We start from the raw sequence: 71,867 nt of genomic DNA on the forward strand, positions 1-71,867 counted from the left end.
CACATCTTTAAAATGGGGATGATAATAATAGTATCTACTCCACAGTGGGCTTTTTTGAGTATTAAACAAATGAGGTTAAGACCAAAGATCACCTGGTACTCTGTTCAGTTCAATTCAGTTGCTCAGTCGTGTCCGACTCTTTGTGACCCCATGAATCGCAGCACGCCAGGCCTCCCTGTCCATCACCAACTCCCGGAGTTCACATGACTCCACGGAGTTGGTGATGTCATCCAACCATCTCATCCTCTGTCGTCCCCTTTTCTTCCTGCCCCCAATCCCTCCCAGCATCAGAGTCTTTTCCAATGAGTCAACTCTTCGCATGAGGTGGCCAAAGTACTAGAGTTTCAGCTTTAGCATCATTCCTTCCAAAGAACAACCAGGATTAATCTCCTTTAGAATGGACTGGTAGCCCTCAATAAATACTGGCAATTATCATTTGGGAAACATACATGGTTTATGTTTGTTATCCTGGCCAACCTAATAAAGGTTATCATTTCCAAGTTCTCACATGCCAGGCAGGCTGATACATTTGAGAAGTGTTTTCCATAAATGAGAAACCAGCTGCAAGGTGGCTATGAGTTTTGCATTCTCTGAACGACTGGGGAGAAACTAGAATTTAAAGCATGGCTCAACCTATCATTTGCATGGTACATGTCACCGGAAACGCAGGCGTGCCTGGCAGGGCTGACTCTGGTAAAACACGCTTCAGAAAGCAGACACAAAAGGCCCGGTGAACACTGTCTCTTTCGCTCTCAGGTGCAAGTAAATTGAGTGGAAGGGAAAGTTTCTCACCAATTTGACCTTGGAAGAGAACTTGAACATACTTAAGCCAAGAATTTCTTTTCTCGTGCGTGAAAACACGGGGCTTTACACTCGTTTGGCGAATTGTATGCAGCCCTTCAGTAGCTGTCTGAGAATGGCATCGTTGACTTAAGTACAAAGACGATGGTGGCGACGGGGCTCACTCATCAAAGGATGGCTTGAGTATCCCTTGTTGGAAATGTTTCAGAACACAAATGCACAGCAAGAGCAAGTCACATTTCTGTTTGCTATCACATACTCATTCAACAATCTCTAATCACCAATGTCGCTTCCTGAAAATTACAGTCGTTACCATCTATTCTCTCAACCGGTAAATAACACAATCCATCTTAAGCATTTTTTTTCTTACCTAGTGTAAAAAGTACAAGGAGTTGGGACACTTTTGGTGCCTTTTCTGGGGTTTTAGGTCAAGAGAGGAAGCTTCAGAAAGGTACATGTGGAGACCACATCGGCGCTCCTCATTGAAAGAGTGAGTTTAGCTTTCCCACTTGTTTCTTCCTTGAAAGCACCCCCTCTTTCTTTGCAATGCCAATGTGGAAATTACAGCTCAGAATTCTTCAGAGCTATTGTTAGGGACAGCATCAAGAAGAGAGGCTTTTCATATTCTGGGTGGAGTTATGAATGGGCCATGAAAGAAATGACTGAATGAGAACAAAAGAATCTTTTTTTCAAGTAAGCTGAAGACATTAAAAAAAAAAAAAAATCCATCTAAGAGCCATGATCCCATGATCCCATACAGTCCCTTAAAAAGAAGAATTCAAAGATAAGGAACCTAACACTTCATGAGGAAAACTGAGTTGAAGTTGTAATTTTAGGATCATAAAAATATAAAATGAAGCAAACTGGAAATTTTTTTTATTCCAAAGACATTACCGTCCCCATCCTCTTGGTAACACTCCACACTGATTAAAAACCAGTGCTTACTTTCAAGAATCAAAAAGCAAACTTTAGTCACTCCCCCAAAGGCCAAGTTTTAAATGCTTTATTTAAAAATGTGTCCCCCTGAGTGGTGCATAGTACTGGTAAGGAGTAGTAGTGAGACCCAAATGGTGACACAGGACTCAGAGAGGAGACAGGAGCCTCTCAGGAGGGACACAGGGGCTGTGGCTGAAGCAGAGGCTCCAAGGGAAAGGCTCCGCGGTCCTTCTGGACACTTGTAACCTCAGTGAGTCAACGGCTCCTGCAATGCTGTGATATCTCTGTCTGGGGAACCCAGGCAAGATCACTATTTCATGTATTTCTGAATTAAAATTTGCTATAATTTAAAATAAGTAAATGGAATACATTTGCAGTAAAATGAACGACATGGAGGATTCCTGGTTGAGAAAGGATTATGCTACTGAGGGAAAGCGCAGGCCAATTTATGTGGTGTATTTGCACTCACAGAGATCACACTGACATCAAGGCTAGTGATGCTAAAGTGAATGCCAGAGATCCATGTGTCCTAACATGCCCTGGGTACTTCGTGTCTGACAATGGCAGTGTACACACAGGAGACGTTTATTATGTGAGTACGGCATCAGATGCACCTTTGAATTTTTCAAACTGCAGGTTACATCCTGTTAGTGAGTCATGAAATCAATTCGTTACACCAGGAACATCTTTTAACAGAACAGAGTAGGATATAAAATAAAAGAGCACAGAGAAGACATTACTTCATGGCATTTTTGTTTACAGTCCCTCTTGTGTTTTTAATTTTTATTATCCTCATATCATCCATGTCTTCCAGGTAAGAAGCTGAGACACACAAAGGGCAATGTGAACAAAGTCACCAGAGCTGGGACTTGGCCCTGGGACGATCCGACAAGCTCCTGTGGTCTCCACCTGAGCGGCAGGGACAACAGGGAGCTCAGATCCCCCCAGCGCATCACAGCCCCTGGCTCCGGAACACCCCCCCCACCACACACACTTCTGCAATGGTGTTTCCCAGCAAAAGCCGCTCCACAGAGAAGCTATCCAACAAGCTCAAAATAAATAAAAGGTACACACAAGCATGTCTGAAAGAGAAAATTATTTATTTACATCATTCTTTTCCTTTTTACAACTCCTATACTTTTAAATAATAAAAATTTCTGGACAACAGGGGAGTTTTAAATTAAGATATTTTAACAGAGGATTTTCACAATATGTTTTTTTATGTACATGAATTTTCAAAAGTTTTAAACAGTTCTTTTCAACCTACACAACATAACTAAAAGCTCTAGAACTTTAGATTTAGACCTTGCATCTTTCTCTAAAACTTTCAGTTTAGGAGATTATGCTTAGCATCTTGCAGTTCAGATCCTGACAGGTGAGGATCTGGTTTATGAACCTGCTTCATAAATGAACCAAGCAAGCTGAACCTATCTGAAATGTTTTGGTGGTAAGCAAAGGTTATTTTTTTTTTAGACATCTTAAACTGCTTTCATTAAAACTTTTTGGAAGTTGTCTCTGTCAGTCCCGTGACTGCTTTCTGGTTCCTGTGTATGGACTCTGAACATACGTTAGATGCATGAGAACAGATTTATTCTATCTCTGGTTTAGCCAACTCTCAAAGACACCCACGGGGGTTCCCAGCTTTCCGGGGCAGACACTGGTGCACGGCTCCCCTTGTCCAGGAGTATTTCAGAGACTTAACTTTCCTCAGCTACTGCACATACAAAACCCCATTACTGTGAAGATGCCCGTGTCCACAAAATGACTTTCAACAAAAACAAAGGGTTAACACCCTTTCACGTCACGCTGACAGATTTCAAATATTTATTAGTCAAACTAGAAGATTTTCCTAATATTTTAGCATGACTTCCTCTGAAGACTTGGTGTAACATCCGTTAAAAAATAGAGAAGATTAACCTGTACCATGATCAAGTACAGCTCACCAGGAAACAATCACACAGTTCTGCCCAGTTTCTCCCTGAGAATGGCTGAGGCCCGTCCTGAATCTCACGCAGCCGCGATGGAGGCGTCATCCATGAGCCGGCCCTGTGGCTTCGGAGGGGAAAACAAGGAGGGTTTGCAAGGTAAGAATGACCACAGAAGCGCTGTTAACTGGAGAGGGTCTGCAAGTACTTGGAACTGTTTCACGGACACAGAATAAACGTGTGCAAGTTTCCAAACAAGATTATGTTCATCTGTCTCCTTTCCCCCACCTTCTCTCGCCAGGTGAGCCTGGGGACGGTAACCTCGCAGCCTCCGTGCGGCCCGCTCCCTCTGTTCCTAGTGGCAAGCTCACCAGCGCAGCACATCCTCTGCCCGTGGAGCCCCTCGCCCCCTAGCCTGCAGCCGCCACCCACCCGTCAGTGCACCGTGTGTGACAGGGCGCCTGGCCACCACTCCTGCTAGAGAGGGAAAGCTTTACCCTCCCTCTCGTGCTCAGCCTGTGTCCCGAGCTTTAAGCAGGCCACAAACCTGCGCTGCCAGCAAGCTCCTTGGGCCTCAAGGGCTCCCCTTCTCCTGTTTGGGAAAGAGTGATGCATCGTGAACTCTACGGTGCATAACTACAAATACTGCGAGGACTGAAGTGGCGGGTAAACGCAGAATGCCCTTTTCTCGAAGTTCACTGACTGAAAAAATTTAAAATGTGACATCAGAAGAGGAAAAGCTGAGTCAATAAAAGATATCGTGACTGCTTTTAGGCGTAAAATTTCTGACAAGTCAGAAAGTCTGACAACACCCCAGAGAGTCATCAAGTAGTTAAAAGAATAAGATTCCTGCAAATGACTTTACTGCGCTGACGGACTTTAAAAGCGGACCTTTGTGGGGAGAGCAGGAGAGGCGACTGACCAGCGTTAGAACCGCAGCACCACAGGCCGATGGCTGTGATTTAAGCCGACGGTTCTGGGGGTTCCCTGAGGCTGGGAAGGGGGTCTCCTGCTCTGTTCTGTGGCTGGGAGGTTTCATACATGTAGGTACACACGCATGCATGTGTGAGGAAGGCAACTGAAGCTCAGTGCAGGAATGGAATGAACGGAAGACTAGGTCAGTCAAAGAACAGGAACCTGGAAATCATATCACTGTTTAAAACAATCAAAACGTTAAACCCGAGTATAGTTTCTGACGGGTGATCATTTTTAGAAAAGATCCAAATCCAGTAGCACTACATAGTTATTAGAATCAGAAAAGTTCAGGGATTGTATTCAGAAAATTAATCCATTTTGATTAAAAACTAGTTACAAATTAACTAAAACTTTAAAATACATTTCTAAAAAATAAATTATAAAGTAAAATAAAAATTTTTAAAAAGAAAAAAAAAAAGAAATATATTTTACTAAGCCAAAGGAAACACATGTTTAAGGATGCCATCAAGATAAATCTTCATTTGCCCAAAGGAATAAAAACCTTTAAAATTAGATCTAAGAAAAAAATCTATAAAATAGAAAATAAAAAATTGATAATAACTTAATAAGAAACAAATAGCAATATTGCCAAATTTATAGTAACAGTCAAGATACTAAAATTGCTAGTCTCAAAATACTATTTAGTGACATTTACGTGAAAAAACTGTGGTGTTGGAGAAGACTCTTTAAAGTCCCTTGGGCTGAAAGGAGATCCAACCAGTCCATCCTAAAGGAAATCAGTTCTGAATATTCATTGGAAGGACAGATGCTGAAGCTGAAACTCCAATACTCTGGCCACCTGATGAGAAGAACTGACTCATTTGAAAAGACCCCGATGCTCGGAAAGATTTAAGGTGGGAGAAGAAGGGGACGACAGAGGATGGGATGGTTGGATGGCATCACCGAATGGATGGACATGAGTTTGAGCAAGCTCCAGGAGTTGGTGAAGGACAGCGAAGCCTGGAGTGCTGCAGTCCATGGGGTCACAAAGAATCAGACACAACTGAGCAACTGAACTGACCAACTGATGTGAAAAAACATCTACTTGCATTTGTTTCCAAGACAATAAAAAACAGAAAATGTCTAAACCTTACCTTTACAAAAATACTGGTTGGTATGAAGCGCCTGAGCAGTTGATTCGTGAAGTTGGGAAACCTGAGCAAGTTGATGTTGAGAGACGGCAGCTGCTGGTACCCAGCCATCAGAGGGTAGAAGTTATATAACATCTCCTGTTCCGTGCCGGGGAGGATACGTAATCGAATCTAAATCACAAAGTGACAGAAAAAGATAAACAAATCCATGTATCAAATAAACTCGTAACAGCTACATGTTGTTACCTGTCAAGTTCTGGCAAATGATCAGACACTTAAATCCTTCTGGAGAAATATTTGCACCCTCTCCTATTCCATCTTCTAGACAGACACCAAAATGTAGGGCTGAATTAATGAGGCCAGAACCACACAGGTAACAAATGTAATACAAACACGTGCATGGTTTCTCAGTTTCTACCAACACGCAAAAGGCAACCTGTTCTTGCTTAACAATGCAAACACTAGGCAGCTCAGCACTTCCCGTGTCTCAGACCAGGCAGGCTTTACAGCCACAGTGCGCTACAGGATAACGTGCAGAAGAGCATCTCTGCAAACATTACATCAACGTGAGAGGAGCTGGTTGTTTCCTGTGTTTTGTCTTAGGGATTTTACCTTTGTGGTAAGGTAAGTACCTTCAGGGCAAAAGGAAAGAGCACTATCTAGTAAGATTTTCGGTACTTTAATTATTTTCAAGTCAATACGTGAAACAGATCAGGACAATCAAGAAAAGCCTACTCATTTGCAAATGATACATAAAGGTATGTGATGCATCAGAGATAATATATGTGTTTGTGAATCAACATATTCAGCCAACGTTATACTTGGTGTATATTAATATTATACATTTATATCAGTGTACAGACCTATAGTACACTTCACGTGTAATTCTACTTTCATTTAACAGCAAACAGCACTCAGGACATGCCAGCCAGATGGTTGACTCAGGGTGAATACTACTTGGTGTTATTACAAGTTTGTGCTCTAATTGCACCCTTATTATTAATAATAAAAAGCATGTGCTGACCACTGTGGTGTGTCTCTGTTGCCACTCTGACAGAGAGGGACAGTATTCTTACTGAAAATATGGTTTTGCCTGAGAGCATGTTCCACCCAAAAATCTGATGAACTTTTCCACCTCTGATATGAACAGATGAAGAAAAACATCTGAATCACATATTTTTCTATGTAGATACAAAATTGTGCCTACACGTAACACAGATAACTCTATGCAGGATCAAAATCTCTAAAAAATTATACTGATAGTTCAGAAGCAAATTAGGCTTTTAATCTGTGCAGTTATGCTTCAAAAGGTCTCAAATTAAAAGACACACACACACAAACTCGTTAGCAATAAAAAATTTCCAGGAATTCTATCAGTCCAAGGGATTTGTGAACTCTTGTTTTACATAGAGAAAGAACCTCTATGTGTGATCTCAACATGGAAAGAGTGGCCCATTTAACCCACTTCTACAGCAAGTTGTAATTAAATCTTCAAAAGTGACTTAAGATTCACCACTACCAAAACAAGAGCCATTTCTGACAGCTCTCCACTTTCTGGCCACACTCCTCCGTCTTCACAAGCAACCCCGTGAGATACAACCTGTACCTGTTTAAGCCCTGAGAACATGAAGGCATCGCTGGGCTCCACAGAAATCTCCACATCTTGAACTAAGTCAGTCTTATTCTGCAGGTGATACCTGACAGGTAGCGACTCTCTGACACGCCCGAATGACGGCAGATCTGCAAAGGTGACATTTCTCTTGGTTAAAAAAAACAACAAAGCTCACCATTCATGGGTTCCTTTTGTAAATAAATTTCATTGCATAGACATGGAGTTATTTAAATTAATGAGAGCACTGCACTGTTGTTAAATAAGAAAATTCTCTGATTGTAAAATAGCCACAGGGCTATGATAAAGCAGGCTAAGAAGAATCAATGTCTCCTTCTAAACTGATTTGGCTCAGAAAGGGTCTTGGCTACCAAGAGCTGAATTACCTTTTAGGATTAATTTCTTAAACCTACAAAAAATTTCCCTAAATATCAATAATGGCTCGAGATGGGATGACAGACATTATGGGCCCCTTGGTGGAAACTATGATGTATTTTTGTCAAAATCTTTAACCTGAATTTGATCAATACTATAGATCTAACTGGGCTTCCCAGGTGGCACAGTGGTAAAGAATCTGCCTGCAATGCAGGAGACACAGGGTCAGGAAGATCCCCTGGAGGAGGAAATGGCAACGTGCTCCAGTATTCTTGCCTGGGAAATGCCATAGACAGAGGAGGTTGGCAGGGAGTCACCCTGGCGGGGAGCACTACAGGGAGTCACGAAGACATGACTGAGTGACTGAATGCACACACACGCACAGTTACCAATTTATAGGGGCAGAGAAATACTTAAAAATGATGCAGTGCAAGTCAGCAAATTCAGACTATAGGTAGCTTTACACGAGGACAGTTTCTTCAACAAATGAACATCAAGGAAGCGAGGGGGGAGATGAAGGGGGTAGAGGAGGTGATGTGGGGTAGAGGCAGCGCAGTGGGGGAGAGGCTATCTGCCTGCCTAGGGATTTTAAGAGTCTAGACACCAACACCAATCAACAGCAATGCAGAGGCCTTATAACAAACTATGAAGAACATTCAGAGTCAGCTAGGGAAATTTCAACACAGGAATTTGATCATATTGCAAAATTATTGCTAATTTTTAGTTATCATAATGACTCTGTGATTATGTTTAGAAAAACAGCCAGTGATGTTAAAGATGCATACTGAAATCTCTATAGATGAAATAACATTCTGGCATTTGCTTCAAAATGCTGAGGGCAGGAGGGTCGTGTAGAGGTATAGATAAACAAGACTGGTCACAATCTACTTTTTGTAAATGGTGGGCATTTCTCTTAATGGGGAAAGTTAGAAAAAAAATCTTAGCAGCTAAAATAAATATTCTTTTTGGATTCCGCAGATCAAATAAAAGGTGAGTGGAGGCACCTGCGTTCACGTGGAGAGGGATGTTTTCCACGATCACGTGGGGCAGGGTGATGACGGTGCTGATGATGGGGACGCCGTCCGTGGCTGAAGTCCTAGGCAGAAGAGAGGCCCCTTAGGTCCACGTTTCATGTGAGGAGTAAATACATCAAAACCAGGGAACGTGGGTATTCACCAACCCACTGCAAAGCAAATACAAATGACCCCTTTTCTAAAGGTTTAATGGAAGGAGTTTTGTGAAGTAGGAGCTTTTCCAATCCCATTTTTGAGAACTTTCAATGAAAGAGCGTTACAACTCAAGGCTGCTGTTTGGTCTCAGTGATGAAGTCAGGACTTGTGTCAGAACATAAGTCAACTGTACCACAAAGCACACCATCTAACCCAGCGTTTTGGTAGCAAAATGTCCTCTATCGGTAGCAGAGGTGTTTACATTACGACCCAATGTCTCCCCACACTGAGGACCGTGCCCAGAGGAGCCCAGGCCACTGGACACGCGCTGCTGTAATGGCACCGTGGGTGTGCAGGAGAAACTGCAGATCTAAAAATATGTCACTATCAGCAGACACAGTGGCATTCAGGCATTACTCAGATAAAGTGAGTAACGTTATGAAGCGGTCAGATACTTTCCCTGTAGGACAGTCAGGGTGGGAACCACAGGGGCGGCTGCCAACTATCTGACAACCTGTGGGAAGAGCCTGTATGCAGAGGTGGAACAGGTGACACTGCTTCAAAAGGGCAAAGCGTTACTGAGCAAGCGCCACGGGCAAAACAGCCAACCCTCCCTTTTAAGAAGTACATGTCTTTACAGTATTACGGTAACACGACAGAGTAAACGAAGCAGTGCCTTCAGAACAGTTTTTTAACTCCTACAAATGTGAACTGAGCTGAACATCAACGTGGTAAACTCAGCGGTGTGGAAAAAAGACAAGGTATTTTTTTAAGAAAATTATTTTTTACTTTTAATAATTAGTTTTAAGATTTATAAAATAATTAAGCCACACAAGAAAATAACCCATGCAATGCCATGTATCCACCTCCTAGTCTAAGAGAACATAACAACAGAGCTGAAGCTTCTCCTGGACCCATTGCTGCTTGGAACCCCCTACCCTCCGCTCCAAAAGTAACTACTAGCTTGAATTTGGCATCTATCATTCCTGTTTCTTTATGCTTTTCAAAATTATACATAAAGCCTAGGAAGCATATGTTTTACATGTTTTCTAGTTCTGCACAATTTGTTCATATCCTGAACATCTGCAGTTGCTTTGTTTCATTTAACATTAACAGGCTGTTAGCTATAGCTCTCGGAGAAGGCGATGGCACCCCACTCCAGTACTCTTGCCTAGAAAATCCCATGGATGGAGGAGCCTGGAAGGCTGCAGTCCATGGGGTTGTGAAGAGTCGGACACAACTGAGTGACTTCACTTTCACTTTTCACTTTCATGCACTGGAGAAGGAAATGGCAACCCACTCCAGTGTTCTTGCCTGGAGAATCCCAGGGACGGGGGAGCCTGGTGGGCTGCCGTCTATGGGGTCGCACAGAGTCAGACACGACTGAAGCGACTTAGCAGCAGCAGCAGCAGCTATAGCTCTGGTTCCTTCATTTTCACTGATATATAATATTCCACTGTACAACTGTGCCACATTTACCTAATTTCCTGTTGGTGGACATCTAGGTTGCTTCTAATTTTTTATTATAAACAGTGCTACTATGAACACTCCCAACCACGTCCCCTTCCTGTATGTTTGAATCTTTTCTAGGACTGCACGCTATAGCCATCAGCTTACCAGGTATTGCCAAACAGATTTCCAGAGCAGCATTCTAATTATACTTCCCCTCGTGACAAACTCTGCATTGTTAAGCCTCTCTATTTTTTCCAAGTAGTGGGAGTACACAAATCTCAGATTACTTGTAAGGCTGACCTTCTTTCCCCTGTGTTTACTGACCATTCAGCTTCTCCTGATCACTATGCCTACTCAAGTATTTTTCTCAACTTTCAGCTTAGAGGTTTCTTTTTAATGATCTGAAAAAGTTCTTGATCTGAATTCGAATCCTCTGTTCATTTCAGATGCTGGGAAGTAGCCTTCCCCACTTTGTACTGTCTTTTCACATTCTTCATGGCATTTTCTAATGAACTGAAAAACTTAATTTTAAGAAATCAAATTCATCAATTTTAGAGGCTCATACTTCTAGTGTCCTATTTAAAGAAATTCTTCCCTACACTGAAGTCATAAAATGATTCTCTTATTTTTCTCCTAAAAGTAGTAAAGTTTTGCTTTTTACAATTAGAATTTCAATAAATCTGAAATTAATTTTTATATACAATGCCCAACAGATATCCCATTTTCTCCCCAAGTCAATACTCAGTTGTTTACCACCAATTATAAAACAGTTCATCCTTCCCCTAGTGGTAACAATGCTACCTCTATGAAACGTAATTTCCATATGTGCATCTGTGGAACAATTCCTAGACTCGCTCTTCTGTCCCACTGGTTTATCTACCTCTCCCTGAGCCCACACCATAGTGATGTCCACTGTAGCTTTACAATAAGTCTTAGAATTTGAATGGCCAAGTACCCTTGCCTAGCTGTACCTCTTCTGAGAATTCTGACGATTACTGACATTTGGCCTTTCTATACAAATTTTAGATCCAAGAGTGTCAAGTTCCACAGAAACAAAATAAGCTGCTGAGATCTTGAAGGAAATTGCACTGAATCTACAGACAATTTATAATATTAAATCTTAACCAAGTCCTACTGAGCGACTGATCTGATCTGATCTGATCTGATCAGGGACTACTTTGTACCTCTCCCGTTTGTTTAGGTCTTCCTTTAATGTCTTAAATTTTTGTAATTTTTTCCATACAGGTAATACATATCTTCTACTAGATACGTTTCTCATCATTTTGCTGTTACATAAATGATACCTGTTTTAAAAGTACTTTGCCTTGAGGTTTATTATTGATATATAGAAATCCAACTGATTTTTGTATACTGATGCTATATCCACAGCAGTCTTGCTGAAACTCTTTATAATTCTAATAACGTATTGATCCCCTTGGGTTTTCTGTGCAAACAGTCCTACTGACTGCAAATGAGGGCAGTTTCTCCTAATGCTTTTACTGGTCCTGTCATCAGAATTTGGCTAAAATCTTGTCAGTATATAGATCACAAGCTGTAACAAACATGAACGAAAGTTATCCTTTTCCATCTGCGTGTTTTTGACAAATGGTCAGTGGCAGCATGTAGCTTCTCGTCCGTTCTACAGGCTGGCAGAAGCTCTCACCTGCTAACTGAGAGGGACACACAATAAAGGCATGAGGATGACACGGATAATGGAGAAAAGGCAGGGGGGACACAGTCTCACCTCTTCCAGGAGATAACATAATGCCCGGTTGCTACTCCGCCTTCAACATTTCCAACCGATGGGCATCGGAGACAGAAGCACTCACTGGCACTCTCTCCAGTCTGCAAGACGACTGCAAGACAGAGACTTTATAATCCTCCAGTCATTTCATCTATAAACAGAGGGCTTTACATCCAAGTAATGTAACAAAAAAAGGATACCTTATCAATTTTTTGTATATTATCTATAGAGACTTGGAGATGTTAAATGATTTTTTCAAGGAAGACAGATAGACAGAGCAACTAAAATAACCTGCTTATATTTGGTCTCGGGCTTCCCTGGAGGTTCAGATGGTCAAGAATCTGCCTGAAATGCAGGAGACCCAGGTTCTATCCCTGGGTCGGGAAGATCCCATGGAGAAGGGCATGGCTACCCACTCCAGTATTCTTGCTTGCAGAGTTCCATGGACAGAGGAGCCTGGCAGACTACAGTCCAAGGGTCACAAAAAGTCTGACATGACTGAGTGACCCACACACATATTTGGTCTTAAGACTACATCGTGATTTTTTTAAACCCTCACAATATTTGTCCTTATATCCAGTTGACCAGAATACACAGAAGAACTGTACAAAAAAGATCTTCACGGCCCAGATAATTACGATGGTGTGATCACTGACCTAGAGCCAGACATCCTGGAATGTGAAGTCAAGTTGGCCTTAGAAAGCGTCACTACAAACAAAGCTAGTGGAGGTGATGGAATTCCAGTTGAGCTGTTTCAAATCCTGAAAGATGATGCTGTGAAAGTGCTGCACTCAATATGCCATCAAATCTGGAAAACTCAGCAGTGGCCACAGGACTGGAAAAGGTCAGTTTTCATTCCAATCGCAAAGAAAGGCAATGCCAAAGAATGCTCAAACTACTGCACAATTGTACTCATCTCACATGCTAGTAAAGTAATGCTCAAAATTCTCCAAGCCAGGCTTCAGCAATACGTGAACCGTGAACTTCCAGATGTTCAAGCTGGTTTTAGAAAAGGCAGAGGAATCAGAGATCAAATTGCCAACATCTGCTGGATCATGGAAAAAGCAAGACAGTTCCAGAAAAACATCTATTTCTGCTTTATTGACTATGCCAAAGCCTTTGACTGTGTGGATCACAATAAACTGTGGAAAATTCTGCAAGAGATGGGAATACCAGACCACCTGACCTGCCTCTTGAGAAATTTGTATGCAGGTCAGGAAGCAACAGTTAGAACTGGACATGAAACAACAGACTAGTTCCAAATAGGAAAAGAAGTACGTCAAGGCTGTATATTGTCACCCTGCTTATTTAACTTCTATGCAGAGTACATCATGAGAAACGCTGGGCTGGAAGAAACCACAAGCTGGAATCAAGATTGCCGGGAGAAATATCAATAACCTCAGATATGCAGATGACACCACCCTTATGGCAGAAAGTGAACAGGAACTCAAAAGCCTCTTGATGAAAGTGACAGACAAGAGTGAAAAAGTTGGCTTAAAACACTCAGAAAACGATGATCATGGCATCTGATCCCATCACTTCATGGGAAATAGATGGGAAAGCAGTGGAAACAGTGTCAGACTTTATTTTTTTGGGCTCCAAAACCACTGCAGATGGTGATTGCAGCCATGAAATAAAAAGACGCCTACTCCTTGGAAGAAAAGTTATGACCAACCTAGATAGCATATTGAAAAGCAGAGACATTACTTTGCCAACAAAGGTCCGTCTAGTCAAAGCTATGGTTTTTCCAGTGGTCATGTATGGATGTGAGAGTTGGACTGTGAAGAAAGCTGAGCACCGAAGAATTGATGCTTTTGAACTGTGGTGTTGGAGAAGACTCTTGACAGTCCCCTGGACTGCAAGGAGATCCAACCAGTCCATTCTGAAGGAGATCAACCCTGGGATTTCTTTGGAAGGAATGATGCTATAGCTGAAACTCCAGTACTTTGGCCACCTCATGTGAAGAGTTGACTCATTGGAAAAGACTCTGATGCTGGGAGGGATTGGGGGCAGGAGAAGGGGGCGACAGAGGATGAGATGGCTGGATGGCATCACTGACTCAATGGATGTGAGTCTGAGTGAACTCCGGGAGTTGGTGATGGGCAGGGAGGCCTGGCATGCTGCGATTCATGGGGTCGCAAAGAGTCGGACACGACTGAGCGACTGAACTGAACATTCAAACTAGTTTTTATTCCTTTTAAGAAATACAAGAAAGCCCAAAGTACCCTGAACCAGAAAGGTATTATCTGCTCTATAAACTGTTTTAGTTGGATGATTTAGAAAACTTGTCTACTTTTCTGTTTTCCAAAGTTTCTTTGATAAACACCTTTTCCCATTTCAAATTATAAACAGTAGTAAACATCAATTAAAAATTAATTGGAAAAAATCTATTAAAAATCCAAACAGGAAAAAATACTGTATTTTCAAGTACATTTCTTAGTCACTTTCTTAGAGTATCAAGAACCTGATCCTTTAAAACAAGGTCAACTGTAAACGATGCTAACTGTCCCCCACTGTCTTCTGCTAGTGAAGGGGGATGAGCCACATTCTCACCTCTGTCCACCTGGGACTCCAGCTGGTCCACGGGGGTCATGGAGGGAGCAAGCTGCAGCTCACTGGAGACGATGGTCAGGGCCCAGGGGGAGGCACTCAACAGGTCCGTCATGAGCAGGAAGGGGATGTCCGCATAAACCCTTTCCAAGTGCTCGAACTGTCGCAGATGGAGACAAAGGTCTGTCAGGAAGTACACTGACCCACTTCCTTTTTTCTGTTAATTTCTTTCAGCTAAGTGATTTCCAATGTGCTTCCCAGGACATACCTTTGTAGAAACAAATTTAACTGCAACGTCAAATGGAAAGACCGTTTCTATTGTTACAGTTTCATCCTGCAGGGAAACGGAAAGGGCACATCGATGGCTTTTCTCAGTCTTAACAAAAGAAGACTACAAAACACAAATCAATTACTGATCAATAAATAATCCCAACTTAAATATTACGAAACTAGGACCTTTCCCTTAGACAATATTTGTAAAAACCTATGTAGAGAGTCCAGGTTAGCATTTCTAACAAGGCACCTATGGTTGTGTAACAGCTCACCCTGCAGAGCGCTTTCTCATACATTATTTATGGCAGGATCCAGCAACAGTGGGCACAGCAGGCACCATCACCATTCCACAGAAGAGGAACCAAAAGTTAAAGACTTAGCAGTTGGCCTTAAACCATGACGCTAGTGGTCTGAAGCCTAGAATCTGGGTCTTCTTTTTAAGTCCCTTACTTCACCTTGGCTCAAGATGACTAGAATAAGGATAATGATAATAGCAATAATGTAATATGACATAGCATCACTGTGTGTGCTCAGTCCTGTCTGACTCTTTGCAACCCTGTGGACGGTAGCCCGCAGGCTTCTCTGTCCATGAGACTTTCCAGGCAAGAATACTGCAGTGGGTTGCCATTTCTTCCCCCAGGGGATCTTCCAGACCCAGGGATCTAATCTGGGTCTCCTGCACTGGCAGGCGGATTCTTTACCACTGAGCCACCTGGGAAGCCCCTTATAATCACTGTACACATACTGTAAAGCTCACAGTAACTCAAGAAACAGATGTCAGTACTACTGCTGCTTTAAGATGGGCGGTGCGGGGGGGCGGGTCACAAAGCTAGTAGGTAACAAAGGCAGAAGCTGAACGGAATCTGACCCTGGGGTCTGGACTCTTAACCCACCTGTTTCATCTTCTCTGCCAGGGTCTGTTCATAAAACAATGGGCTTTTATTTATCTTTGCTTCCCAGTGACTTTTAAAAGAGGCCACAGCCCAGACTCTCTGCAGTGACCAAACTACAAACCCCCAGATCTCTGGGTCTCCTCCTCTGTTGGGCTGGGAGGACACTATAATCACCTAGGCTGCTTATTTCACAGGTTAACTAAAATAACACAAAATAGGAAAACACTCTACATATGATATTTGTCAAAGTCGCCATGAAAAAAGTACCTTGTGACATTTGCAAACAGTTTCTTTTCCTTCAATCGCTGTATTGATCAGATAAGAAACATACACAAGAAACATTCTTGAGCCCACTGTTCCACAGCGAACGTATACCGCTTTTTCCAGCTGCAACAACATAAAAGTATTTTAATTTAATTAATACTACAGAGATTGCCTCCTGATATATATTCTAGGATAATGCTCCCACCTTCCAGAGTTTACTGGACTAACTGGGTAATCACCTGAACACTTTCTTACAGCTGTTCCTGCCATAGCCTAGGAATGGGGTCATTATCACACCATCTGTTTTTTCTATTATCATTCTCAACTTCTCATGAACTCTGTATTATGTGTTGGAAATAAAAATTGACTGAAAGGTTCTTTCAAGAAGTTGTAAAGTTTATGTTATTTAGTTATTTTATCAGGCAATGGATTTCCAATATCAGGATCATTTGTTATAAAACCCCTTGTATAAAAACTGTTGAAGATATTTTATACATTTAAATATGTGACACCACCCTTATGGCAGAAAGCGAAGAGGAACCAAAGAGCCTCTTGATGAAAGTGAAAGAGGAGAGTGAAAAAGCTGGCTTAAAACTCAACATCCAGAAAACTAAGATCATGGCATCCGGTCCCATCACTTCATGGCAAAAAAATGGGGAAACAGTGGAAACAGTGACAGACTTCATTTTTTGGGCTCCAAAATCACTGCAGATGGTGACTGCAGCCATGAAATTAAAAGATACTTGCTCCTTGGAAGACAAGCTACCAGCAACCTAGACAGCATATTAAAAAGCAGAGGCATTACTTCGCCAACAAAGGTCCATGTAGTCAAAGCTATGACTTTTCCAGTAGTCATGCACGGATGTGAGAGTTGGACTATAAAAAAAGCTGGGTGCTGAAGAACTGATGCTTTTGAACTATCGTGTTGGAGAAGACGCTTGAGAGTCTGTTGGACCGCATGGAGATCAAACCAGTCAATTCTAAAGGAATTCAGTCCCAAATATTCATCGGAAGGACTGATGCTGAAGCCGAAACTCCAATCCTTTGGCCACCTGATTGCGAAGAACTAACTCATTTGAAAAGACCCTGATTCTGGGAAAGATTGAAGGCAGGAGGAGAAGGGGATGACAGAGGATGAGATTGGATGGCATCACTGACTCAACGGACATGGGTTTGAGCAAGCTGCCGGAGCTGGTGATGGACAAAGAGGCCTGGAGTGCTGCACAGAGTCCATGGGGTCGTAAAGGGTTGGTCACGACCAAGCGACTGAACTGAACTGAAATATGTCTAATGTGTGCATAAAATGTGCGTAAGTTAAATGACTTGTTTAGTCTCGGGATGTGCTGTTAAAATGTGCCAAAGCTGTCTAAAACCCACTCCATATTTAACACTACAACCTAACCCATTTCCTCTGAGTCCCGGCTGGCCGAGTTCACCTGTTCCCCGGGCTGTAAGTCCCCGACGGGAATGTCAGTGAGCAGAGCCGGGTAAGACTCGTCACACAGTTCTGTCCCATGAAGAGTCACATGCGTTTTCTGAGTTAAATTGGCATCCTGTCCTGAAAGTACAAATGTTGACATTTTAAAAATACAGAAGATTCAAATGCTGTCCTGCGAATCAACACTACTGCAGAGAGAGCACTCGATCATAACCATTTTCAAAACAGATTTCCTGAAGTTAATACCGTGATGTTTATTTCATGTTGGATCAACGCACATGAAATTTTGAAAAGAAAAGTTTACCAGGTTTTAAGCCAGCAGTGAGCTTCACGTCTCTGATCGGGCTCTTCTCGTGGGATTGAACGGTCACAACCAAACAGTACATTTCGTTAGTCAGGGCGGGTGGGTCATGTCGCAGATGGACCGAAATGTTTGGAACTCTGGAAATGATCCTTTGGGGGGAAAAAATGCTAGCTAAGTAACTGATCTAAAAACAACAGCAAAGTATTCAAAGAAGTGAGCCGGCCCTCCACGACCCGCCGCAGCCCGACTCACATGGTGCTCGCCTGGATCACGATGCCGTCCCAGTGGACCTCGCTGTCGGGGAGCCTGGGTCTTCGTTTGAAAGAGCGAGAAGCCTGCAGGGCCTCCTGGGCGGATGCGGCGTCCCCGCCACCTCCCTGCCAGTTCAGGACCACACACCTGCCCGCCTCGCTGCCCAGAACCAGATCCACGGACGTAATCTGCGAGGAGGAGGTCTGTCAGAAAGGCCACCTCGACGGTTTGTCACCACCCCCTCCCAGGAAGCCTCGGGGTGGGCTGCTGCGCTACGGAGATCCTGGGACCCGCGACGTGACACACAGGTCGGAACACCGTTCGGAGAGCCTGCTCCCGGGCCCCTGTCAGCTGGGACGCTGGCTAGTAACCCTGCACCAGGTTTCAACCTCTTCACCTTCACACGAGGACAATAACCCGACTCTCCAGCTGAGACGGGCCGAGCGGCAGTTACCTCAGCACCTGGGGTGGTGCCCGAGGGAGCAGACAGGCAAGCAGTGGCTGCTGAGCAAAACTAACGAATGTTCTGGTAACCACTCACCTCCTCCGAACCTAACTCCAACTTCCACACGGACTTTTCCTGATGACACCAACAGTACAAGCAAGGAAATTTTTTACTAACTGAATAAATGTCCTTTCCACTAAATCTATTTGCAAATATATTTAATAGCATTATTAATTTTGATTTGCATCTGGTAGGCTTCCTTGGGGTATCTTGCAAAAAGATTTTTTAAAACTTCCTTAGTTTCTCATAAAAAATTAAAATATGACATTAGGGGTTTAGTCAAAATCATGAAGAATTTTTTTAAATGAACAAGCAAAAACTCTGGATACTGGTTTACAGATTATATAATAAACAGATTCACAAAAATTGCTATGGGAATACTGGGGGTGCAGTCTTATGTTTCTGTCTGAGAAATGGTCCCAAGTTCAGATTAGGCTTACCTGTCCCATTCCAGCCATGGGAAAACAACATTTCCTGAGAGGCTTACCCCGTCCTAACTGCTATTCCAGGAAATTTATACTAACTGATTTAATCCTCATGAAACACTAAGAGGTAGGTAACATTATTATTCCCACTTTACAGATGAATAAACTGTGATAAAAGTGGTCAAGTAACTGCCCAGGGCCACAAGCAGGTGAGCTCGAAAGCTGGAACTGAAACCTGTGGAGTTTGGCTCCAAAGTTTATGCTCAAAAAAATGAGTTTCATCTTATATTCCTGAAAGACATTTTAATTATCTACATTAAATGAACCCTTTAAAGTACCAAGCTTTTTAAAAAGATGCAATCAGCAATGTTTAAACATCAAAATGATACCACACCTTAGTGTGAATTATGTCATATTTTACAAAATATAATTGCTACATTATAGAATGCTTGTGCTCAGTCACTCAGTCATATCTGACTCTTTATGACCCATGGACTGTAGCCCGCGCCAGACTCCTCTGTCCGTGGAATTTCCCAGGCAAGAACACTGGAGTGGGTTGCCATTTCCTCCTCCAGGGGATCTTCCTGACTGAGGAATCAAACCCAGGTCTCCTACATCTCCTGTGTTGGCAGGTGGATGCTTTACCTCTGTGCCACCTGGAAGCCCACATTACAGAAAATATATACACACACATATACATGATATATATAGTTAAAAATTCCTCAACTGATTATACAGGCGTTAAAGATAAGGCTGGTCTCATGTGTTAACAGGAAGTGATGTCTAACACACAACACTATCTAGCAATTTAAAGCCAACTACTGAATATTACGTATAATATATTCCCACTGAAAGGAAACCTATCAAAAAACCATAATAAATGATTTCCCTTGGTAAGTCCAAATGGAAGATTTTCATTTTTAACTTAATAAACTTAAGTATTATTGAAATTCTTTCTGATGCATGCTCATTATTACTTGTATCATTTAAAATATTTTTTAAACACATTTTATAACTAACCTCAATTTTCTTTCCTACATCTTCAGTTTTTGCAACAAATTTAAATAAAAACTTCCTTGTTTTACCAGGAACTAAACACATCTTGCCTTGAGTCAAATTTTCTAAAACGTCACTTGCTTTGGATGCTTCTTCGATTACACAGAACTGGTTGTATTCCTGAAAAAGACAAGAGTGAGGGTCACGGTTTATGTTTCTTAAACATAAATTTCATGCTCTTGCTTTAAGATTCTCCAATTAATCAGAAGGAATCCTTGGGTAAGGTTTGTAGTTGAATAAAACATACTAATCGTCAAGTGACCCGGGGTTGCTCCTGCCCTTGTTCCCAAAATGCTTCTATTTTAATGGGGTTGACATACACTGAATTTTCTCAGGTTCGCCACGATGCTAAGAATATTGAAAATCAATAAATGCTTGCTGGTTAACAGCTCAACATACTTTCTGGGTCACCAGAAAATTAAAAGTGGGCTTATAACTGAAACAGAATATAATCAAGCACTTGGCTACATCACACTACAAAAATGCTCAAATGTGAGAAATATACTATCCCAATTCTGCAGAAAAAAGTTGCTAATATATGGGCACTATACCATGTTTGAGCTATTCGAGAAGTTAACTGTGATGCCCCCAAAGGAATGAAACTGGAAGAGCGCACGTTTACACATTTACTTTATATCCATCTATTCCACTTTCATTTCTTTAAAGTCAAAAAGATAACAGTTTTATGTTGCTAAGTTGCTTCACTCATGTCCGACTCTGTGCAACCCCATAGATGGCAGCCTACCAGGGTCCCCCGTCCCTGGGATTCTCCAGGCAAGAACACTGGAGTGGGTTGCCATTTCCTTCTCCAATGCATGAAAGGGAAAAGTGAAAGGGAAGTCGCTCAGCCGTGCCCGACCCTTAATGACCCCATGGACCACAGCCTACTAGGCTCCTCCATCCATGGAATTTTCCAGGCAAGAGTACTGGAGTGGGGTGCCATTGCCTTCTCCAAACAGTTTTATAATGAAAAGCTAATACTAATGTGAGAATAAAACAAATGATTTTGAAAATCTAATCACACTCATTCTGAATATATCTTGTTCGAAATTTAAGTTACATATTACAAAACTTTTCTCTATGTATAGACAAAGGTCATAGGTTTCCTAAGCAGGAAGTGAAAACAAAAGTTAGAATAGGAAAACTGTAAGACTTGCACTGCGGACACAGAAGTTGAAAATTATAAATACATTTATTTTTAGATAGACTGTATCATACACCTATTAGCGAGAAACCTACTAAGACCTAAAAGTCACTAAGTTCATTTTACTTCATTTAATGCCAGTTATGGTACAATACATACATGGTAAAAAAAAAAACACACACACACATTAAAAGGTACCATTACCTGATTATTAAAGCTGATACAGAGCTTAGAAAACCGAATGGGATGTGGACAATCAGCCTTTAGATAAACATCAAACTGCACAGGAACATCGACATGAAAACTTGGGGCGTGGAACTTGGCTTTGCATTGCACTAGGAACGGAACAAAAGGGGCCAAGTCAGACACCACCAGACGTGTAGCCCCACACATGTTATTCTCCAACCAACATCTGCTCCTCAGAAAGGAAACATCTCTCCTGAGTATTCTAACTGACTTCTGAACTTGAAGCATTTCAACAGACATAAATGCAGTTAACTCTTTAAAAAAAAATTTAAATGAACTCTACCTCCAAAACCTCTTTAATTTTAAAAGCATGCTTGCTCCTGAAATATAACTGACATATGATTTTAAAGAAAAAAGAACCATTCTGTTATTTTTAGCTTATTTCAAAATACCTGCCTAGATAGGAAAGCATAAACCTTTTAAATAACTGTTTTTTCAAATGTGTTTCAAATAACATCTGAACTAAAAATGAACCCAGCAGAAAATTTTAAGACCTAAACTAAGTATTTAAAATTCTGACCATCTTTGTATGTCGATGTGGAAAGTAAAAAAAAAAAAAAAAAATTCGGTTTATCTACAAAATGACTGTATTTGGAAAATTCTTTGACTTTTATTATTCTGCATCTATTTATTTCTTAGAAAATGGACAATTTCTCTAAGATAATACTATAGATGCTGGTTACCCACCAAATGGCACAAAGTCCTGTACTCCTATTGTGAAAACATTGCTGCCAGCCAGAGAGATTCGGTCCACCCACAGCTTCTGAGCAGTTTTCACAGCTAAGATATCACAGTCAGGTTCAGGATCAGGACTTTCATTCTGCACCAACATGGAGTTAAACATTTGTTCAGCTAGTTATAAAAAAAATACACATATCCAGATACAGATTTTATATATAAAGAGTTCCAACCTACCATTAAAACATTTATGAGGTTTTTTTCTATCCGAGATTTCTGATCATCTTTCAGCGTTGAAGCTAATAGAAAGGAAGAAGCAAAACATCAGAACTATAGGACAGGCCAAGTGAGCCCATGACCCTGTACAGGTATTAGGAGGGTAAGCCCCAAGTAAGCCCAATACCCCACCTACAGGTATTAAAATACTGTAGATAAATATCTCTTCTAAAATGGCTAAGCACAATTTCAGAAAACTGACAGCTCAGCTTTCTAAGTCAGCCTCAACACTTTATGTATGTGCATTTGAACTCTTCTGTGAACAATTATCTTATGCAATAATTTGAAAAGTAAGGCAGAAGAAATCTGTTCTTCTCAACTACAGTATGACCTTCAACTGTATCAAGTTCCATTAAAGTATAAACCCCTTCTCTCAGCAAAGTGACCAGCAGGTGATATAGTACTATCAGATATTTGATACTGAATTATGTTTCCAATTATAAGAAGCTTAAAGAGTCTCTGTAGTTGTTAAGATTCCAGATTTTACTGAAAGAATGTTGTTACCTCTGCCAAGGAGTTCCAGGGAGTAAGTGATGTAATCTTTCAGCTGGGCCATGAGGTAGGAACACTTCAGAGCCGTGGTCAGTATAGACGTGAGCAGGGTCCACCACCCTTCACTCCGATAATCACACATCACGTAATCCAGCAACCTGACAGAGGGCGACATGTCAGACATGCTGAGCCAGCCTCACACGGCAGTGTAGGAAGAGTTCATGGAGAAACGAAAAGCAAGTGCTTTACTCGTTTTATATAAACTTCAGAAAAATCTCCCTGAAATAGTTCAACAGGTATTTTCACATTAAATAAATGTGAGGTTTGCTAGGAGTCTGAAAAGGACTGTACCAATAAACATTACTTGGAAAAAAAAAAAAAATCACAGAAACGGTATTTAACAGAAGTGGGAATAAACATGGAAGTAATAAATCCTCCACTACAAATTTCCGTTCTCATTTAGCTGCAAGGGAATCAGAATGCTTACAAAAATAAATAGTGAACAGGACTCACTTCAAAGCTTTGGTATAATCCTTTGCATAGTAATACTCCTCTCCCATTTGAACCACTATAAAGGAAACAAAGATTGTATGAATGTAATCTGAAATCTTGTATGAGTATAATCTGAAATCCCTCAAAAGTTGCATGAAGTCATGGCATGTCAGGGATACATACTCAGGTGACTCTTCATTCTTGGACACTTATATTTCTTAAACTGCGCAACAGCATTGCTTAGAAGAGTTATTATTACTTCCTGTTGGGAAAGATAAAAAGTGTTAAACATTCCAATAAAAATAATCTCATGTTTTCCTTGAAAATACAGTTTGTGTTGAGGGAAAAAAAAAAAACACAAAAACTCACAGAGTGAACAACACTTCTCTCCTTTAGCTGAATGGCAAGAATCCCCACCTTCTCTTTTTCGGGATCCGAAAGATCAAAGCCTGTGTAAGAGAGGACACAGCCCATTTCAGATAGCTCATTGAACACAGATCCTCCACACGGACATTGGATGTGTGCACTCCTTGAGGCCTTTACTACAATGTACTTCAGACTCTTCAACATTCTAGAACTCTGAAGAGTCTAAGAGGCGGCTCTATCAGCATGGAATCTTCGGGGTGGCCTCTGTTCTGAACGGTGCGATACTGAGCTCAGTACTCTTTTGCTCAGTGGAAACGACCACCTCAAAAGTGATATTAAAAAAAAAAGTGGTATCAATATCATTCTCTAGATAGAATATATTTCCTAGACACCAAAGTAAATAATTTCTCTCTTTTTAACTTTTTATTTTGCATTGGGGTATAGCCAGTTAACAATACTGTGATAGTTTCGGGTGAACAGGGAAGGGACTCAGCTGTACATATATATGTATCCATTCTCCCCCAAAGTAAATGATTTCTTAACACTTAAGGTTTAATGGCCACAGAAATTGCTCCAAATAAGTGTGTATAAAACAAGAAAGATGCAGAGAAATTATTTTTAAGGTAGTACAAGTAATGTTTTAAAGTGTCAAATATAAAAATTGGCCACAGTGGCTTACTAAATTCTTTAAGACAACAGATGTCCACATGTGTTGATCACATCATTAGCTATGTTATTCTAAGATGCAGTGATAGAAACAACACATTCTAAAAAGTAAATCTTAAAAAAATGTTTAGAATCTAAAAAAGACTGAATATATGTATATGTATAACTGATTCACTTTACTGGACAGCAGAAACACAATATTGTAAATTAACTGTACTTCAATTTTAAAGAATGCTTAAAAAGCAAATATTGCTACCTCAACATAATTTGTTATATTAATGCAGCCAAAGGAAAAATTAAGATAGCAATCTCTTGCCTTTGGAGACTGACAGAAAAGGAAAAAGGAAAAATCATTTACTGAGTACTCCTTGTCGCCATGATCGTTGTCCATAGAAGTCAAGAACGCCTGCTTGTGTTTCTAAGGGATCAGGGTTGGGATACGTTACAGAAGCCTGTAAGTTAAAACACAACCCTGAATAAGTTTATACAACCCATCACTAACCAACTCTTCCCTAATCATTGTCAGAATAAAAAAGCTTTCATAAATACAAACCACACAATTAAATATCAAAGTTGTGACTATTTTAACACAAATTGAACTTTTTCACAAAATTAAACAAAAACTGTTTAATATTCCATGTGGGCGTTCTCAGTTGCTAACTCATGTCCAACTCCTTGCGACTTCATGGACTGTAGCCTGCCAGGCTCCTTTGTCCATGGGATTTCCCAGGCAAGAATACTGAGAGGGGTCAGTTCAGTTCAGTTCAGTTCAGTCGCTCAGTCGTGTCTGACTCTTTGCGACCCCATGAATCGCAGCACACCAGGCCTCCCTGTCCATCACCAACTCCCGGAGTTCACTCAAACTCATGTCCATCGAGTTGGTGATGCCATCCAGCCATCTCATCCTCTGTTGCCCCCTTTTCCTCCTGCCCCCAATCCCTCCCAGCATCAGAGTCTTTTCCAGTGAGTCAACTCTTCACATGAGGTGACCAAAATACTAGAGTTTCAGCTTCGGCATCATTCCTTCCAAAGAACACCCAGGGCTGATCTCCTTTAGAATGACTGGTTGGATCAGGTAGTATCATAAAAATAAAACTGAATAAACCAACCTGATTCTAACAAATGATTTAATAATAACTTCTCTACATTTTCTTTTTATTTATAAACCAATAAAAATATATTACAAATTAAACTTGATAGTTAAACCATATATATTTTTGTGTAAATAAAAATGTTATCAGAAGTTTTTTAAAAAAAGATGATTTTCTTTTATTGTAAGTGTATTAAGTCCTGGTATTGGTGGAGGAAGGATATTTTTGGCACCAGGATTCACAAATTTATGCTGCTTTCCTTTTCTTTTTTTTTAAAATAACCTTCTCCCCTCTGAAACCAAAACGTAAAAAGAGTTTTTGTTGAAAAATAAAGAAAACTTCCAAAAGGAAAAGGATAAAAATTTAATTACCTGTAGACCTACCACCACTATTAACAGTGTGTACATTATTCTTCCAGATTTTATATGTGAATGTTTACCTGTCATCAGCTAAAATAATTTTTCAACCTACTTTTTTCATTTAAATACATTCCCTATATCTCACCATATCACTGAATATTCTTCCAAAACATTATTTTTCATGGCTATGAAAAATAGCCATGCTATTTTTTATAACAGCATCTTCTATTCCACATTTTAACAGACTTCCTACAGTTGTTTACATTATTATTATTTTGCACTACAATTAATAGTTTTATAAATAACTCTTAAAACTTATCTCTTAGGATCCCTTATCTGCCTTAGGCTTCCTGAATATGAAATTCTAGGTCAAAAGGTAGGCATGATTATATAATTACTTGACAGAAGTAATTACTTGACAGAAATATAATTAGTTGACAGAAATATCATTTTACACTCCAGCCAGGATTTGCAAATGCCTGTTTATACATATCCTGACAAGACCTAGTTTTAATCGCCTTTTAAAAACTGTGCTCAAATGATAATATGACAAACTTTAAAAATATAAAATATACAATGAAATTATACACCATATCCAAATAACATGGTAGAAAATAGTCTCGGTATATTATGATTTAAGGGGGAAAAATTCAAATATTTAAAGTACTAAAATGCAAATTGCTTTTTTTTTTCTAAACAGTTTTTTAAGTAGCACTGTTGTTTAAATTCCCCTAATTTCAGAGAAGAATTTTGAGATCTTAAGTGAAAATAAACTGATATAACTATATGAATGCAAGTGTCTCTATCTATGTACATAAACATACACATACCATGATTCTACTTTAAAAGGTGCTTATGGAGTAATTGGTATTTAGATACAAACATGCAAGAGAAAGGCAATATAAAGTGTCAAGTTTAAAAAACTATGCAATTAGTACTCTTAAATAGATTCTTTAGAGTTTTCCATGGAGGAGAACCCCAGGAAGAGAAAGAAGTCCAATGACGTCCTCTCCACTGGGTCAAAATAAAGCACGTTGCTCAGTGTCCTTTGCACTGCAAAACAATGAATTTACAGTGTGGCAAAGGCTAAACTGTGGCTTTTATTTTAAAGCAACTTTTCCTGGTCAAAATCACTAACTTATGGCTAATCAAAAATCAGTTCTTCAAAGAAAAATGTCTGCTTAGTTCATAGGTGAAAAGAGAGTACTCAGGCTAAAACTGAAAATAATCCTAATTCCTGAAAATATCTACGATAAAAACTCGTTATAGGCAAAGGCTTGGAAAAAAATTATCAATGCCAACCAGCTTTATCCTCTTTCAAGAGAAGGTTAATAAACTTCCTAATTGCCAGGTAATACAGGAGTCAGTGACTTACTTCATGGTTACAGAGGGCTTTGGCAAGCTGTTTCCGTTCCTGGGCATAGTACGCTGCCTGCTGATAATAGAAACCAGGATTCTGAGTTTGAATAGCTGTCAACCCCAACTTAATAGCTTCATCAAATAAATCTCCGAAGGCCTGGAATCTTCAAGGGGAAAAAAAAAATCAAGAAATTTTAAGAGAGAAAAGAAAAAGAAGCTTACTTCTATTAATACTAGTCTTTCACCCGGAAACCATAACCTCAGAAGACTGTATCCAGAAAATGCCACTGGTGAGCTGTAAACTGTGGGGATTGCTTTGTAAATACTAATACACACTAATTGTAGGTTACAGAAAAATTCTCTAAGTCAACTCTCCCATGCTAGCGAGTCTTTATAAATGTATCCTCAAACCAGATGTCAACACTGTTCCAACCACTCAAATACATTCACGTGTCTGGGAAACTTTTCATTTTAGCAATTTTTTGTCATCAGTCTCAAAGAGCAAATTCCATATCAGTAGGGATATTGTCTATTCACTGCTATATTCTCAGTGTCTGGACACATGGCAGAAACTTGATATATATATGTGTGTGTGTGTGTGTTGAATGAAAGAGATGGGACCAGTAAACAGCTGATTCCCATTAAGGAACTGTATGAATCAATATCTGCCATTACACCAAACATGCTGGATCATTAAAAACCTACTTACTGACAAAAATCTTAGTGTAATTTATAACCAAAGTCCATGCTAACTCCATTCCTCCAAATTCCAAGAATTTGATTAAAAAAAATTCTGAAAATAAATTTAAAACATACTGTTTAGACATCCATGCTGCATGCTCAAAAGCCAACTCCGCACTTCCAATTTTTTTCTTACACAAGTCAATATGCTTTCGGAACTGAGCGATTGCATCCAGCGGGGTGTTGTGTTGAAAACACAACCTACAGATCTGCAAGATGTAAAACCAACGCCAAAGTTAAGAAGAAAACGAAACTCAAAGGTGTGTTTATTTAAAAGTATATAAAATTTGAGACTAACTTTAAAAAAACTACGAAATGTCCATCTCTGAAGTTCAATAGAATTGAAGTACAACAAAACTGATTTTCTGTTAGAAAAGTTATCTAAAAAGGTTATGTCCCATCAATTAATGAAATAAAATTATTCACTATTTGTAGTCAATCTATTCTATACCTTAGAAAGTTTCGTTAAAGTATAGCATAAGGAAATATTAAACCCAGTGAAGAGCCTAAAGATGGGCAAAAATAAAATATTTCCCACAGGTAACTGAGAAAGGACAGACGAACTTTCAGTTGTAGAATTGTCAGAAAGCTAAAGATATTCTGCAGCACAATAAAAGCACAGTAGCCTCTGTATCAAAGAAGGATCACAGAAATTCTTGAAAAATTTTTCTCTGGGATACTATTTCAAAGTAATAATCTATACGTATGTAGGGTAAATGAAAAAAAAAAAGAAGAAACAAAGCCTAAATTTATTTCTACATGCTTACTGTTGTGGCTTGGTCACTCAGTCATGTCCGACTCTTTTGCAACCCCATGGACTGTAGCCCACCAGGCTCCTCTGACCATGGCATTCTCCAGACAAGAATACTGGAGTGGGTTGCCATGCCCTCCTCCAGGGAAGCTTCAGGGATCGAACCCATGTCTCCTGCTTGGCAGGTAGATTCTTTACCACTGAGCCACCTGGGAAGCTCACATACTTATTAGCAGTTTTGATTTTATTTTTTAGGTAAAAAGGAATAAATGAAAAGTTGTTCTCTCATCCATCCCTGTCCCTTGGGGGTCCAATTTCCCCCTCTAAAGGCAACCAGCTCCTGGCATTCGTGGTATAGTCTCTGCTCAGACAAGTATGTGCATGCATTTACATGTGAACTATTAATATTATTTTCATACAAATAGCATTTCACTAAATATACTGTTCTGTGCCTCACTTTTTTCACCTACCAATATATTTTCGATATTCCATTTCAATATGCGGAGCTGCCTCATTCTTAACAGTTGTGTATTTCATTGTTTGGAGTTATTTATGTTGACCAATCACTTACTGCTGGGTTTCCAATCTTTTCTTATTACAAGATGCAATAAATATCCTCATACACGTGATTTGTAAGTCTTAGCACAGACGTGGGATAAATTTCCAGAAATGGAATTGCTAGGTCAAAAGGAATGTGCAAATTTAAATCTTCACAGTCATTATAAAAAATAGTTTCTGCAGAAGGTGTACCAAGCTACACTTACACGAGTAATGAATCAAGTGTCTGTCTGCCCTCACATCACTAACCCGGAGACAGCCTCTTTAAAAGATGGGTGCAGAAAGATGAAAAGCACAACACACAGCCTCTCTCATCTTCCGGAGGTGTCTACTTCTGCCATATACGATCTTAAAGTGCTCACGTAACAGGTATCAAACTTTTCTCTACGGGGAATAAGTACACTCTTTCTGGACCTATGCCATTACACCAAGGAAGCGTACCCAGTTCTAATAGATCGCATCTTTTACAGTTCAGTACTAGAGGCAGCTTTCTTCTCACTGTCTCCTGCGCCCACTTAAATACAAAAGACCCTCCTGGAGGAGTTTTACAAAGATAAAACCGCTCTAAATGAGAACTCTGGGACCCATAGCTCATAACCAAGCACTACAATTAGGCTGCTAAGAACCAGGGCAGCCCTTGAGATAAGGGACATAAAGGAGCACAACACAATTAACCACCTGGAGAAGGGAATGGCAACCCGCTCCAGTATGCTTGCCTGGAGAAGTCCACAGAAAGAGGAGCCTGACGGACTACAGTCCAGGGGGGTCACAAAGAGTCGGACACAACTGAGTGCCTAACACAATTTATCAAGTGATCACTTTTCAGAGCAAGTGACTAGTCAGGATTTTCAAACCTTAAGTGGACAATCCCATATTTAAAGCCAAATATTCCTTATTCTTGGAAGTAGAAATATTACCTTGTAGTTTATAAATCCTGCCATGGTCTTAATTTCCAGAATGTTAGTTTCATGGGCTCTCAATTCATGTACAAGGTTATAGGCAGTCCTGTAATTCCTAATATAAACACGGGGAAGGCAGTTAATCATGATGCCGGTTGATTTTAAGGAAAGATTCCTATCAGCAAAATTGCCAGAAATAACAGAGTCGATATTTACTCAACATGTCTTAACACTCAATAGCTTCAGCAACAACATACACAGATCAGTCTCTGATGTCCTGGAAAATGACACACTGATATATGTGGGATGAGTCAATGTCTTTTCACTAAGAACAGAACCCACAGCACGTTGTTCGGTCACTAACATCTGTCTACAGCTGACAAGAAATAAGTTGAAAAAACAAAAGTAAAGTTGAAAATTGACCAAGAGTTACATGGCAAAATTAACATTCTGTTAAAAAACAAGTAATTTTTAAAAGCATCATTGTTGAGCTCCTCAAACAGACATTGTACGAGCAAAGAAGGAGCCATCAAGACAGAGATGGGTCAGCAGCTTTAAAGCCAGGTTTCTCTCCACGTGACGTGGGAACCACTGGTCTAGAGCACGGGCTCAGTGGAGACACCGTCAGGGCAGCTAGTGCTTACGGAGAGAACAGGGTGAGAAAGCAAAGTCTGACAGAAGACAGAAGGTAATGAGAAAAATCGCAGTCTTCTCCAAAGAAAACCGCGCCTAACTTCTCCAGGTAACAGCTTTCTTTCCAGCACTGTTTTTGAACAGAATTAGAATTGAAGGTGTTTCACTAATACCATGGACAATAAATACACTACCTTTTAAAACCAGGTAAAACTATATATGAAGTTGCTGAGATTTATAAAACACGATTTGGTGTTTAGCACCTCATCAGAAACAAAAAAGAAGAGGTTCCTGCAATATTCTTCTGAATGACAGACTTACTTATAGTTTTTCTCTATTCCACTCCCAAGTATACTTAGTCCTTCCTCAATTTTAGGATAGAAAGCTGGTTTTTATCCTTTTGCTACACTGGCACTGTCAATCTTAAAAAATTCAGTTAAGCTAGAAAGAGATGTTTTACTATATTCTGTGTAGCAAAATAAAAGCAAAGGGATAAAACATCTAACCACTGCCAACGCCTCTGCAACTATTCTTCAAAGTGCTAAACAGAGCCTTTGAATAACAGATGATGCTACTGGCAGGTATTATAAACTGAAAACAAATTAATTAAAATCACAGTTGAATTGAATAAATGTACTACACACCTTAAAAAATTCAGTCTGATTCAGATAATGTTCAGTACATATTAAACTTTGAAAATCAGTCTTCACACAAGGGTTTTACTGAGTATACAAATGAGAAGCAGGCAACAGGATGGGAAAAATTTTAGTACTCTATTTCTTTAGATCATGAAATTAATTAAATTAGAACAGAAAGCTTTCTAATACTATAAAATTTACTTCTGATAATAAAATGGATATTTTTCCCAAAAATTCAAACATTATATTCCATTTATCTCTAGAAAAATTAAAGTGAATATTACGAACCTGAATCTAACCAAGATAAACATTTTAAAAATTAAAGTTTGGTTGTGATTCAGAAATTGCTCTTAATATGTTATTGTTAACATAAAGAAAAATCTAGTTTGACAACTGTTAGAAACTTACTTCAGAGCATTTTGTGTATCTTGTTTCAACTCACTGAAGAAAGCTATTTTGAACTGATGTCTAACAAATAAAAGCTGAAAAAATAGGAAAAAAAATACATTACACATCTTCTCTTAAAAATATAAAAATAACAATGCTTGTTAAGAGGAAATCTAAAAGTATAAAGGAAAATATTCGAAAGTAAGGTTCAAGGATTATTCCAGTAAACAAATGTAGTTAAGAAGGCTATAAAAGTACATCTTCATGAGCTTTAAGGGCAAAGAGGACAAAAGGTAAATTAATTTTTAAAAGCTTTAAAAAAAACTTCAAAAGTACAGAAGCCATTTAAAAACATCAAAGTATTTAAGAACTTTAATCTCCTCAAAAATAACTGATGATGAATAATCTGCTCTAGAATGCTGCTACTATTTCCTTCTCTAGGAAAAGACATGTACCTGGTGTGTTGTTTTATTCAAAAATTCTTTATGAGATTTCACTCTTCTAATCTCAGTGTAGTAATAAGTCTGTGCATGTTCATAAAAGGCATTTTCTAATCTGTTAAAAAAAAACAAACATTCAAACACTAAAGTTACTTTAAACCAAAGTGTTTTCAAGATTCACATTTCTAAGACCTGAAAGTAAATCCTGACAGAAATAATGCCTGATTTACTTCTTAAGATAAAAAGTAAAACAAACTATAAACTAAATTTTTAGGGAAAAAAAAATCTACAAATAAGACCCACCAAAAGCCATTTAAAATTATTTACTGTCTAAGAAATAATCAATAAAAATAACTCTTACAATTTGTAAAAATTAGGTAAGCTCTAATATTACTCCCATTCCAATTATTTTATTATTTTATAAGTATGAAAGAAATAAGATATCTAATACTCAATTAGATTTGACTGTTTTTGCGACTGTAACATTTAGGGTTTAAAGATAAAGAAAACTAACAGGAAAGGGACCGGAAGTGAGAACTAGCAAATGAGGTGAAAGTAACATTTGTGTAAGTTAAATCCGGCTTCATTCTATAATTATGAGATTACAGAGGAACCAAATTGCCTGAAGATGGGTAAACAACTCAAAGTTCTGCTTATGAAAATAAGTATGTATCAGCAGTATCTTCCCAGGGATGAAAGAAAGCTGACTTCAAAGTCAGACAAAGATTGATCTTCAAGGCTCTTCCTCCTTGGAAGAGTTCTGAAGTTATAAAAGGGTTTCAATACATCTAAGCAAAATGTGCAAAAAAGTAAAATAAAATGGATTAGTCAAAACTTAAATAATTCAATATATTGTCTCGGTTATTCACCTTATAATATAACCCACAAGGTGGTCTGTATGGGGCAGTACGAACAAAGACTTTCCTGACAGCTCACACGCGTTGCATAAGGCTGCAGCCCTTTCTGAAGCAATGACATCTTCTCCTGTTGACAACAAGTTCCATAAAGAGAGATAATCAGTATATTTTTCCTAATGAACACTTCCCCAAATTGGTACAATGTAATTAAAAAAAAACTCAAGCCACTTTTCACCACATCTGTAGGACCCCAGGGGCCTTGAGAGCTCTGTGGGGTGCTTAGAAGCTGTACCATACATCTCTGTCATAGAAAAACACTGTGGAATTTTCTACAGAGCCAAGACAGGCCAAGGAATAACAACAGATATACCACATAACAGTTTCAAAAACCGTAACTAAAAATAAAAGCAATAAAACCATTCATGAAAATGGTTTGGAAAACTATTTAAGACGCTTCAAGTTTCAACACAGAAACAAAAATACATTTTGGCTTCTAAAGTTTGAGATGGTAGAAGAAATAAGCACTTGAAATAAGACATTTTCTTATAGAAAATTAGAACCACCCACCCCCCCCAGCACTTTTCTTTGCCCTACTGGAAAAAAAAAAAAAAAATTATGTAAGGAATATAATTTCAACGAGATCTCAAAAGCGAAAACAACCTATAGTTGTTCACTATAGGGTCAATTAATGTGTGCCTCCCTAGGTAAGGTGAATGGAACTAGGGAGCAGGACTTGAGAAGATCGGCACTTTTTAATGTTTCTAATTTTTTTATAATAAGCATTTACTCCTGTGTTATTGGCACTTTTTTAAGGTTAACACACCATCTTTCACATAACTGAATGCAAAAGATTTTAATATTAAAGATGATGCCTTCTGGTAATAACTGGAAGGATAAACCAATCAATTAGTTGTTAAGCAACCTTCTGCTACCTGGGGGTAAGGGGGTTTTCTTCTGAATCAGAACCACTGCAACTTTGGTGTTTCTCCCTTGTAAACTCTGCCTGCAGCGGAAAAAGAGCAATAAGAGGAATTAATAATTAAACTGTTTTTACTTAAAAAGTGTATTCAAGATTTTACGTAAGATACAAGATTGACAATTTAGTCCAAGAAAGACAAATTTACACTAAAAAAAAAAATCAAGATTAGGGGAATTTTTTCCCCCACATATAATGAAACATACATGCCACAATGATTTAAATCTTAAAAGTATAATCTCACATTGAGCTCCTACCGCTAAGTCGCTTCAGTAGTGTCCGACTCTGTGTGACCCCACAGACGGCAGCCCACCGGGCTTCCCCGTCCCTGGGATTCTCCAGGCAAGAACACTGGAGTGGGTTGCCATTTCCTTCTCTAAGGCATGAAAGTGAAAAGTGAAAGTGAAGTTGTTCAGTCGTGTCTGACTCTTAGTGACCTCATGGACTGCAGCCCACCAGACTCCTCCGTCCATGGGATTTTCCAGGCAAGAGTACTGGAGTGGGTTGCCATTGCCTTCTCCCATATTGAGCTCCTATTTCTTACAAAAAAAATCTTCTTAGAAGGCAAAAGTTTAACATATACTTTAATATAAAAGTTACACAACAACTTATTTCTTTATAGTGATATGTTAGAGAAGTCATCCAAAAGAATTATTTAGAAACAAACAGTGATAAAGCAAAAAGTGCTTTATGAGGCTAAATAATAAACCACTACAGTTCAAAAAAATATATAAATGCAAGAAAAACATTTGGATATTCAGGCCAATTTGTCTTTGAAATTTCTTCCCATTGCTTAGCATACTGTAAGTTAAGGTCAGTTAATGCTACCTGTTGGAGAAGGCAATGGCACCCCACTCCAGTACTCTTGCCTGGAAAATCTCATGGAAGGAGGAGCCTGGAAGACTGCAGTCCATGGGGTCGCTGAGGGTCAGACACAACTGAGCAACTTTACTTTCACTTTTCACTTTCATGCACTGGAGAAGGAAATGGCAACCCACTCCAGTGTTCTTGCCTGGAGAATCCCAGGGACGGGGGAGCCTGGTGGGCTGCCGTCTATGGGGTCGCACAGAGTCGGACACGACTGAAGCAACTTAGCAGCAGCAGCAGCAGCAGCAGCAATGCTACCTGTTAGCCAATCAACAGGTTTCCTCAGAGGCCAGTGATACCAGAACGACCACTGCAGTCTTAACAGCACTCAGCTGCCTTCAGTAAGTGTCGGTAAGCTCCAGAGGTAGGTCTGACCTCACACAGTCAGCCTGACAAAGGGGACCATACCTGACTATTTCCACTCTGGTGGCACATTCGGACTGCTTCTCCTTCCACTGGGGCTCATCCCAGTCCAGTTCATAAAACACGACCACCAGGGCTGGCACCAGATTCAGATGTTTGTTCATCCAGCCCGTCTTTAAGATCCCTTTGGGGATGTACCATTCATACGAAGTTCTCTGCAAACATTGGCCAAAGTTGAAAAGAGGTACTTGACAACGAGAACAGCAGAGACCACTTGTTATGGAGTGCAGGCACTTTCTGTGTATTTCTCTCATTCCATACACACATGCCACACTTTTTAAAGGTAACACTTTTTACAGAGACCAAATAAGAGCAATTTTTGGAGGTAGACACTCAACCCTAGAGCCAGTACCGTAACCATTTAAAGAAGGACCAAAGCCAAAGCATTTCTAATGACTTCAAGTCTTTTAAATAACTATGTCAAGCTTTCAAATTCAAGAGGCTGAATTAAACAGCCCTTTCCCCCAAAAATTCTACTTATATTCCTCACTATCCCAGATTCTGCTCTTATAAAAGCTGCTCAGGTGTTCTCTAAACCCCAAAATGGCTTCATTTGTTTCTAAGTCATGTGGCCAGGATGGCATTATTCCTCCTTGTGGGTCAAAGAAAAAAAGGAAGGATAATTCCTAAGTACAGGGGCAGAAGGGCAGTCACTGCGGGTCAGCAGGAGTGCCATGTCGTGGGAGGGGATGGCCCAAACCACCCAGAAACTCTCGAATCACCCCCAGAGCACCTGCACCAACCCAGACTACTCCAGCTCATGCTGGTCCAACCTTTACTCCACATGAGGAAAGAGAGGACAGGATACAAAACAACTTGGGAACTTGCAGCGTATTACACACATGAAAACATCTAGAGTTTTCTTCATGCACCTCTGTAACCATGCCCTTGATACACTCAGGGGGTTCCCTGCACAGATACAGGAACAAAAAAGATATACACACTCAAAGAAGGGGAGACAGAGGGAGAAGGAGGGTCCCCTTGCAAGTAACGTCATTACCTTGGGTCTACATTTAGGATACTCGTGGTCACCTGGGAGCACCTTGAAAGAAATCGGTACCCGGTCAGCCCTCCGGTTGGCACAGAAGGCATCCCAGACAGCGCGATGGACAGCATTATAGACCACATCCAGGCCTGTGAGAGTGACGAAAGCCATAGGCCGACAGCATAATTCCACAGGGAAGTCCCACTGGGTGGGGCTCATGTTTAAGACGTCACGAAAACTCTGAAATGCAAACATTAATACATCAATAATCAACTTAGTAAAAGCCCACATCCTCATCTAACATATGAACCTCTACCATTCAGGAAATATTACAAAAAGGCAAAAGACTTTGAGTGTTTACAAACTGTCGAGCAAATCCGAAAGAAGAGAGCAAATGGGAAAACTTTAATTCTTGAATTGGGCCTATTACAATTTAATAACTACACATGGACATCACCAGATGGTCAATACCAAAATCAGACTGACTATATTCTTTGCCGCCGAAGATGGAGAAGCTCAATACAGTCAGCAAAAACAAGACCGGGAGCTGACTGTGACTCAGATCATGAAATCCTTATTGCCAAATTCAGACTTAAATCGATGAAAGTAGGGAAAACCACTAGACCATTCAGGTATGACCTAAATCAAATCCCTTACAATTATATAGTGGAAGTGAGAAACAGATTCAAGGGATTAGATCTGATAGACAGAGTGCCTGATGAACTATGGACAGAGGTATGTACGGACACTGTACAGGAGGCAGGGATCAAGACCATCCCCCAGAAAAAGAAATCTAAAAATGAATAGTTGTCTGAAGAGGCCTTACAAATAGCTGAGAAAACAAGAGAAGCTAGAGGCAAAGGAGAAAAGGAAAGATAAACCCATCTGAATGCAGAGTTCCAAAGAACAGCAAGGAGAGATAAGAAAGCCTTCCTCAGTGATCAATGCAAAGAAACAAAGGAAAACAATAGAATGGGAGACTAGAGACTCCAAGAAAATTAAGAGATACTAAGGGAACATTTCAAGCAAAGATGGGCACAATAAAGGACAGGAATGGTATGGACCTAACAGAAGCAGAAGATATTAAGAAGAGGTGGCAAGAATACACAGAACTGTACAAAAGATCTTCATGACCCAGATAATCACAGTGTGATCACTCACCTAGAACCAGACATCCTGGAATGTAAAGCCAAGTGGGCCTTAGAAAGCATCACTACAGACAAAGCTAGTAAAGGTGATGGAATTCCAAATTTAGGTTGAGGTATTTCAAATCCTAAAAGATGATGCTGTGAAAGTGCTGCACTCAATATACCAGCAAATCTGGGAAACTCAGCAGTGACCACAGGACTATAAAGGTCAGTTTTCATTCCAATCCCAAAGAAAGGCAATGCCAAAGAATAATCAAACTACCGCACAATTGCACTCATCTCACACGCTAGCAAAGTAATGCTCAAAATTCTCCAAGCCAGGATTCAACAGCATGTGAACTGTGAACTTCCAGATGTTCAAGCTGGATTTAGAAAAGGCAGAGGAACCAGAGATCAAATTGCCAACATCCGTTGGATCATGGAAAAAGATAGAGTTCCAGAAAAACATCTACTTCTGCTTTACTGATTACGCCAAAGCCTTGACTGTGTAGATCACAACAAACTATGCAAAATTCTTCAAGAGATGGGAATACCAGACCACCTGACCTGCCTCTTGAGAAATCTGTATGCATGTCAAGAAGCAACAGTTAGAACCGCATATGGAACAACAGACTGGTTCCAAATAGGAAAAGGAGTATGTCAAGACTGTATATTGTCACCCTGCTTATTTAACTTCTATGCAGAGTACATCATGAGAAACTCTGGGCTGGATGAAGCACAAACTGGAATCAATATTGCCGGGAGAAATGTAAATAACCTCAGATATGCAAATGATACGACCTTTATGGCAGAAAGTGAAGAGGAACTGAAGAGCCTCCTGATGAAAGTGAAAGAGGAGAGTGGAAAATGTTGGCTTAAAACTCAACATTCAGAAAATGAAGATCATGGCATCCGGTCCCATCACTTCAAGGCAAACAGATGGGGAAACAATGACACTCTATTTTCTTGGGCTCCAAAATCACTGAAGATGGTGACTGCAGCCATGAAATTAAAAGACGCTTGCTCCTTGAAAGAAAAGTTATGACCAACCTAGACAGCATATTAAATGCAGACATTACTTTGCCAACAAAGGTCCGTCTAGTCAGAGCTATGATTTTTCCAGTAGTCATGTATGGATGTGAGAGCTGGACTATAAAGAAAGCTGAGTGCCCAAGAATTGATGCTTTTGAACTGTGGTGTTGGAGAAGACTCTTGAGAGTCCCTTGGACTGCAAGGAGATCCAACCAATCCATCCTAAAGGAAATCAGTCCTGAATACTCATTGGAAGGATTGATGCTGAAGCTGAAACTCCAATACTCTGGCCACCTGATGCAAAGAACTGACTCACTGGAAAAGACCCTGATGCTGGGAAAGATTAAAGGCGGGAGGAGAAGGGGATGACAGAGGATGAGATTGGATGGCATCACCGAATGGATGGACATGAGTTTGAGCACACTCCGAGAGATGGTGAAGGACAGGGAATTCTGGTGTTCTGCAGTCCATGGGGCTGCAAAGAGTGGGAAACTACTGAGCGACTGAACAACAACATGTACAACGATTGTAGTCAACTTTAAGCAAATCACTATTTCTTGTAACATCTCAAAACCACACAGAACTTCAGGATGAACAGACCAAAATCGCAGGAGGGTGATCAAACTACCTACTTCAGTTATTAAATAATAATAGTAATGACTGACTGACTTATACAATAAAGTACAATTATCTCTAATTTCTTTGTAACTGCTAACGTCTAATTTCTGATTTCCTAAGCTATCATTAAAATTGTATGCTAATTATCTAAGTAGCTATGTTTTCTCATTTCTCCACAATTAGTGCAAATACATCACTTAAAGGAAAATCTACAAGGGAAAAATTAATAATGAATGGAACCCTCCAGGAGAACATATTTCTATTGTGTCCTTTAGCTGAGAAGCGGTCTGTATCAATCCAAGATGCACTAAGTTTACAAAAGCAATCATATAAAGATGTGTTTATTGCAATCAAAATTATCACTGTATTATAAGAATAATTTCTTGATTCCATACACATGTACCATAAGACTGGTTTCAGAGGTTATCTTCACCAGCATGTCATACAGGACTCACACACAATTTCTGTGAGAAGCACGTAGGCCACTGAAACAGTATTTTTACCTGAAAAACTGATTTAGGAAAGGCTATTAGGCTTCTCACCTTAGGTACTAAAGGAACACTGGGTACCAGATAAATGGTTTGGAAAGCCTACCAGAAACAACAGATGTGTACAATAGACAGACGTTTCAGAACTGCTTCAACAGATATTCTGAGGACAGGAGTAAGCTATGAGGGCAAAGGGCTGCATGTTCAGAAAAATAGCCATTCTAGTTTCAGTGAATTTGGGGTGAAAATAAAAAAGAGATGGTCAAAGCACAATCTGAGTGCCACTGCTTGATCCCAAAGAATCTAGATTAGAGCCCTAAATGCCCACTTCCTTTAGTAACCCCAAAGACTCAAAAGAATTAGCTGTGGTCCTTGAATAAGGAGAAATAAGGTGGAAATAAGGAGAAACAGAAATGACTATTAATCACTTAAAATCAAAATCCTGTCCAAGAGTTTATGTTATGTCCATAAACATATAAACTAATATATAATATAAACATAAACTAATATATAATCATTTCAAATTTTGTAGTAGTCACATTAAAAAAGGATGAAATTAATTTTATTAATATGCTGTTTAACCAATGTCCAAAATATTATCAATTCAACATAACTATAAAGTTACTAGTGAAACCTTTTACCTTTTTTAATACTAAGTCTTTCAAAGTCTGGTGTGTATTGTACACTCAGAGCACATCTCAATCAGGCTAGTCTATTTCAAATGCCATTTATGGTGACTGGCTATTATACTAAACTATGCAGCTCTAAATGATGGTAACTGTGTACCAAAAATTACCGTATGAAAATATATCAGAAAGTCTTGCCACATACTACCTTAGGAAGTTTTTGCATTTGAAATGGCTATGCCTAATCAGTGGCCAAAAAAAATGGGAAGAATATCAGCAAAGGCCAACTGCAAAGGTTCTATGGATCTCGATGACAGCCTATAGGAGAAATTCCCAGATCTCCTGGAAGAAACCAATGAGGCAACTAACCAAACTATGACCTGAAAGGAGATGTAGAAGTAGGAAGTACACACTCTGGATGGGAGAGCAAGTTGTGCAAGGGAAGTAGTCTGGAAGCTGGCGTGATCATATAATTATAAGGAAGACTCTCAGAAAGAATGCTGCTGCTGCTGCTAAGTCGCTTCAGTCGTGTCGGACTCTGTGCGACCCCATAGACTGCAGCCCACCAGGCTCCGCTGTCCCTGGGATTCTCCAGGCAAGAACACTGGAGTGGGTTGCCATTTCCTTCTCCACAGAAAGAATGCGTGAGTACTAAATCTCTTCAGTCGTGTCAGACTCTTTGCGACCCCATGGACTGTAGCCCACTAGGTTCCTCTGTCTATGGGATTCTCCAGACAAGAATACTGGAGTGGGTTGCCATTTCCTCCTCGAGGGGATCTTCCCAACTCAGAGACCGAACCCACCACCCTTATGTCTTCTGCACTGACGGATGGGTTCTTTACCAGTAGCGCCACCAGGGGAGCTCCCTTAGAAAGAATGACAGACTGCAAAAAAGTGGCAGGTAATAACAATAATAATGCAGTCCCTATTTTTTAGTTAACGGAGGTTCAGGATGCGCAGGACACAAGGCCGGTAAGGATGGGACTCAACGATGTCCAACTACAAAAACGATCAAAAGAGGAAGGACAGCTTGAGGCCGGGACGGTGAAACAAAAGCTGATGTTGAGGGTGTGAAGCAAAAAGCCCGACTTAGGAAAGACATGCCCCCCCCCACCCCCCGGGTCCAGAATCTTGCTCCCCGGAGCTCAAGTGAAGAAACGCTGCAGCCCTAAAGGCAGACGCTTACCTTCCTCCTCTCCTCCCCGACCCACCCCCTTTAAAGCTGGGGCGTCTTTTCTTTAGCAGCTAAAACAGGAACGCACTCGCTGATGCCGTAGGATATCACAGGCTCCCCCCCCCTTACCCACCCCCCGCCCCCCAAAAAAAACAGCATCTTTAGGCGCTAGCAGTCTTCCTCGGCGGTTTCTCTCGGCCCCGGAGGTCTTCCGACTCGGACTCACTCAGGTCGCAAGTCCCAGGCCAGCTGCGGCTGTGGCCGCTCACCGCTAGCCGGCGGAGGACGAGAGTAAGCAGGCAGAGATGTCACAGAACGCCGCCGGGGAGGCTGGGTCCGTCGTCCCTTCAGCCGCCGCCCCTGCGCCGGGGCCAGCAAGTGAAACTTCCCAGGGCCCACCTGCGCAGGCACAGGAAGCACTTTCCGGACCTGCCTGACAGCGCTCTGCACCAATCGCAGCACCGGAACTGGACGCCGCTCCCGGAAACGTAAGGAAGGGGCTCCGAGTCCTAGAGGAGAAGGAGCTGGGGGGGCGGGGAAAGGAGTAGCCAATAGGAGCAGCGAGAAGGAGGAGAGGGCGGGGCTTTTGTGGTCACCGCCCCGCCGCCTCTCATCCAAGCCTCCCGGCGTCCCGGCTGTCGCGGCCTCCGGTCCCCAGCCAGCGGCCCGACGGGTTTGCTCAGCCCGGGCATCGGGGGCGCGCGACTCTTCTTCTGCCGCGCGAAGTGTGTGTCTCAGCAGCCCAGGGAGCCGGAGAGGGAGCGGCCCGGCCTCGGGGCCACGGCCCTTGCTTCCTTTTCGTTGTCACGAAACGCTGTGCGCCCCGTGACTGGGGCGATGGGTGCCAACGAGGACCAGGAGGTGAGTCCGGGCACGACGCCCCTTCCCCGCGCAGGCGCGGTGCCCCTCTCCGCCCGCGCGTGCCCCTAGCCCCCAAGGCGGCAATCTGGTTGGAGCAGCCCCAAGTTTGTCGGCGTCCTGCGGGGAGAGGCCCCGGTACGCGTGCCGGGGTGGGGGCCCGCCTCTGCTTTTTCTCCACCACCACCCCCACCCGCCCCGCAGTTTTGGATTTTTGCGAAGCCGGGGATCCGCCCCCCACCTCCGGGTCTCTTGACAATAAGGGCAAGTGTCCTTGGCCCGCAAGCCGGTGCACTTGGTTGGCCTTAAACCCCGGAGTTGTTTAGCGCCCGCGTTCCGAGTTAGGCTTCTTAGAATCCTATCTCGTTTACATCTTAGAATCTGTTGTTGACCGGCAGAGAAAGTTAATTGAGTTAGTTAAATTTCTGGTGCAGGGAAGTAATGACCCTAGTGTCTTCTGGCCATATAGCTTGGTGGAAGGAATCATTTATTCACCTTATGGTTTTCCAGTAGATACGAGGTCTGTTTTGAGCATCCATGTACTAGGGTAGTTGTATGGTTTACACTCAAGTATTTTCTCATGAAATGCCACCTTGACATTGAATCATATGACGTGAGAGTTGGAAGGGATGCTCCAGGTCATCTCTAGAGGGAGCTTCTAAATGTGTAATGTGTACAGATGAGAAGAAGGGTCTACAAACATAAAGTGACAGTCCCAGGGCTGCACAGTGAGTTTGTGGTAAAATCGGGTCTAGAATCCCAGTCTCCTAGATAAATAATCCCAATCTCACTCTTCATTTAGAATATACTGCTTGAAAGTTAGCACTTTTATCAGTGTATGATAGAAGTAATGGAATCTCGGGGTTGAAAGTTACCTTTAAAGAAGACCCACAAGCCATGACGTCCAAATGCTTCTAAAATACTCTTGCCAGGTTAGTTTCTAAGCTAAGGCTTGAACAGTTCTTCCTGTGAAGCGTGCAGCGTACAGTGTAATGTTCCTTCCAGTTTGGCCCAGGGACCACCACCTAGAACCATTTGGGCAATTGTTAGTAAAACAGATGCCTGCTCTCTGTCTCAGATATACTGAAGCAAAATTCCTGCGGTGAGAACCAGATCTCCATTTAACAATAAAACTCAATTCTTCTTTCATAGGACCGATTTTCAGATGTTTGGAGATCATTTTCCTGCCCAGTTTTTCAGACCTCCTCTTCTCACACTGACTGGTTCCTTTTAGCTTTTCTCCATTCATTCACTCTTATTAGTTCCTTCAGTCGTCTAGAATTGTGTGACCGTGGACATATTATAAGTTTATGTTCTATTTCTAATCCACTTGTACGATTAAACAAAACCCTTTTAATTCATTTCTTTCAGATGGAACTGGAGGCGTTACGCTCTATTTATGAAGGAGATGAAAGTTTCCGGGAATTAAGTCCAGTTTCATTTCAATACAGGGTAAGACCTAACATAAAGAGGAGCACTTGCTACTTTGTTGGGAAGTTGTTTTTTAAAATGCTGGTTTTTTGTTTTTGTTTTTTTTAATTTAGTGGCTTACATTTACTATGTCTTTGGATTTGCTGACACATTTAAATGAAAATGAAAACTCATCACCATGACATCAGTTATTTTCAAACTTTGAAAACTTAATTCAGAAGCTTTTTCAAACTAAGATAAATGTGTTTAGTATAAGAGAAATATGAAGTATTAGAAATGGAAGAAACATTAGAAATTGTGGTTTTTACCTTCTAATCTTAAAGATAGCATCTCAGCCCTGACTTCCCAAGTTTCCACAGCGATATTGATAAATGTTAGGGTTAAAATCCAGGTCTCTAGGCCAAGCCTAGTTTTCTTCTTACTGCTTTACAGCTTAGTCAAGAAAAGTTGTTATTTTTGTAGTTCTGTATTATCAACACGTGTGAATATTTTTCACATATATGAAATGTCAATTTTTCTTTAAAACACAGGTTGCTTATAATTTTCAGCATGGAACAGCACCAGTATTTGACTTCATAAACAAATAATATAGACCATTTATCCAAACTGTTAAGTAGTGGCGGGTGGTAGGGGAAGGTTTTTTCATAAAAGACTTAAGAAAGGTTTATGGTTGCTGACATTGTCACCATTTAAAATAAATTGATCCTTATGCATGATTGTTACTGACCTCACAGGAAATAAATCCTTTATAGTTATTTCCTTCAGAAACTCCCCTCTCTGCTCACTGCTTCTCAGTTCCCTTTCAAGCTCCACAGTCCTCACATCACCCCACAAATAGAACAACAGAGACTTAGTGGCCAAAGGTAACAGTGAAGTTAAGCACTGGGCCCTTCTCCTTGCATCCAGTCACCTCCCCAGACTTCCCCATTCATGGCCTCCCTACCCTAGTGAATGGGAGAGCCCCCCGTCCTCCCCCGATGTCTGCGCTAACACCAGCAGTTACTCACTGAGGATGTTGCAGGATATGTGAGTGTCCTATCGTGTAAACACTGATGGATTTGTATGCAGTGAAGTGTGCGTGGTGTTCATGGTTTTATTCCAGCTTTTCTGTAAACGTTTTCAAAATAAAAAGCTGGGGAAAGCAAAAGAAAAAAAAGAGATCTTTAAGCAACTCAGGTCAAATAGGCTGTTGAAAGATATAAACTTCCCAATTATAAGTCCTGGGGATATTGTGTACAGCATGATGACTGCAGTTGATAATCCCTATTGTGTATTTGAAAGTTGCTAAGAGAGTAGATCATAAAAGTTCTCATCATAACCAAAAATAAACCCCTGTAACTGTGTGTGTTGGTGGATGTTAACTAAACTCATTGTGGTGATCATTTTGCAGTGTATGGAAATGTCAAACCATTATGTCGTGCACCTGAAATTAACATAATCTATTTCAATTACACCTCAAAAATAGAATAAATAAAAAGATAAAAACTTAGGAGTTGTTGCCCAGGCTAAGGCCCTCCTTCCTTCTCTCTCTGCCCTTTCTTTATTTCTCTGAATTTTACATTTCATTTTCTAGTTTCTTGAGATTGTGCTAACTAATGCCTATCCATTTACATGTTCCTAATGTCTATTATGATTTAGCAGTTGGAAAACTGAAGAGAAAGATGAGGTATTTCAAGTGTGTGGATTTTATCTATTCTATTTCTGTTGTCCATGGTTGATATCTTCTCTTTGTCCTCAGAAAGCTTTGATGGTATAAAAACTGTACGTATAAGATATATAGTTGCTGCTGGGAAAGACTGGAGGCAGGCCGTGGACATCAACCAAAGCTGTTAAAACAGGCTCAGAGTGGGTTAAAAGTCACACACGTTTACACTACCCTCACCCTCAACAGGGTCTTACTTAGCTCATCCCCTTGAACTTTTAAAAATAACGACATTTCCGATCTGATCACAAGCTTTTGAGGTCATCATTTTAACAATCATCATTTAATATTCTGTTTTTGTAGAACTTTTTACAAGCCTAAGATTCCCCTTTTCTTCAGATAGGTGAAAATGGGGATCCCAAAGCCTTCCTCATAGAGATTTCCTGGACAGAAACCTATCCGCAGACACCTCCCATCATATCCATGAATGCCTTTTTTAACAACACCATGTAAGTACTGTTACGTTGTCATTTCAGTCATGGTAACTCCCTTTTTTACTTTTCTCTTAGCGGTGTATTTCTTGTGCATTGCAGATCATCAGATGTAAAACAGAGCATATTAGCCAAGTTACAGGAAGCAGTGGAAGTCCACCTCGGGACGGCCATGACCTACACGTTGTTTGAATACGCCAAGGACAATAAGGAGCAGTTCATGGAGAACCATCATCCCGTTCATTCTGCTGTGAGCAGGGATTCGACTTTGCCACGTTTTGTTTGCTTTGGTTTTATGCTACTAGTGATTCATTTTTACTACTAATTTATTTATTTTTTTAATTGGAAGGAGACTTTGTTTTTGGTGGGGTTTTTTTAGTTTATTTATTTATTTGGCTGTGCTGGGTCTTCCTTGCTGCATAGGCTTTTCCCTAGTTGCGGTGCATGGGCTTCTCATTGTGGCGGCTTCTATTCTTGTGGAGCAGGGGCTCCTCAGCGTTTGCATGTCAGCAGTTGCAGCTCCTGGGCTCTAGAGCAAGGCTCAGTAGTTATGGCACACGGATTTAGCTGCTGCTCAACTTGTGGGATCTTCCCAGATCAGGGATCAAACCAGTGTCTCCTGCATTGGCAGGTGGATTATTTACCACTGAGCCACCAGGACAGCTTGGGAGGAGATTTTGTATTACATTCAAGATGATAGTTACAGCTGGACCCTGAGAGGCAGCTAGAGGAGCAGAGAAGGGCGGTGACTCCTGCACTGGGAGCGAGACCTTGTGGCCCTGAGAATGCACTCTTTGCTGTGTGACTTTAGGCAGCTTTCTTAATCTTGCTGTGCTCAGTTTTGTCATCTGTAAAATGGGAGTTATAATAGTAGTTACTTCATAAGATTGTACTCAGAATCAAATGAGTGATATATGTACAACCTTTACAGCAATGCTTGGCACCTGGTAAGCATTTTCAGTTTTGTCTCTCTGACTCCATGAACTCAAATATTTAAAAATTTTCCTTCATTTCCTCTGGGAACCAGAAGGCTCTAAGTAGGCACACAGTGATTTTTCTAAAGACATATTTAAGCTTTCAAATAATAGCAAATGAACTGAGTTGTAAAATTACCTCGGCACTTCAGAGCTTTAGGATAATCCTGGTATCAGATCTTCTTTCTCAAGGATCTGGTGATAACAGTGTAACAATATTATGTCCTTCAGTGTGAACTTTTAGGGGAGTAAAACCAGTCATGTGCTGAGCTTCCTGACCGGATTAATGAACATAATAATTAAAGAGTCTTTTACTTCACAAACCTAAAAATTGTCAGCTCATTTCAGGATGTGGGCATATTTAGTTTAATTCAGTAAGTTTTAAGGCAAGAGTCTAAGAATTATTTCTTTTTTTCTAGACATCCATAAGCAATATCATCTCAGCTGAAACTCCTAATACAGCTCCATCAAGTAAGAAAAAAGATAAAAAGGAACAACTTTCAAAAGCCCAGAAACGTAAGCTGGCAGATAAAACAGGTTTGTGTTATTTTTTTTTCTTTTATGATACACTTGACTGCTTTTTGATGTGATATGGGTGCCTAATAAGTATTATTTAGATTTAGAATATTGGTTCTCTGCACTCTTTATTCTTAAACCATTTGGATCAGAGACAGTTTTAAGTCACAAATACATATTGAAAATATTTACTACTACTTTACTGAGTGACCGAACTGAACTACCACAAGAGAGAAGCATTTAAGAAGAAGGTGAAGTGGCCAAGTGTACATCAGTCTGAATACTGTAGAATATGAGAATAGTGAACAAATATGTGTCCTACCGGTACCCTCTCTGACATGTTTGGGATTTTCCTGTTTGTTTACCTTTATGACAGATAAGTATATTGTTGACATTTTTTTTTGAAATACAGCTTTCATTAGAAATGAAGTCTGGTCTACCATCAGATCATAATACAATAAATAACAGATTTTTTCTGTAATTGATCTATTTATATAACTCACAGAACAGCACAGTGACACACTTATTTCATTAAGCGGGGACCTTATATAAAGCAGGGAAGTTGTGCAAGGGCATCAGACTAATAAATTAATTAGCTTCTCTTCCTGGCATTACCAGCTCACCTCCATCTTTTTTCCGTGATGTCAGGTTTTGTCTTGAATGGGAAGAGGATAAATAAGAAAGGCAGTAACATCTAAAACGCCTTGCAAGTACTCCCAGGGGAACTTTCCCAGGGAAAGTGCTTTCAGTGCAGAATGACGATAGGCTGTTTTTCCTCCTTAATAATAAATGATTTAAATTTTTAATCCATTTGTGGTATAGAATAGTATAGAAAAATCTTATTTAAGTTTAAGTATTACTGATTGTTCTTAGCAATAAAGTTACCGTTTTTCTCCCCTAGATCACAAAGGAGAACTTCCTCGGGGATGGAACTGGGTTGATGTGGTGAAGGTTTGTAACATTTTGTTCTCCTCTTCATAAGATTGTTACAGTTACTGCTGTCAAGTAATGAAATTCACATCTTCCATTTTCTCCCCCATCAATCTTTGCATTGGACCCTGATGTCTGTGTTTCCTTTTTCACATTCAGCATGTAAGTATTTTTGAAATATCCTTCACATTTTTCTCTTCCCTAGCCCCTCAGTTTTAGGTTTTGGTTTTTTAAATAGTGAAAAATCTGTAGAAGTGAGTTGTAACTACAATAAAGGGTGACTGTTTATGTAAAACATAACTCTGAGTTATAGATAATACGGAATTTGAAGGAACAAGTCACAAAAAGGAGTGTTTTGATTTCTCAGTGGAGGTGAAGTACTTTTTTTAGGACAAACCCCTGAATGCGGTTGCCCACCATCCTCAAGAAAGGTTTTTTGTTTCTGTTGTACAGAATTGTTTACTTTCCACTTGGGCTTTTCGGCCCACTTCTCTCAGCGTTTGTCTTGGATTCCTCGTCAACAGATCCTTAACACAGCGAGTTAATGCCCTATCTGGGACTTTGTGAAATGAGTTTTTATGCCAATTAGTGTCACTGTGCTATGTGAAATAATTCCTGTGATCCAAAATTAGGATCAATGAGGACCCACAAATACGGGTGATTTAAAAGCAGTGTTTTCTTAAAGTTTATTTTGAAGCCAGCTGTTTGGGCCTTTTCTATAGAAACTATTTGAAGCAATTGATGTGGTTCTAAAACCAAGTACACAGTCATCTGAGAGTGAGGAGCCATGAACTGCACTTGGAATAAAGAAACTCAGTATGGACAGACCTCATTTTCCTGCAGTTCACTTTATTCTGCTTCATAGATACCGTTTTGTACAAATTGAAGGTTTGTGGCAATCTAGCATTGTCAGACGAGGGTTTGTATTTTTTAGCAATGAAGTATTTTTTGATAAAGGTATGTGCATTGTTCTTTTACACATAATGCAACAGTATAGTGTAAATATAACTTACATTCACTGGGAAGCCAGAAAATCTGTGTGACTTGATTTATTGTGATGTTCACTTTACCGCAGTGGTCTAAAACCCTACCCACGAGATTTGAGGTTGATCTTTATTTCTTATCGTCTTCTTGGGCAAAAGGCTGACCCTGCAATTTAAGAGTTGTACCATTTTCAAAATTTTAAGAATTGCCTGGTTAAGATGATAAATCTTAATACGGTTTTTTTTTTTACCACAATTTAAAAATTTTAGAATTTATTGTTTTTTTAAAAAAACACAAAAATATCATTCCTTTTATAAATGGCACCTTTTGTATACTCTCGGTTCCAATTTATTTCTTGGAAAGCTTTAAGGAATTTTTTTCCCTCTTTCTGTTGAGGTTATATTATCAAAGAATCATGTTTAAAGTAGTTGAGCCTGAATTTTAAAAGTGTTAGTATTTCCACGTGGTGAAATCTTTAGGTGGTACAAGTTACCTGAACGCTGTTGCCTGTTCTGTTAACTATAAATGTTGCTGCTGCTAAGTCACTTCAGTCGTGTCTGATTCTGTGCGACCCCATAGACAGCAGCCCACCAGGCTCCCCCATCCCTGGGATTCCCCAGAGAAGAACACTGGAGTGGGTTGACTTTTGATTTTAAGTGGAAAAAGTGAACTCAGATAAGACGATAGCTTAAACTTGTTGAATATTTGTTTTCATCTTTTTTTGTAGTTGAGCAAAACTGGCTCTAAAGACGATGAATAGCCCTTGGGATCTGAGACGAAGAAAGAGCATCCTTTAATAAGTAAATGGGGTTCAAAATCTTTCATTACTCTTTTCTGGTATCGAGGTGGCTTTTTATAAAACAATTGTTTTGTATGTTTCTTACGTAAAAAAAATGTTTAAAGCTGAAAGTTCATGAAGGGAATCTGGTTGTATTAAATTATTTTCACAAACTTGCCTTAATAAAAGGTGAAAATGTTACTGTTTAGTATACTTTATGGAACCAATTATAAACGGACAAATACAAGGAGTTACAAATAATCGATGTCAATTTATGTGATCTTATTCCAGTGGATGTGATATTTTTTAAAGGGGTTTCCAGCCTTTGCAAATTCTTATCCCAGTGGAGAACAGTGAGTGAACAGTGTTTTCACAGTATGATCCGTATTAACAGGCTTCTCGTCTTTAAGTCTTTGTTCCTTCTTTCTCTTAATTACTGAAGCGTAAATTGCTTCAGAGAAATTTAAATACTAGTATTTGAACTTTATACGTAATATTCTTTCTAGGTCCTTTTTATTTTTCAGGGGTGAACTGCTTTTTAAGAAATGTATATCTGTTAATACTTTTGATTTGGGTAATGATGTTTGATCCTGAGAGCTTTCAATGATACATGGAATCAGAGAAAGGAAAAAAATTAAAAGATCTGCCAAATACATTAGAAAATATTTGAATAGAAGTGCTGGTTCCTATTTAAACCATTTCTCTTTGCTGCATATACCTAGATGGGAGTAAAAGATGCCTTAATATTTAATTTTTATATTGTTAAAGACAGCGGTTTTAATAAATTCCTATTTATCCATTGTGTATTTTTAGTTGTTTGGTAACTGAGTTCTTCTAAGTGGTTTCACATAAAACCGCATTTTAAGCCTTGTTGCTTTTCCAGTACCCAAATGTATGTCTCAGCCCGGGCATCCATGTACAAATAGACTTGGAAATCTTTCAAATGCTGAACTGTAGTACTTGCTGGAATTTTTTTTTTTTTTTAAGTCATTAACAGAGGAAGCTATTAGTGCAGTTTTACCAGGAAGTTACTGACATGTATGTGAGATAGCATATGCTCCCCAGCTTCAAAAATACTTAGACTACTGCCGTGGTTTCTGGAAAGGTTGGCTCTTGGTCCCTCAAGTTATACCTGTGCAGCTTGGGTCTAAGTTTCTAACGAATAGTAAACTTTTAAAGACGTTTCCTTAGCAAAAGAGCAGATTGTTGTAGCCGTGGTTTTTGCTAGGTTCACATAGGCGTCAGTGAAATCGCTTGAATTCTAACGTAAGCATAACTACAGGAAGAAACTCAGTCTCATTCTTAAATGCCGAATTACATTTGTGTTGCTTGGATTAGTCCGACAGAGACATCAAAATCCAGGACCACTGGAACACACTAACTTTTGTCTTCATGTTGTGGGCGTGGTTTATGTTGTGCCAATTTGCTTGTTTTTCGAAGAAGCTGAAACTGCTACATCTGCTAGTAGGAAAAAATGCTTTGTTTTATGCAGAAGATTCTGAAATCATTCAGGTGTGTCGTGGCTCATAGATTACAAAGAATAATGCTAGTTAAATGCCAATGAACTATTTTTACTCTTTTTATATGGAGTGTACAAATTCCGGGGCTGACGGTGGCAGTGGCGCCTCTTCCTGCCTTATGTAAAGCACTTGAACATCCTCACCAAGGTCGCCGTCATCTGGTTAATACTCCCACTATATTTTCTCAAAGTCTGTTTACGTAAAACTGTATGGAATGATGTAATAAGCAATAAAACCTGAATTTTACCCAGTGACGTTTCTGTATGTTTTATTTCACGTACTTGAGAGAGAACTGTTGGTTTTATAACTGCTCTGACTTACAGCGCAAGATGTACCATCCAGCTAGAAATGGTGCAAAATGTTGGACCCCCCCCCCAAAAAAAAAAAAGATATTTTAAATGAGCTGATGAGAGGATAAGAAATGCCCAGCATCTAAAAAGTTTAAATGCAAGTTGTAAACCTTTAGTTCTCACAGCCTCAGGGGCCCAGAAGTCAGGAGATGAAGTCCAGGATTAACTCAGGGTAGAGACACACGCATGCACAGCACACATGAGGCTGACCCCGGCCCTCGTGGGGCCCCTGGGGAAGAGTTCTTGTCTTGAACGTTGGTTCTGGATGGAGCGGTAAATGTAGGTATATATACATGTGCTCTTCTGCAACTCATAGCAAGTTATCTCACTCTTGGGTTTCAGCCTAAATTCCTCCCCGCTGTGGTGGTGGTGGTTTAGTCGTTAAGTCGTGTCTGACTCTTGCAACCCCATAGACCATAGCCGGCCAGGCTCCTCTGTCCATGGGATTCTCCAGGCAAGGATACTGGAGTGGGTTGCCGTTTTCTTCTCCAGGGGATCTTCCCAACCCAGGGGTTGGACCTGGGTCTCCTACACTGCAAGCAGATTCTTTACTGACTGAGCTGCCATCTCAAAAAAAAAAAAACCCCTCAACCCAGGATGGTAAGGAGTGGGTAGAACCTCTGGGCAGCCGATAGAAAGGGCTACAAATCTACTGTGGAAGGTGGAAAGAAAGTGAAAGTGAAGTTGCTCAGTCGCGTCCGACTCTGTGACCCCATGGACTGTAGCCTACCAGGCTCCTCAGTCCATAGAATTTTCCAGGCAAGAGTACTGGAGTGGGTTGCCATTTCCTTCTCCAGGGGATCTTCCCAATCCAGGGATCGAACCCAGGTCTCCCGCACTGCAGGCAGACGCCTCAGAGAACTAGATCCCATGTGCCAGAGCTAAGACCCAGTGCAGCCAATTTTTAAAAAAAAAAACATACTTTGACAAATTATAATCTGCTTATGAAAGTAGGAAAGTGAAAGTCCTCAGTCATGTCCAACTTTTTGCGACCACATAGACTATACAGTCTGTGAGATTCTCCAGACCAGAAAAATGACATGGGCAGCCATTCCCTTCTCCAGGAGATCTTCCCAACCCAGGGACTGAACTCAGGTCTCCCATATTGCAGGCAGATTCCTTACCGTCTGAGCCACCTATGGTGGTGATGAAACAGACAGGAAGCATCCCTGCCCAGCCCATGTTCCTCTGTCTGTTACTACTGGCATCTGGGGAATTTGAAGTGACCTTGCACGTTTCTCTGTGTCCTTCTGGACGCTATAAAGGATCTATTTCTGTGGCTCCCGCAAAGATTGGGCCTGTTGGGACACTTCTTGATACTTGAAACCACAAACGGTTCTGTATGATCAGTTCTTTCTTCTTTCATAAAAGAGAATGCAAGTTATAAAGTAAGGAATAAACTGTCCCAGTGAGAGAGCAGAGGATACAGATGAGAAACGTCTTGCTTCTTGATTAAGTGTTAGAAATTAACCTCGAAAGCTTTAATTGATGACACCGTTTAGAGCCCCAGAGATAAGGAGAAAGGTTTTCCTGTGTGAAATTACAAGGGCCCAGCCTTACCACCCCGTGTGTAGCCTAAAGAATCCTGTCCTCTAGCGCTTCATTCTGCTGCGACTGCAGAGTGATAGTGTGTGTGTTTTGACAGAGCACAGTCAGTGTCCTGAGTCACTACCTACCTCATTGGTGAAGGAACATACTTAAGACTCAGACCTTGTATCCGGGGAAAATCTGAGTTCCTTTGAGGTTTCAGTGGCAGCAAACTCTTGATTAATTCCTATATGCTTTTCCCTGTCTGTTTTGAGCTCTTAAAATCACGCCCTTTTCAAATTCTACCCAATAGAATGGTTTTTTTTTTTTTTTTAAAGCACAAATGTGAATGAAATTAAGTGAATCCTTTTCCTCTTTCTGTCCTGTGTCTCTGAGGATCACTAAATCTAGGATTTGCAAGTTGGCCATTTCATTCGATATGTGCTGAATACACTAAATATTCCTTCCCTTCCAGGGGATGCTCAAAGATACAGTTTTAAATTGGTGGTTGTTATTTATTCAAAGTCTCCATGATAATGAAGAAATCATAGAGTTTGGTTACAAGAACATTCACCCATCTGCTAAAAGAGAAGCTTCACTCCCACTAATTGCTGACAAATGCCATCTGTTAAAATTTACCCTAGTTTCTATCTTTTCCTCCAAGTCTGTTTTTTACTTGGAGTAAGGTGGACAGCCTCAAGAGGGGTTCCCCCCAGCTCTATTGAGCTGTAATTGACATAACATTGTGATTTGATACACTTACACGCTTAACATATACTCAACACGTATACACTTACATACACGTATTTAACACTTCCATCTCTTCACATAATTATTTTTCCGTGTGGTGAGAACATTTTAAGATCTATTCTCTCACCGACGTTCAAGAATGAAATCAGCGTTGTTAAGTACAGTCACCATGCTGGACATGACTTATTCATCTTATAGCTGGAACTTCGTTCCCTTGGACCAGCATCTCCCCATTTTCCCAACCCTCCAGCCCCCAGCAGCCACCAACCTACCGTGTGCTTCTATGCATTCGAGTTTTTCAGATTCCACATACCCACCACACCATAGTTGTCTTACTCTATCTGACATTTCATTTAGCACAATGCCCTCAATTCTATCTGTGTTGTCACAAATGGTGGGATTTCCTTTTTTGTGTGACTAATACTCCATCACATAGAGGGCTCTGAGCTGAGGAGTGAAACAGGATGACTTTTGTTTGAACTGTTTATTGTGGCTTGAGTGTTGGGAATGAACTGAAGCTGGAAGGCAGGCAGGGAGAGACCAGTGCGGAAGCTGTTGCAGAAATGTGGAAAAGTGAAAGTGGAAGCTAGTCGCACAATCGTGTCTGACTCTTTGCAATTCCATGGACTACAGCCTTTCCTGCTCCTCTGTCCATGGAATTCTACAGGCAAGAGCATTGGAGTGGCTGCCCATTTCCTTCCCCAGGGGATCTTCCTAAAGTGGAGATCGAACCCAGAACTCCTGCATTGCAGGCAGATTCTTTACCAACTGAGCCAGAAGGGAAACCTGCAGAAATGTGGATGGAGATATCAATGGCTTGAACTAGGGTGAGGGGGTGGAGGTGGGTGAGCAATGATCAGCTTCTGAATGTGCATTGAGAGAACTGCCACGGGCCTTGCTCACAGATCAGATGACAGATGTAGGAGAAATGAATAGACATGTATCAACAAGGACTCCAAAGCTTTTGACCTGAGCAACTGAAATAAATTTGGTTTTTTGAAATACTAATTCTCCCTAAATTATCCTATAAATGTAAGGTAATCTCAATTATCCCAATATTGCATAGGAACCTGGAATGCTAGGTCCATGAATCAAGGTAAATTGCAAGTGGTCAAACAAGAGATGGCAAGAGTGAACATCAACAGTTTAGGAATCAGTGAATTAAAATGGACTGGAATGGATGAATTTAATTCAGATGACTATTATATCTACTACTGTGGGCAAGAATCCCTTAGAAGAAATGGAGTAGCCTCATTGTCAACAGAAGAATCCGAAATGCAGTACGTGGGTGCAATCTCAAAAACAACAGAATGATCTCTGTTCATTTCCAAGGCAAACCATTCAATACCACAGTAATCCAAGTATATACCCCAACCATTAATGCTGAAGAAGCTGAAGTTGAATGACTCTATGAAGACCTACAAGACCTTCTAGAACTATCACCAAAAAAGATGTCCTTTTCATCATAGGGGACTGGAATGCAAAAGTAGGAAGTCAAGAGATATCCAGAGTAACAGGCAGATTTGGCCTTGGAGTACAGAATGAAGCAGGGAAAAGGCTAACAGAGTTTTGCCAAGAGAATACACTGGTCATAGAAAACACCCTCTTTCAACAACACAAGAGACGACTCTACACATGGACATCACCAGATGGTCAATATCGAAATCAGATTGATTATGTTCTTTGCAGCCAAAGATGGAGAAGCTCTATACAATCAGCAAAAAAAAGAAAAAGAAAGAAAAAGAAACAAGACCAGGAGCTGACTGTGGCTCAGACCATGAACTCCTTATTGCCAAGTTCAGACTTAAATCGAAGAAAGTAGGGAAACCACTAGACCATTCGGGTATGACCTAAATCAATCCCTTATTATTATACAGTGGAAGTGACAAATAGATTTAAGGGATTAGATCTGATAGAGTGCCTGAAGAACTATGGATGGAGGTTCATGACACTGTACAGGAGGCAGTGATCAAGAACATCCCCAAGAAAAAGAAATGCAAAAAGGCAAAATGGTTGTCTGAGGAGGCTCACAAGTAGCTGAGAAAAGAAGAGAAGCTAGAGGCAAAAAAGAAAAGGAAAGATATATCCATCTGAATGCAGAGTTCCAAAGAACAGTAAGGAGAGATAAGAAAGCCTTCCTTGGTGATCAATGCAAAGAAATAGAGGAAAACAACAGAATGGGAAAGACTAGAGATCTGTTCAAGAAAATTAGAGATACTAAGGGAACATTTCATGCAAAGATGGGCAAAATAAAGGAAATGGTATGAACCTGACAGAAGCAGAAGATATTAAGAAGAGGGGGCAAGAATACACAGAAGAACTGTACAAAAAAAATCTTCATGACCCAGATAATGATGGTGTGATCACTCACCTAGAGCCAGACATCCTAGAATGAGAAGCCAAGTGGGCCTTAGGAAGCATTACTGTGAACAAACCTAGTGGAGGTGATGGAATTCCAGTCGAGCTATTTCAAATCCTAAAAGATGATACTGTGAAAGTGCTGTACTCAATATGCCAGCAAATCTGGAAAACTCAGCAGTGGCCACAGGACTGGAAAAGGTCAGTTTTCATTCCTATCCCAAAGAAAGGCAATGCCAAAAATGTTCAAATTACCACACAATTGTACTCATCTCACACACTAGCAAAGTAATGCTGAAAATGAAGCCAGGCTTCAACAGTACATGAACTGTGAACTTCCAGATGTTCATGATGGATTTAGAAAAGGCAGAGGAACCAGAGATCAAATTGCCAACATCCACTGAATCATAGAAAAATCAAGAGAATTCCAGAAAAACATCTACTTCTGCTTTATTGACTATGGCAAATCCTTTGACAGTGTGGATCACAACAAACTGTCTTAAATTCTTCAACAGATGGAAATATCAGACCACATTACCTGCCTCCTGAGAAATCTGTATGCAGGTCAAGAAGCAATAGTTAGAATTGGACATGGAACATTGGACTGGCTCCAAACTGGGAAAGGAGTACACGTCAAAGCTGTATATTGACACCCTGCTTATTTAACTTATATGCAGAGTATACCATGCAAAATGCTGGGCTGGATGAAGCACAAGCTGGAATCAAGATTGCCGGGAGAAAGATCAAAAACTTCAGATATGCAGATGACACCACCCTTGTAGCAGAAAGTGAAGAAGAACTAAAGAGCCTCTTGATGAAAGTGGAAGAGGAAAGTGGAAAAGTTGGCTTAAAACTCAACATTCAAAAAACTAAGATCATGGCATCCAGTCCCATTACTTCAAGGCAAAAAGATGAGAAAACAATGGAAGTAGTGAGAGACTTTATTTTGGGGGGCTCCAAAATCATTGCAGGTGATGACTGCAGCCATAAAATTAAAAGACACTTGCTCCTTGGAAGAAAAGCTGAGACAAACCTAGACAGCATATTAAAAGCATACTTTGCCAACAAAGGTCCATCTAGTCAAAATTATAGTTTTTCCAGTAGTCATATATGGATGTGAGAGTTGGACTATAAAGAAAACTTAGTGCTGAAGAATTGATGCTTTTGAACTGTGGTGTTGGAGAAAACTCTTAAGAATCCCTTGGACTGCAAAGAGATCAAACCAGTCCATTCTAAAGGAAATCAGTCCTGAATATTCATTGAAAGGACTGATGCTGAAGCTGAAACTCCAATACTTCGGCCACCTGATGCGAAGAACTGACTCATTTGAAAAGACCCTGATGCTGGGAAAGATTAAAGGCGGGAGGAGAAGGGGATGACAGAGGATGAGATGGTTGGATGGCATCATCGACTCGATGGACATGAGTTTGAGAAAGCTCTGCAAGTTGGTGACGGACAAGGAGGCCTGGGGTACTGCAGCCCGTGGGATGGCAAAGAGTCAGACAGGACTGAGCGACTGAACTGAATCTCAGTGAACTTGCAACTTGATTTTTTAAAAGAAAAACAAAAAACAAAAAACCAAGCTTTTACTGAAGTTCTTAAGGAAAATCATGCAAATTGTATACCCTACAGCCTACTCACCACCAGAAATTTAGTTTGCTTGCAGTAGAGACCCTTGACACATTCTGCCCTCCCTACCCAAGACCCTTGCCCCTCCGGTAACTGCTACTCTGATCTTGATATCTATGTGTTTGTTTGGTTTGATTTAGTTTGACTAATATATTTTCCAGACCTGTGTTTCTTTTAACTGGTTCACAACCCAATGCATGAGTGGGTATAAATTCAATTTTGTAGGCTTCCAACAGCTTTTCTTTTTAATGAACAGAGTAGAATAGATCAGAATACAATATACATTCTAAGAGTAGATAATGGTCTGTGGGACATTTCCAGCTTGCTTTAGAACCAGTGAGTATTTACACACTGGGCTGTGATAGAAAATGTACCGTGAGTTCTATTTTCTAAAAAAATTGAAAACCACTTTTCCAAATCCTTAATTGCTGCTTGCCTTGAGTGCCTGTGAGGACTACAATGGAATCTGATCAAATAATCCTGTATTTAACCAGAACAGTGCTTAGATGGGACCAAAGATACAGAAAGTCAATAGGAGTGAATTCTAACAAACCAGTCAACCAGAGCATGTCCAGGGTGCTTTATTCTGATACAGTTTATCCAATAGAGTCCTACAGTTCATTAAGAGATGGCGAGAAACACATTCTACCACTTGTATTGTCAACAAATGGATCCTTGCTTGACATTTTTACTTTTTTTCGCATTTAGAGCAGAATCGTGCATGTTATTTAAGCTTCCTGTGTCTTTAACAAGCTGCAAAATTAGTGTCCCACTGTTCACCACCTGAGCTGTCCCTCTGAGTCATTCTGACCACATCAAGCTTTACGGCAGAATCCCTACTTTACTACTGGGCTGAGTCAGTGATTAAAAAACAAAAATATACTCCGTTTTGCCACCCACATAGCGATTCTGCTGGCAAAAGGAGAAAGTCATTCCAAAGCATTCCAATGATCATTTTAGCATTTCTTGCTGCACTTTCCCTAAATCTCACCCTTCAACAATGTCTCTTCCCATATGTGTGGTTTCATCGATCAGTGAAGGCACTGCTGAGTGGCAGTGTTCAGTCGGCAAGGCCTGTCCGGCGTCTCCGCTGAGGCCCCGGTCCCAGGCCTGGCTGCAGAGGCGTGCTGGAATCTGAGTCACTCCCTGGTGACACGGACTCTGACCCTCCTCCCTGGGCCATGGGGCCGAGGTAGGTTCCCCAGCACTTGTCTTAACTTCTCTCCCCACTGAGGATTATTCCTTCTTGATCTTCATTGATCAACTGAGCAGAAGTTGGTTTCTGAGAGGATTTCCAGTTTAGATCAGGAAGAGGCAGTCTGTGGGCACTCATGTCAAAGATTCTGGAACTATTCATCAGCTCAGCCCTAGTGCTGGCAGCCTCAGTAAAACCACAGAGAGAGAAATGTGTTTCCCCCCGGGGTTCCCCCTCCCTGTGCCCCTCCTCTGTGCTTTAGACGCTCAGTGCCCACGTGCTACTTTATTGTTGTTTAGTCACCAAGTCGTGTCCAACTCTTTGCCACCCCATGGACTGGAGCCTGCCAGGCTCCTCTGTCCATGGGATTTCCCAGGCAAGCTTACTGGAGCAGATTGCCATTTCCTCCTCCAGGGATCTTCCCAACCCAGAGATTGAACCTGTGTCTCTTGCATCTCCTGCTTGGCAGGCAGATTCTTTACCCCTGAACCAAGTGCTACTAGGAAACCGCAAAATTTCCCACTTCCCTTCCCCCTCCTGGACTGCCCGTGTCCTAAGTTCCACATTGATTAAATGCCACTCCTCAGTCTGGGGGAAAACCACTTGCTTAATGTAACGCATCTCCCACCATCATGCGACCCGGGTTGCAGCTGTACTCAGGTCCACCTGTGTTCACTGCTGCACTGAGTAAAAAGATCCTCATTCTAGCCAAGGCTCACCTCCCCTCGTAGGTTCTAAATCCCGTTGCCTCTCACGCTCTCCAGGACATTGCCATCACCCCTTTCTCCCTGCAGCATCAGTTGCTATCTACTAGATCCTTCCCTTTTCCCAACAAGCATGTTCTCTCTCCTCTCAAACAAGAAAATCCCTTCTTTGACCTCCCATCCGTTTCCACCTCAGCGGTCCCATTTCTCTACTTACCCGCACATCAAAGCTTCTCCTTAATAACTGACCTTTATGCCCAATGAGTCGCAGCCCTGTCCATCTCCACACAGCATAGGAACCCTTTTCATTCCTATTTTATAGTGGATCCTTTCATTCCAGGTCTCCTGTCACTTGCCCAGGCCTGTGTCTTTCAAGCATCACAAATAGACAGCATTTTGGTTCCTCCCAATGCACCATGCTGACCAGCAAGCTTCTTCCTTGATTCAAAACGAGATACCTTCACATACACAGTGGCTTCTGGAAGGCTTGTACTCTCCTGGCAGTTCTGGAAAACTGGCGAGCCTGACCTCGCTGGCTTCTGGACATCTACTGAAAACCAAGGAGTGTCCAAGCCCATAGGGAATCAAAGTCAGGTCTGCCTTCTCTAGAATGAATTCATTTTCTTGTTTCATATTCCCTGGGAGATCCCTACAAGTTGGCATTCAGCCATGAGGACAGATGGCCTTTATTTCAGCAAAGCGTTCTGGCTGATCGCTTGTAGGAGGTGTGCGTCACAAATAGGTCCAGCTTCTGTAGAGAAGAAGAGAAAGACACAGCCCAGAACGTCCTCAGGAGTGCCAGGCAGTGGCTCTCCATCCTCACCCTGAGCACAGATTGTCCCTCCTTGTCCCAGCCTCTCAGTCTGAAATAGTCATCCAGCTCCTGGGTTCCTTCACCCTCCCCTAAAAATAGCTCAAGAACAGTGTCCTCTTAGAAACCTAACTCTCCCTGAAATCTACACACAATGCAAATCCATTATCCTTTCTTCAAGCCACCATAACCCTAAAGATGTGAACAGTGTGAGACTGCAAACAATAGGAAGCCCAGAAATGCAACATTCAAGATAACCCCATGCTATTGTGAGGTTTGGACTGGCCCTACGTTCGTGCCTGCTCAGTCACTTCAGTTGTGTCAGACTCTTCTGCGACCCTACGGAATGTAGTGCACCAGGCTCCTCTGTCCATGGGATTATCCAGGCAAGAATGCTGAGTGGGCCTGCCATTTCCTCCTCCACGGAGGAGGGATCTTCCTGACCCAGGGCTCGAACCTGCGTCCCTGCAGCTCCTGCATTGACATGCGGAATCTTTACCACTGAGCCACCTGGGAAGCCCTAGTCTGGCCCTACTAACAGCAGATAGTAAACCATGAAATACAGTAGGCCTCAGAGAGATGCTCTTGCTTTTTGTCCTCCAACCAAGAACCAAGAGGCTGAAAGGTTTGAACTTGCTGCGGTATGTCACCTCGTGATCAAAGGAGAAAAGAAAAGAAAGTGAAGTCACTCAGTCATGTCTCACTCTGCAACCCCATGGACTGTAGCCCACCAGGCTCCTCCATCCATGGAATTTTCCAGGGAAGAGTACTGGAGTGGGTTGCCATTTCCTTCTCCAGGGGATCTTCCTGACCCAGGGATCAAACCGGGTCTCCCGCATAGCAGGCAGATGCTTTACCATCTGAGCCACCTGGGAAGCCCCATGATCAAAGGAGAGACAGATTGTAACAAGGACTGGACGCTTAAAAGCCTACAGTGGCTGAGCAGTCACAATATGAATGAAGCTGGTCGACTTTAGGAAAAACAATACAAAGCATTAAGGAAGGACACTTTCTACTGGGTCTCTGAGTCTGAGACAGCTGGGGTGATGGGGAGCACGCAGGTCTGCAGAGCAAGAAGTTAGCAGCACGACTTGACTCCAGCCTGTTGTTGCCATGGAAGAAGGAAAGTGGAATATTACCAGGTCTTTCAAGAATAGTCCAAAATCTGTATTTTTAGATTGGGCCTCCTGAATTTCAAACGTAGCTGATTAAAACATATTTAAAACAGGGCAAATAAACCTAGCCATGGGTTAGGGCCCTTGGCTATGAAGTTTATGATTCCCACAAAGCAAGGCCATCATGTGTGTTTGTGCCTTACACTGACCTCAGGTTGGGTTAAAATCCCATGCTGATCACCAAGCTGCCTGGCCCAGCCTGAGACCACCTTCCACAAGCGTGGGAGAAGGAAAATGCTTTTCCGGTTGGTCTACCAAAAGGAGGGATCCTCTCTTCTTAGGGGTCACAGAGTTGCCTGTATGTACCAGCAGTGATCTTGCAGCAAAGATAAACATCAGAATGGTAAAGTTACTTGGGCTTCCCCGGTGGCTCAATGTAAACAGTCTGCCTGCAATGCAGAAGACACAGGAGATGCATGTTCTATCCCTGGGTAGGGAAGAGTCCCTGGAACAGGGCGCTCCAGTATTAGCAATGCACTCCAGTATTCTTGCCTGGAGAATCCCATGGACAGAGGAGCCTGGCAGGCCGCAGTCCACGGCGTCCCAAAGAGTCAGACGTGACTGAGCACAGCACAACAACCAAGTTACTTTGGGGTTTCCTAGGACACATGACTTTCAGTGATAACACTGGAAAATTCACAAATTGGTTGCTCTATGTACGACTGTGGCCAGACTCTGTTTCTGGGGTTCATTTCTTTGGTTCTGAGTATAGCTTTGTTTCTGTCTGCACAAGGTTTTATGTTGAAAATAAACAGAAATGCTTTTGCTTATAATTACAACTTACAGTAAATTTTATGGAGGAAAAATCAGGGTCTGCTGAGATAGATTGACAGGAAGGTCTCTCTCTAGTTTGGCAATGGCCAGGTGAAGGAGGTGAGTTTATTCCAGGAAGAGAGAACTAGGTGTTTTTCCTAGCCCTTGAATTACCCATCTTTACACCAGAAGAAGCCTCCTCTTTGGGCCCCTGGGACTCTGATGTGCCATCATGGGTGCTGGGTGAGATGTCCGGAGCTGACCTGCTAATGAACATCGGCTGTTTTGAATATCATTAGTAAGTTCTAACAGTTGACCCCAAAGCTGCATTTTTCTACTCACTCCCTCACCTTACAGATAGTTTTAACTTTGCCGTTTGTATCTTTTTTCCCTAAACAACTATGAGGGGGGAAAAATCATGACTCATGCTACCACTTTAAAATCTTTGCCATATTTGTGAGTCCCTTCCCACTTTTTTTCTAATGTGACCCAGTTCTTCTCCAATATCATACATCAGAGTATCATCCATGAATGTAACTGAACTCTTCAGGTGGTTCCCTCTTTCTTATGCTGTATTTCCACATGCTAATTTTATATTTATTTCCAAGATGGTTTAACTCTTGCCTGAGAACAAACCGTGCAGAGAAGACCTTTGTGCATAAGTGAAATGACCTCCTGCCCTCTGATTCTCACCTTTGGCAAAACATTAAGGTTCCTCTTTGTTAACAGCTGCAGTCACGGGGATCGACTGCCTAGGTTTAACCTTTGATTCCTCTGCTTCCTAAACTCATCAGCCTGTGCTCTCCTTAACACCTCTGGGCTTCAGTCTACCCATCTGCAAAATGGGGAGAGAAGTAGGAGCAAGCATCTGGTGGGATCGTGTGCACATTAAGTAAGACAGGATGGACAGTACAGATAACAGGGTCTAGAATCTAGTCATGCGGAAACTGAAGTTGTTATGTATCTGCTGGCTCAGACCACGGAGGATGTGTGACAGATGACTTATAAACACACAGACAACCAAAAAGACTTCAGGATGAGGAAAAGATACAAAGCACAGAACCCACGGGGATAAATAGAACACAGAGCATTTCCTATCAGGTCCTATATGTTTGCTGTAGTTAGCCAGAAATTTAGTCTTTTAATGGGCAAAAAGAGAAATGATACAATGTTTGGGGGAAATCAAAGCTTTTCTAGCTTTTAACTCTCTAAGAACTTTCTCATATTAAGTTTCACAGCAGGAAAGCAGAGAAGTTTAAACTTCCCCCAATGTATATAGTCATGGGCTTCATAAGATTATTTTTTTATTTCCATTTTGAATTAATTTCAAAATTAATTAGAACTAGAGAAAAATGGCAAAAACAGTACAATGTCCATCATACTTTCACCCAAACTCTCCAAATGTTGCCTTGTGTTATCATTCTTTCTCTCTCCCTGCTCTTTCCTCCCTCCCCACCCCCCATCTCTCTATTTCTCTATACATATATACATACACATATACATATATGAGCCTTTATTCCTAAATACTTTGGCGTATATTTTCAAGGACAAGGATGTTGTGTTACATAACCACAGTGCTGTGATCAAAATCAAGAAATTAACATTGATACACCACTATCCCCTAATATAGAGATCATTTTGGATTTCATAATTTTCCTTGAATGTCCTTTATAACAAAGAACAAAATTTTCTGTCCCAGGACCCACTCTAGGATCAGACTTGTACTCTGTTACCTTGTCTGCTTGCTCTCTCATCTGGAACACTTCTAGTCTTTCTTTATCTTGCAAGACCTTGACATTTCTGAACAGCACGGGCCAGATATTTGTAAAGCGTCACGGGATTTTGGTTTGTCCAGTGTCTCTTCACGATCATATTCAGGGCAAATTTTGGCATGAGAATCTCAGTAGTATCGTGTTCTCAGTGTGACCCTTCAGGAGGTACAGAATCCCTGCTCTTCCCATCCTGATGATGTCAACTCTGAACACTTGTGTGAGATAGTATCTGCCAGGCTTCTCCACTGTGAAGTCACTACTTCTTTTCTTTTTCTGGCTGCACTGCGTGGCATGTGAGATCTTAGTTCCCCCGCCAGAGGTTGAATCCACATGTCCTGCAGTGGAAGCCTGGAGTCCTAACCACTGGACCACCGGGGAAGTCCCTGAAGTCACTATTTCTTACCTTCATAATTAAGAAATAATTTGTAATGAGATACTTTGATCATAAGCGAATGTTTTGTTCCAACTTTCTCCCACTAGTTTCTGTTGCCAATTCTTTTTGAAACTGCTATGACCATGGAGACTGTTCAGCCATGATGTTCTCAGTCCATCATGCCTTCCGCATTTACTGTTGGCATTTTACAGTACAGCGTCCTCCTCCACACATCAGTGTAGACTCATTTCCATGCTGGGCTTATTCTTCAATCCATTTTTTCCTTGTCTATTTTGCTGCTCAATTTCTCCCAGATTGATTGACCAGCAAATGCTCCATTAAACAGGCACTTGTATCCATTTGACAGGCCCCCAGCATACTTGAGTGGCTCTACACTTTCTGGCACGGCAGTACGCAAGGTTATAGGTTAATGAGTTCTTGGACAAAATCCCAAAATGGTTCTCACCGAAAGCAGTTTTGGTGAGAGCCAAGACGCTGGGATCCAAAAATGCTGTTGATGATCTTGTTTGATTTGAGGCTAGAGTGAAACCAGAAGAATGGGCCCTCTTCCATCAATCTTCTGTAAATATTGCTTCTCCTAAACAGGCTTTTGATAGGATTTGGACATTTCAAGATTTTATTTCCTGGCAAAGGTCAACAGCACTCTCCAACAGAACTTTCTGCATGTGACCCTTGAACACTTGAAATGCAGTTCGTGGGACTGAGAAACTAAACTCTTAAATATTAGTGCATTATAACTGTAATAAATATAACCAACAGTATGTGACTCGTGGCTACCATGTTGGATACACAGGTCTAGAGGGAAGATTTCCTATGGCAGTGGTAGAGGACGGATTTAGATACGATCAAGGTGAAATGCTGAAACTGCAGCCCTAAATGATTAAATGGTTAAAGAATTTTGTGGGGACTTCCCTAGCAGTAGTGGTTTAGACTCAGTAGAAGGTACAGGTTGAATACCTGGTTGGGGAACTAAGATCCTGCATGCCACACCGTACAGCAAAAAAGAAAAGATAAAGAAGAATTTTGTGGAGTTATTCAACTTAAATCACTTGAGTAGCTGTACTTCTGCATCCTGTAAAGAGTAGCTTATAAATCACACGCTCCCCTGAGGCTACTCCTCATTCATGACAAAGTCATCACAGCATTGGCTCCAGGGGTGCTTATTCCTGTGGTCTCTCCCACAGGGACTATGTGTGCAGACCATCTAAAAGTTGCTTCAAATCTGTAACCTTTGGGAGCAATCATGGAAGGAAGAGAGGCAAAAAAAAAAAAAAGTCCTATTTATTGTTCCCTCGGGGCACCTCCAGTGGCTCAGCGGTAAAGAATCTGTCTGCAATGCAGGAGATGCAGGAGACACAGGCTCCCAGGATCGGGAAGATCCCCTGGAGGAGGACATGGCAACCCACTCCAGCATTCTTGCCTGGAGAATCCCATGGAGAGAGGAGCCTGGCAGGCTACAGTCCATGGGGTTGCAAAAGAGTCAGACATGACTGAGCGCACGCATGCAATGTTCCCTCAACAATCTAAGCTTTACTTAAGATAGGTTTTCTTTACAAACTGTCTATATACTTGTGGAAAGACAAACAGGACTGTCTGACCCTGAAGCCTTAGGTTGCCTGGCAACAATCTGAATGGGTCCAGAACTTCCCCACCCCCAGCAGGAGGGGCTGTGTCCAAAGGCAACTTCCCCCCAGGTCAACAGGTGCTGGCAGCAGGCACTGCAGACTCGCTCCCTGAACAGCTGCCACCTAACTTCGGACTGCCTGATGCTCAGGCAGGCATTGTGTCCCCGTTGGAAGGCCACGCAAATGCTTGCAGTATAAAAAGGGAAAGCAACTGAGTGGGGGTGGAGGACTCGAGTCCTTCTCCAGGGGTCCCAGCCCAAACTTCCTTCCATGGAGCCCTGAGATCAGAGACAATGCTTATGTTCCACCCTTACTCGTGTGTTCCCACCTGTTCTGGGAAACTCTCACCTTATTTGCTCAAGAACAACGTGAAGGACACATTTTAAATAAAGATAAACTGTATTTTCCCTTGAGTAGCTAACATCAAGGAAAGCCATCACAGAAGATTCAATATGTGATCATAGAGAAAAAGTGCTTGCATGAAATCTATGGATTACAGGGTATGAGGGTTTCACTGTTAACTTCCTGATTTTGATGGTGGCCATTTTGCATAGGAGAATGTCCTTGTTTGTACAAATTACAAACTAAAGCATTGAGGGGTGATGGGGTACTATATCAGTCACTTACTCTCACACTGTTCAGGGGAGTTTCTTCTATTCTTGAAATGCTTCTGTATGTTTGAAATTATTTTAAAATCAGCAACAAAAGAAGTATGTCAAATAAAGGAAATCTACTCCCCTCCCTGGGGTTAGCCCTCTCGCTGGTCTTTCTTCCTGTGGGAGACAAGTTTCTGCACATGTGGGAGGGCTTGTGGAGGCAGGGGACAGAGAGACCCAAGAGGGACCCCACACGTGAGAATGACCACTGTGCCCAGCAGGATCAGCCTTCTCTGAGGTGGAGAAGATACCACAGACCACACGCGCCGGGGCTGGCTAGGGAAATAAAGACTCCCGTGGAGGAGGATGGGGGAAACGCCGGTGTCCCGTGGCAGCCAGGAGACGGTGTGTACGTGTGAGCCGTAGGAAACGGGACCCCATGAACATGCCATGCATTGCAGGCGGCCACCAGAAACCGGGAGAGACACAGGGGAAGGGTTTTCCCTCAGAGCCATCAGAAGGAACCAAGCCTGCCGACACCTTGATGGTATGTTTCTGGCCACCAGAGCTGGGAGACAATAAATTCCAATTGTTTTAAGCCACCCAGTGGGTAATGCAGAGTGTTTTGCAGAATTCAAGGGAAGTTGAACAGCATGGGCATCAGGAAAGGTGGGAACCAGGGTCATCTTAGGAACCCAGCAGTGTCACGTGGGCCTCTGAGATTCTACTCCTCTGTGTCCCCTGCTCCAGCTCTTTCAGTGATTCAATTTAAATAAAATAAGAGAAAAAAGTTGGCCCGGGTTATGCCACAATCCTTCCCTTGGTCGAATCTCCATGGCCTGGAAGAAAGTCCGGCACTAAAACTCCGCGGGTCAAGACCCACCCCTTGTGGATGAGGGAAAAGTCCTCGGTAAAGCGGCATCTCAGGGGAGACTGGGTAATCCCAGACCTCACCTCCTGCGCTTCTGTCAAATAACAGATGGTTGAGAGAGACCAGCGGCTTCTAATTCTAATGATTATAATCTCCTGTTTGTCGTTCTTGTTGTTTAGTTGCTCAGTCGTGTCTGACTCTTTGTGACCCTGTGGCCTGCAGCCTGCCGGGCTCCTTGGTCCATGGGATTTCCCAGGCAGGATTACTGGAGTGGCTTGTCATGCCCTTCTCCAGAGGGTCTTCCTGACCCAGGGATCAAACTCACATCTCTTATGTTGCCTGCATTGGCAAGCACGTTCTTTACCACTAGCACCGCCTGGAAAGCCAGGTGGATTCTCTACTGCTGAGGCACCAGGGAAGCCTGATCGTAATGCCCTAGAAAACTTGAAAAATGATAAATGTCTGGTCTCTACCCCCAAATCCCCTATGGGAATCTCAACAAGTGTGGCCTGAGATTTTTGTTTCCCCCAAAACTCATTAGGTAGTTATGATGATGAACCCATAGGAACGGAGGGCCAAGGCTAATTTAAGGCTGTTGAAGAAGATTCTCCATCTGAGTGACTTGAACTTCCTTAGAAGAAGCACAGGACGTCGTTGGCCCGGAGGATGAAATTCCAGGCAGATTTTTGAAAAGGTTCTCTGAGTCCTCGTAAATTAAACTGCTGTATAGTCCCCAAAACAGCTGCACAGGAAAGACACGTGGGTGTGTAAGACAGATTCATTTTTACAACCTGACTTTCCTACACGGGTTGGTCTTTGAATTTATTGTGTGCTGTCAAATGATGATCAGCTTAATGAATCAACTGATTTATCCCTGTTTTGATAAGTGTGTCACACCCTGGGGGAAACCAAGGTACCTGCACCCTTGAATTCAGAGTCATTAATGGAACACGGTAACCTCTACCATATATCGTCTGGATTCGATAACATCTTCTACTGGAAATACTGACATTCTGCCAGCAACTGGGAACATGATTTATTGAAATACCTTGACCAAAAATCACTCTTCAGTTTCAGATTTGAAAAGATTTTTTTTCCTTCATGCTTACTGAGAGCAATGGTTTGAAACTTATCTGTACTGACAGGAATAACTGAAAACATAGATATACACTTTCTAAATATTTGCATAACGGAAGATGGAGTTCAATAAAAGTCACTCATGCACTTGCACAAAGACACACACACACACACACAAAACCTATGCTCCCCAAGTTCTCCATTTAGAAGAAAGGACATGCTAATCAAACTCACTTCTATCTAACACTTATTAAAGTACTTGCTTGGAATAATATGAAATTGAGGCTTTTGCAAAATACTTGAATGTCATTTGGAATTTGGTCTGTAGGCACAGAGGGCTTAGAATTTTATCTTACTATGGGCTGAGCCAGGGATTAGTACCAATTAAACACCTTCAGCGGAGAAGGCAATGGCACCCCAGTCCAGTTCTCTTGCCTGGAAAATCCCATGGATGGAGGAGCCTGGTGGGCTGCAGTCCATGGGCTCGCTAACAGTCGGGCACGACTGAGCGACTTCACTTTCACTTTTCACTTTCATGCATAGGAGAAGGAAATGGCAATCCACTCCAGTGCTCTTGCCTGGAGAATCTCAGGGATGGGGGAGCCTGGTGGGCTGCCGTCTATGGGATCGCACAGAGTCAGACACGACTGAAGCAACTTAGCAGCAGCAGCAGCGAACACCTTCAGATTGCTTCCTCGGAGGGAGGCGTCATCCTAAGTGCTTTTGTTAATTCATTCACAGTCCATAGAAATCTCCAGGCCAGAATACTGGAGTAGGTAGCCTTTCTGTTCTCCAGGGTATCTTCCCAACCCAGGAACCGAACCCAGGTCTCCTACATTGCAGGTGGATTCTTTACCAGCTGAGCCACAAGGGAAGCCCCATTTAAACTTCAGAGCAAATCTATTAGATTGGTAATAACAGGACCATTTGTTACCATCATTTAACAGATGAGGAAACTGGGGTACCTGGAAATGACTTAATGCACCCAAGTCACACAGTTCATAAGTCACGGGCAGTCAGTTCAGTTGCGCAGTCGTGTCTGACTCTTTGTGACCCAATGGACTGCAGCACGCCAGGCTTCTCTGTCCATCACCAACTTCTGGAGCTTGCTCAAACTCATGTCCATTGAGTCAGTGATGCCACCCAACCATCTCATCCTCTGTCGTCCCCTTCTCCTCCTGCCTTCAATCTTTCGCAGCATCAGGGTATTTTCCAAGGAGTCAGTTCTTTGCATCAGGTGGCCAAAGTATTGGAGCTTCAGCTTCAGCATCAGTCCTTCCAATGAATATTCAAGGGTTGATTTCCTTTAGGATTGACTGGTTGGATCTCCTTGCAATCTAAGGGACTCTCAAGCATTTTCTCCAGCACCACAGTTCAAAAGCATCAATTCTTTGGCACTCAACTTTCTTTATAGTCCAACTCTCACACCCATACATGACTACTGGAAAAACCATAGCTTTGACTAGATGGACCTTTGTTGGCAAAGTAACGTCTCTGCTTTTTAATATGCTGTCTAGGTTGGTCATAACTTTTCTTCCAAGGAGTAAGCATCTTTTAATTTCATGGCTGCAGTCACCATCTGCAGTGATTTTGGAGCCCAAGAAAATAAAGTCTGTCACTGTTTCCATTGTTTCCCCATCTATTTACCATGAAGTGATGGGACCGGATACCTGGGTTCAAACCCAGGCAGGCTGGCATGGGGACTCTGGTTTAATAAGAAATGCATTTGATTGCTGTCCTGGTCCTAGGAATTTCCTGATGGTAGGAAGTTCTTTTGTTATTCATAATGAACCCCCTGCCATCCCATCGAAGTTTATGTTAAAGAGTGGACATAGGGTGGAGCCCCTACAGAGCCTCAGGATAGGACTGGTCACCAGAAAGACCAAGTTATTAGAAGATTGGAGTTTCACCCACTGACCTTTGGGAAGCGGGATGGTAGCTGGAGGTCTTGTTGCTTAGCCACTTAATCATGTCCAACACTTTGGGACCCTATGGATTGTAGCCCGCCAGGCTCCTCTGTCCATGGAATTTTCCAGGCAAGAATACTGGAGTGGGTTGTCATTTCCTTCTCCAGGGGATCTTCCTGACCCAGGGATTAAACCCGCATCTCCTATATTGTCAGGTGGATTCTTCACCACTGATCCACCTGGGGAAGCTCAATGCAGGGGACATGGTTTCAGTCCTTGGTCTGGGACGATCCCACATTTCCCTCGAAAAACTAGGCCCCAGGTGCCACAACTACTGAGACCAAAATCAAGAGCATGCTCCCTGCAAGTAGAGAAAGTCTGCATGCAGCAACAAAGACCCAGCCCAGCCAAAAACAAATAATTAATAAATAAAAATGAAAAAGCAAAAAGCGATACAGAATATGCAGAGGACTGGAGACACAGGACAGAGGGTTCAGATGGAAATCATGGGAAAGATTGTCTTTTGGAAAATTTTCTGTTGCGAAGAAGAAGACAGAGTTCCAAAGAAGACATACAGATGGCTAACAAACACATGAAAAGATGCTGAACATCGCTCATTATTAGAGAAATGCAAATCAAACCCACAGTGAGATATCACATCACACTGGTCAGAATGGCCATCATCAAAAAGTGTACAAACAATAAATGCTGGAGAGGGTGTGGAGAAAAGGGAACACTCTTTTCTTGGAGAAAAGGGAACGCTCTTGTGGGAATGTAAACTGATACAGCCACTATGGAAGACAGTATGGAGATTCCTTAAAAA

General features: G+C 41.4%; 2 protein-coding genes across 4 annotated transcripts; one reads left to right on the top strand and one right to left on the bottom strand.

Annotated features, from left to right (window-relative positions):
• Positions 1–2,818: 2,818 nt before the first annotated feature.
• Positions 2,819–41,861, bottom strand: TRAPPC11 (trafficking protein particle complex subunit 11). 3 transcript variants are annotated; one of them, XM_070364335.1, is made up of 30 exons: positions 41,653–41,857; positions 36,377–36,601; positions 35,362–35,531; positions 34,043–34,113; positions 33,123–33,237; positions 32,269–32,368; positions 31,835–31,908; positions 30,174–30,270; positions 28,023–28,156; positions 27,223–27,370; positions 24,756–24,849; positions 23,735–23,814; positions 23,549–23,627; positions 23,387–23,441; positions 22,886–23,031; positions 22,343–22,404; positions 22,115–22,247; positions 21,386–21,516; positions 20,002–20,157; positions 18,052–18,239; positions 17,800–17,948; positions 17,494–17,615; positions 16,061–16,180; positions 14,896–14,961; positions 14,631–14,787; positions 12,078–12,189; positions 8,717–8,808; positions 7,335–7,468; positions 5,732–5,899; positions 2,819–3,789 (listed from the first exon to the last, which is right to left on the bottom strand). In XM_070364335.1, the coding sequence occupies exons 2-30, from the start codon at positions 36,578–36,580 to the stop codon at positions 3,745–3,747; spliced, it is 3,402 nt and encodes a 1,133-aa protein (XP_070220436.1). In that variant the 5' UTR covers positions 36,581–36,601; positions 41,653–41,857; the 3' UTR covers positions 2,819–3,744. The 3 variants fall into 3 exon arrangements, with proteins under 3 accessions (XP_070220436.1, XP_070220437.1, XP_070220438.1); XM_070364336.1 differs by lacking the exon at positions 41,653–41,857 and adding an exon at positions 41,439–41,565; XM_070364337.1 differs by lacking the exons at positions 2,819–3,789; positions 5,732–5,899; positions 7,335–7,468; positions 8,717–8,808 and adding an exon at positions 8,841–12,003 and having other exon boundaries at positions 41,653–41,861.
• A 152-nt stretch (positions 41,862–42,013) lies between these two features.
• Positions 42,014–51,801, top strand: RWDD4 (RWD domain containing 4). Its single transcript, XM_070364338.1, has 7 exons — positions 42,014–42,287; positions 43,656–43,736; positions 45,757–45,866; positions 45,951–46,098; positions 47,242–47,359; positions 48,240–48,289; positions 49,980–51,801. Exons 1-7 carry the CDS (start codon positions 42,264–42,266, stop codon positions 50,010–50,012), a joined length of 564 nt encoding a protein of 187 aa, XP_070220439.1. The 5' UTR covers positions 42,014–42,263; the 3' UTR covers positions 50,013–51,801.
• Positions 51,802–71,867: the final 20,066 nt, after the last annotated feature.

This window comes from Bos mutus, chromosome 27 (genome assembly GCF_027580195.1).
Source record: "Bos mutus isolate GX-2022 chromosome 27, NWIPB_WYAK_1.1, whole genome shotgun sequence".
NCBI classification, from domain to species: domain Eukaryota; kingdom Metazoa; phylum Chordata; class Mammalia; order Artiodactyla; family Bovidae; genus Bos; species Bos mutus.

What these genes read in the sequence shown, in the direction of transcription:
- RWDD4 (XM_070364338.1), top strand. Translation starts at nt 42,264, where the DNA reads ATGGGTGCCAACGAGGACCAGGAG. An exon ending in CAGTTTCATTTCAATACAGG is followed by an intron (nt 43,737 to 45,756) that starts GTAAGACCTAAC and finishes CCTTTTCTTCAG; the next exon opens with ATAGGTGAAAATGGGGATCC. An exon ending in ATCATCCCGTTCATTCTGCT is followed by an intron (nt 46,099 to 47,241) that starts GTGAGCAGGGAT and finishes CTTTTTTTCTAG; the next exon opens with ACATCCATAAGCAATATCAT.
- TRAPPC11 (XM_070364335.1), bottom strand. Translation starts at nt 36,580, where the DNA reads ATGAGCCCCACCCAGTGGGACTTCCCTGTGGAATTATGCTGTCGGCCT. An exon ending in GCAGCATGGATGTCTAAACA is followed by an intron (nt 27,371 to 28,022) that starts GTATGTTTTAAA and finishes TTCCCCTTGAAG; the next exon opens with ATTCCAGGCCTTCGGAGATT. An exon ending in GGAGTCCCAGGTGGACAGAG is followed by an intron (nt 12,190 to 14,630) that starts GTGAGAATGTGG and finishes TCTGTCTTGCAG; the next exon opens with TCGTCTTGCAGACTGGAGAG.